General features: G+C 37.0%; 1 protein-coding gene across 1 annotated transcript; it reads right to left on the reverse strand.

Moving 5' to 3' along the window:
- Window positions 1-34,167: 34,167 nt before the first annotated feature.
- LOC149262735 (uncharacterized) lies at window positions 34,168-36,455 on the reverse strand. The gene is made up of 2 exons (XM_089381721.1): window positions 35,356-36,455; window positions 34,168-35,149 (listed from the first exon to the last, which is right to left on the reverse strand). The coding sequence occupies exons 1-2, from the start codon at window positions 36,453-36,455 to the stop codon at window positions 34,168-34,170; spliced, it is 2,082 nt and encodes a 693-aa protein (XP_089237847.1).
- Window positions 36,456-72,089: the final 35,634 nt, after the last annotated feature.

Raw genomic sequence — 72,089 nt, forward strand, 5'->3', positions numbered from 1 at the left:
CTGTTTAGTATCCCCGTAGCTATAGCTATGGCCTTAGTTGAAATGATGAAGTTGAAACCTACAATGTTGACCTTATCACCCCTAAGTTTTTCAGGAAAAATACTAGTTAACTTGCCATGATATCCTACTTGTTGAATTTTCTCACAAAATCCTAAACATCCCACCTTTTGGAAACACTATCTCGAAAATGCTAAAGACCTCAATTATTTGGTGTCAAGTGAATCAAACCTTGAAACTTGACCTAATTTGTTGTATGGCTTCTTTCCTCCCTCCATTGTTCACAATTTCAAAGAAACAACCCCAACCATAGAGATGGGAAAACAGAGTTTTTTAGGGGAGTAGGGGATTGGGATTAATATATTTGGGTGAGGGAATGAAAGGGTCAGGGAATAGATACGTGGGTAAGAAAAAATTGTGAGTTATGGAGATGTGTTAGGAATTTTATGGAGGTGGAAAATGATGAAAATAGTGAAGGGATTGCTGTAGGGAATTTAAACACAGTGCAAACCCTAAAATTGCCAAAAATGTAGCGTGGAGGCTAGGGTTAGGGAAATTAGGAAGGGTAATGAAGGTTGTGGGGAGTGTATTTGGGTATTATTAAGGGTAGGATAGGTAATGAACTAAGCAATTTTTTTCAATTTTGAAATATGGAGCTTCACCCACCAAAATGCAGCGTGGTTGGATGAAAATGCATCGTGGAGCATTGGAGGGGGTGCCAATCACCTTTTGAGAGTGTCCTTCGATGCTTGCTGTACTAAGATGGACTTTTATATTGAATTAGTGCTAAATCCAAATGGAATGGTTGAAATAAATTCTTGTATGGTCTCTTATAAGAGTTAAATTCATTTTTTTGCATATGTCATGACATGACATATCCTTCATTTTGAAACCAAAGTGAGGTGTTTTGCAGTAATACCTTTATGAACTTAAGTATTACCTTTACCTTTATTAAATATGCCTCGTAAGATTCTAACTCCCTTATGTGTGGACTGAAGACCATAAACATGGATTCTTTTATCTTGAAACTGACATAATGATGAAAATTACAAGTGATGACCTAGACCAAGACCTATATGATTATTTGATTGATCCATGACCTGTAACCCTTGAAAAATGACATGACCATGATGAATAATGATAACCATGAATGTTGAAGGGAGTTGCACTGACCTAGACACACCAACAAATGATCAATTTTTTTTATTTGAATACCTGTTGAAACCATAAAAAACTTGATCTAGGACCCTAATAAAAACTTTGACAGAGCACATTTGATCACTAGTGACTGGGAGGACTGGAAGACACTAACACTCTGGATGATGTGTTGTTGTGTTCACCTATTTTGAATACATATTTTGATGTTCATGAGGATCATGTTTTGGATGGATTTAGCATTGAACATCCAACCTGCGATATCATTTATTGATGGTTATGTGTGGGAGCCCATAGTTGAACAAGAATCTGCAATGATTGATGGTTCTTCTTATTCCACACCTCTCCCTTATTATCCTGACATCTTCCATGATCTTGTCATCCTTGTCAAATATTTTGAAGAATCGATTTCCGATCATTCTTAGAACATGTGGGATGTCAATTTTTCATCTAAAGGCGGACAGGACAAACTTGTTTTCCCTGATATTTCCAATCTCTCATCTCATCTTTCTAGAGATATAAAGGGTGAAATTTATCGTTCTCCATTATCAAACCCTATTTACGATTTTTCAGATCATGAGGATGCCTCTATTTGTAATATTGAACTTTTTGATTGTGGTTATCATGATATTTTCATTGATTCATTTGATCACGATTCTGATTTTTCCACTGTCGATCATTCTAAGCCACCGATCTTTGATGATCCATCTTTTGGTGAATCGGCCCTTCCCAAATCTATCAAGGCACTTCAACCCAAGATGCTGGTTATGTTAGGTTCTTGTAGTCCTGAGGTCAGTTCCACTTCCGATCAGAAATATGTTGAATATTTCCAGGCTCCTCATCACTCTGTCGCACACATTGAAAATCAATCTATTTTACAATTTTCGGATCCTCCATATGTGTCACACGTTCCTATCTCTTAGCCATTAAAGGATTCGTACATGGCAAGCACGATTGAAAAACTAAAATTTTCTTCTTTCTTTATGTTTGCTTATTTCCACGGTTTGAAAGTTTGTTCTTGTATGCATTCAGGTTGCAGTGTGTCCAAACACCACAATGGACCTGCAAAATGTCTTCCATGCATGTTTAATTCTTACTTTTCTAAGTGAACTTGCAAACTTCGAGCATTTTGGTTTGCGTTGTCTTATATTTTTTGTTTATTGTTATGCTTGTATATCTTTCTTGACATGAATTCCCTTGCACACATAGGCCAGCTAATGCGCCGATGGCTACATTGGAAGTACCATTTCATGTGAGTATGGCCTATTCACTGTTAGGTTAGGAGTAGGAGTAGTTGTTTACTTTTCTTGTTTGTTTCTTTGATTTTCTTTCTTTTAATTTCCACTCCTCAATTTTCTTCCTTTTGTTTTATTTTTAGGCATAGGATAACTTCCACTTGAGATTGTGTTTGGCTTCTCAGACAAACTTGATGAAATCCAAGAGGAAGTTGTACTTATAACAACACTTGGTTATGTATCTATTCCCTCTCTTTATGTGAATCTTGAATTTATTTTAGTCAATGATACTTTGATGGAAAGTGGATTAAAAATACGTTCCTTTCAGACAAAGTCACAGTGAAATCATGATGCTTGCACTTTTAACTAGTACCACCTACTCTAATCGGTATTTTATTTTCAGTTAATCCTTTTTGACTAAGTCGAGTAGAGTAAAGAGGGGAGGAAAACATTAACAAGTATACCAAAGGTATATATAAATATCCTTCTCTAAAGGGACAAACTCTTCTACTCTTAAAGTTTTAAGCCTTTTAACCCCTAACTGCTCCCATGTTATAGGCATGATAGTATCGTGAAGCCAAACTCGCTCTCATAGGCCTATGTGTCAGCGTCCTTGGACTCTTTTCAACAAACTTGTGCCAGCGTCCTCGATATTTGAGCCACTTTTCTAATCCAGAATCCAGACCTCTAGACATAACTTGTTACAAACTCCATAATCCATAAAATACATGATGAAAATATAAACAAATCAAAATTCAATCCGAGAACTTGGTCTGAGCATCCCCTACCGGGACTGACATTTTGTCAAACACTTGGCATCAATGCAACCTACATGTCTAAGATACAAAACATAGCATGAATGACTGAAAGAACTTATGAAACATAACCAAAAGGATCACCACCTTCTCAATTGAACTATTATATCATCAATTAGGTCTTGCATCCATCAATTTAATAATTACAAGTAAATACATGAAATAACCATGACATGAACCAATCATATAACCATGCTTATACCAACATAAAACCATATAAATATGAGAGATATGACAACCATTAAATCCACATATAAACCAATGTAAAAGTAAGAGAAGTTAGCTTTTATTAATCATAGGCAAACCTGACTAGATTTAGGACTTCCACGTACCACTCGACCATAGACATGGCTGAACCAAATATCTATTTCAGCTAGTCACCCCCATGCCATATTCCAATCATGAATGTGGGATCTCATAGACCAACCAATCCAAGAACAACCACGGGAATACAGAGGTTAAAATACCTCCACCTTCATCAAACCACGGTCACACCAAGACTGATTCTATGTTCACAACCGAACAGAACTTGGAATGCCATCCAGAATCCATCACTATCCTTGAGGAATTTTCTGTCTCCTTGTCTCTCAAGTTTTACTGCAATCCAATCCTGGATCACTAGGCCCTAAACCGAGACCAATCACTCAGGCTTTAGCCCAATCCAAACCTGCATCACTAGGCCCTAAATCAAGACTTCTCCCTCAATTTTTATCATGTATCCTACCAAAACTGGTCAAGAGATTCCTAGGCCTTTAGGAATGAAACTTGAGACCACCTCCACCCTGGATTCCAAAATCCATCCGGAAACCATAGCTCAAAATCGAGATAAACATCCCAACATTCCATGACATCCAGAAAAAGGTAAGGCTAGGATGAAAACCACTTTCATAACCTAAAAAAACCATGGCACTGACAAAAATATAACCAAACACCACCATGCAAAGCCATGCATGTCCAAACCAGCTAGGAAATCACACATGCAAAACGTTACCTGCAAGTATTCCTAGTGAAGCTGCTTGATCCTGTTTTTCTTCCTTGATTCTTGCCTTCCTTCCTTTCCCTTTGATTTATTTTCCTTCCTTACTCCAAATCTGGAGTGCTCCAAGAAAATTCTAAGTGACGAAGAGTGAGAGAGAGAGAGAGAATAATTAGAGAGCTCCAAACTTGAACTGAAAAAAGGTTACCAACTGATCTTCATAAGCTTTTTTTATGAATGAGGCCTCTATTTTCTTAATTTTCCATTATTTTCCTTCAATTCCCTCCTCACATGCAACCTGTGACCTTTCACCTTGCTTTTCTCCTAATTTCCTTTATTTTCATAAATAAATGTGCCAAAAATGCCTTTTTGCCTTTTAATTCCTTTGCCTTAGCCTTTTCCAATTTTCCTTAGCCAAAACAGACATCTAGTGATTCCCACCAGGATATCTTTGCCCTTCATCTTGGAATAAGTGTCCCTTAGCCATGGTTTTATTTTTCCTTTATTAACTTTTATTACATGAACTTTTCACCAGGTTTGTTATATAACCCTCCCCCTTGGGGAACACCATCCTTGGTATTAAATTGCACCAAGACCTCAGCAAAAACACTGAAAAGAAAACATACTACCACTGTAGATTTATAACTTAGCTCGTTGTAGTATTTACAATGAAATACCCGATCAAAAGTAAAACATCATGACAACATGACAATATAAAAACCATCATAATATGACACCCATACCGCTTATTGGAGCTTTATAACTTAGCCCATGGTGGTATTTACATCCATATACATATATATACATATACCAAAAAATCAAAAAAACATATGCTAAACATAAACCAACATCAAACACAAATCGCTTTGCCTCAACCAGAAATCAATGAAGGATACAGGGCCCGCATTTGATCCACTATTTCCCATGTAGTGTCTTCAGGCCCAAAGTGCTTCCACTACACTTTAACTTTATTTATGGCCCTGTTCTTGAGCATGAGTTGTTTCCATTGCAATATGCATTGAGGCTCCAGCTAGAACTCTCCCTCTTTCTCCACCTGCAATACAAACCAATCAATAACATGATCAACATCCTTTATATACTTCTAAAGCAATGAAATATGGAAAAAATCATGGAATTTCATTGTTCGAGGTAGTGCAAGTTGATATGCCACTGGTCCAATCATCTTAAGGATCTTGAAAGGCCCGTAATACCATGGTTCCAACTTAGCACATGATCCAATCTTCAAAGAGATTTTTATGGGCTTGATTCACAAATACACATGCTCCCCAACCTAAAACTCCTTGAATACCCTGTGTTGATCCGCATAACTCTTCTGTCTATCTTGCATTTCCTTTAGATTCTTCTTTATAACCTGCATTTCCTGCTCCATGTCTGCCAACATATCTGGTCTAATAAGTACCCTGTTCACTGGATCACTCCAGCTGATGGGAGTGTTACAACTCCATCCATATAATGTATCGAAAGGACTCATCCTCAATGACTCCTAATAACCATTTTTGTATGTGAACTCAACCAATGGAAGATACTCCTCCCATTTCCTCTGCTGGTGCATCACGTACATCCTCAACATATCCTCCAAGATCATGTTGACTCTCTCTGTTTGTCCATCTATCTATGGATGATAAGTTGTACTGAAGGCCAACTCTGTACCCAAGCTTGCAAATAACTCGTTCCAAAAATTGGAAGTGAAATTTGCATCCCTGTCTGACACAATATTCTTTGGAACACCATGCAGTCTCACTATCTCTCTTATGAAAACTTGTGCTACCTCACTGGTTGAATATGTAGGCTTCACTAGAATGAAGTGAGCTACCTTGCTCAACCTATCAACCACGAACATAATAGAATCATGTTGCCTCACTATTCTCAGAAGACTTGTAATGAAATCCATGGAAATGACCTTCCATTTCCATTTTGGAATTGCTATCGACTGTAGTAAACCACCTGGATTCTTACATTCTGCCTTGAACTACCGACAAACTAAAAATCTAGCCACGAATTCTACCACTTCCTTCTTCTAATTCAAAAATAGTAGAACTTTTTACCCCTATTAACATCTTCTAATATTTTGGATGACCCGAGTATGGATTGGCATGAAACTCCTTTAAGATAATCTTCTTGAGCTCACTGCAATTTGGAAAATAGATCATGTTTGTAAACCTCACCAAACCATCTGTCGTGAGATGATAATATGCATCCCGATCACCTATACATGTACCTGTACATGTGCTCTGTTGTAGCCTGTACATGATCTCCATGTATTTTTTTATCCCGTTGTCCTGTCTACAAGATCTTATCCTGTAACTCTGTTCCATAAGAGCTCATAGTTGCTATATGATTTACCTGTACCTTCCTGCTAAGAGCATCCACAACCCATTTCTCCTTCCCTTTGATGTATTTGATCTCGAAGTTGAACTCACTAAGGGTATCCAACCATCTAGATTTCCTGGAATTTAGATTTGGTTGGTCAAACAAATAACTCAACCCACTGTGATCACTCATCAATGTAAACCTCCTGCATAGAAGATAGTGTCTCCAAATGTTCAATGCATGTATAACCGTTGCTAGCTCAAGATCACGCGTTGGGTAGTTTTTCTTGTGTACATTCATCTTTTGTGACTCATAGAACATTATTTGTCCTTCTTGCACGATAACTCCACCAAGTCCTCTCTTGGAAGCATCTTTACATACTACAAACTCCTTGTCTAGATCCACAATCTTTAGCACTAGTGCATGTGTCAACAATTGCTTAAGCTACTCAAAACTAGCCTCGCATTCTTCTGTCCATTCAAAATTCTTAACTTTCCCCTGTAATGAAGTGATAGGATATGCAATGCGTGAGAATTTCTTGATGAACCTCCTGTAGTAACCTGCCAATCCCATAAATGATCTCACCTCATCCACATTCTTAGGAGCTACCCACTCCATGATATCTGTTCTCTTTTCTGGATCCACTTTTATGCCATCCTTTGAGACAACATGCCCCAAATAATGTACCTCGGTCTGAAAGAAGTTGCACTTGCTAAGTTTAGCATACAATTGATGGTCTCTTAACAGTCTCAATACTGCTGCTAAATTCTCGGCATGTTCTTCCTCATTTTTAGAATATACCAATATATAATCAATTATTACAATAACAAACTTGTCCAGATAAGGACACAATAAAATATTCATCAAACACATAAATGTAGCTAGAGCATTAGTCAAACTGAATGGAACAACAACAAAATAATAATGCCGACACCTGGTCTTGAACGCAGTCTTGAAGATATCCTCTTCCTTGATGCGTACCTGATGGTATATCGATCTCAAGTCGATCGTAGAGAACACTGTTGCTCCCTTCAACTGATCAAACAAATAATTAATCCTCGAAAAAGGGTACCTGTTCTTGATTGTTACCTTTTTCAACTACTTGTAGTCAATGCACAATCTAAGAGTACCATATTTCTTCTTTACGAACAACACTAATGTACCTCGAGGTGATACACTCGGCCTAATGTACCCCTTGTCCAATATTTCCTTCAGCTGCAACTTTAACTCAACCAACTCACGTGTGATCATCCTGTAAGCTGCTTTTGATGCTGGAGCTTCCCCTAGCACCAACTCAATAGAAAAGTCTACTTCCTTGTGAGGTGGAAAATCTATAATGTCCTCAGGGAATACAACCTAAAACTGCTGCAAAAATGGGTACATGTTTAACACATCTGCATCCTCAACCTCCTTACCCTTGTCATTGGAAATGTGTACTGAAAACATCACACAACCTTTTCTGTAACTATTCTTAGCCTGCATAGCAGTAACCATCCTCACCGATGTCGGCTTCTTCTTCCCTTGGAAAGTCCTCTTTTCCCCACTATCATCCACACACTCAATGACCTTATTGAAGAAATCCACTTTGGTTCTGTGAAGGTATAGCCAATCCATACCCAAAAGCATAATGTACCATCCTAATGGCAATACATTCAAATGTGCTACTGTAGGCATACCATTTAACTCAAATGCACAAGTTCTCACCCAATGGTGAACTCTCTTCTTCGTACCTGTAGCAAACTATACCAAACAAGATTTTGCATGCACTTCTTTTCTCAAACCACACTTATCCACCAGGCTAGGATTAATATAACTATAGTTAGATATAGGATAAATCAAAATAGAAACAACTTGATCACAAAGCTTACCATCCATATCAATGATCGATGCCTGATGATCTGCCTTCCTGTTTTCCACAGCTTCATAGATCCGAGGAATGCTATGACCAACATCACCAACTGTATGTGCCTCCTGAGCACTATAGATCTGGGTTCTACCCCCACTCTGATACTATGGAAAATCCCTCTTACGACGATCCTTACCATATATCCAACATTGCAATGGTTCCCTACCACCACCTCTAGCCTGCTGCTCTCCACGTCTCTTCTCAAATGTACTGAATATCTTGTATGAAACTGCATTTTCTTTCTCACTTGCATCTTGAGGTCTTCCTCACTTTGGTGGCCATTTTCCTTTAGCTTTCTCATTTATTTTCAAGTCATTCTTAGGATCAACTTTGTGTTTTGATTGCTCATAACAATGTTTCAACTTTTGGATGGCCTCCTCTAACGATCTAGGCTCATCAAACTCAATCTAGTCTCTGTATGCTACTGGAATTCCACTGAAGAATCTCTGAACCTTGGCCTTGTCCTCCTTGAGGTAAGGCACATATCTCAACAACTCCAAAAACCTGCTAGTATACTCATCGTCTGTCATAGAACCATCCGCAACTCATAAAACTCCTTAGATCTGTCATCATAATACCTCTTCGACAAGTACTTCTTCTTGAATATCCTTTCAAATGCATGCCAAGTCAAATCTTCCTCATGTATACCTCTCAAATTCTTCATGTCTTCCCACCAAATATCCGCTTTACCTTTGAGATTGGAAGTGGCTATCTTTTCTTTCATGTTTTCTAAATAATTATGCAATAAGAAGAATTTCTTCACACCAAGCAACCATGACTTTGCATCCTGTGATTTCTTCATCTCTCCATTAAAGATAGGTGGATTTTATATCTTAAACACATCTGGAAAGTATCCCCTATCACTCCTCTTGTAAGTATGATAATGATGACGATCATGATGCCTGTTAGAGCTAGAATTGGAATAGTACCATTGTCTATCACCTCTCCTATCCAGAGTGTCCAACACCCTCCCATCTTTGATTGTGATAGAGCTATCCGACCTGTGTCTACTAGGATACCTATTGCCATATGCCCAATTAGTTATGTCCTCCTATCCATGGCTGATCCGAAGTGGCCCTTGTTGTTGTAATTATGTAGTCTACCACCTTGCTAGCAATTTGATCTCTTTCCTGCAAGGCATACTATGTTATCTAAACCAAATCACTATAAACCAATGTACCTTATCATAATTCAGGGAGGATACCTTATCTACAAGATCATCAAATCAACGTGATACATGTATAACATAAGCATAATAGCATATAGACATATATTGACTAAGTGTGTCAATGCATAGACATCATTATAGTTAGGGTCCAATCATTAATGAAAGGCCATATCAACAATGCATGCTATGACCTCGTGGATGACAACAACCATTACTCCAATGTACACATTTCCACATGCAACTATGAACATGCATAAGCAATGCCTAGTCAACTACACATACGTATGAACGCATGTAGTCGAGCATAAGCGATTAATTCTTGTAACCAACCTACAAGACTACTACATGTAATCAAACAACTAAGAATGAAACTTAACATACAAGGATGTATTAAAGCTGCATATAATCATGTAACCAATCATATAATTATGACGATGTATCCCACAAAATCACATCAAGTTCCTCATGACACCTTACTACAATCATGATCAATCATTATGTAATGCCACAAGCACATGGAATGCAAGTGTAAAAGACACACATGCAACTGACATGCATGCATGACCAACACATTCACCTAAGGAGAGTGCAACCACGCTCTGATACCAATTTGTAACACCCCCTCCTCCCAGGTCCACCCAAGATACTGACCAGCTAGGGTAAACATGCGAAGAGAGAAGTCACTATAAGGGATTCGACTTCCTTGGTGACCTTAAGGAAATGGAATCGATAGAACATATCCAAAAAACCCATCCACATCAGCAAAAACACCCCCAGGAGACATGTCAGCCACTCAGACATCTTGTCCCTGAGTCCCATTGATGTTTTAAGCCTTTTAACCCTTGGTCACTCTCATGCTATAGGCATGATAGTGTCTAGAAGCCAAAGTCGCTCTCACAGGCCTATGTGCCAGTGTCCTTGGACTCTTTTCAGCAGACCTGTGCTAGTGTCCCCGAGATTTGAGCCACTTTTGGTGCCCAGAATCCCTGCCTCTGCGCAGAACTTGTTACAACCTCCATAATCCATCAAAGACATGAAGACAATATAAACAAATCAAAATTAAACCCCAAGACTAGGCCTGAGCATCCCCAACGGGACCATCATTCTGTCAAACACTTGGCATCAATGCAACCTATAGGTCTAGGATACAGGATAGAGTATGAATGACTAAAATAACTCATGAAACATAACCAGAAGGATCAACACCTTATCCATTGAACTATTATATCATCAATTAGGTCTTGCATCCATCCATTTAACAATTACAATTAAATACATGAAATAACCATGACATGAACCAGTCATATAACCATGATTATAACCAACATAAAACCATATAAATATCAGAGATATGACCACTATTAAATCCACATATAAACTAGTGCAAAAGTAAGAGAACTTAGCTTATATTAATCATAGGAAAATTCAACTAGGTTCGGGACTTCCACATATCACCTGACCATAAACATGACTGAACCAAATCTCTCTTTCAGCTAGTCACCTCCATGCCATATTCCAAGCGTGAATGTGGGATCTCATTGAATGAACAACCCAAGAAAAACCAAGGGAATCCAGAGGTTAAACCACCTCCACACTCATCAAACCATGGTGACACTAAGACCGGTGCTCTAATCACAACCAAATCGAACTTGGAATGCCATCCAGAATCCATCACTATCCTTGAGGAATTTTTTGTCTCCTTGTCTCTCAGGATTTACTGCAATCCAATCGCTAGGCCCTAAACTAAGACTTCTCCCTCGGGCTTTACAGTGTATCCCACCAAAACCAGTCAAGGGATTCCTAGGCCTTTGGGAATGAAACTTGAGACCATCTCCACTCTGAATTCCAAAATCCATCTAGAAACCAAAGCTCAAAACCGAGATAAACATCCCAACATAGCATAGCATCCGGAATAAGGAAAGGATAGGATGAAAACCACTGCCATAACCCGGGAAAACCATGCCACTGACAACAAGAGAACCATACACCAACATGCAAAGCCATGCATGTCCAAACCTACTAGGAAATTACACATGCAAAAGGTTACCTGCAATTATTCTTGTTGAAGCTGCTTGATCTTGCTATTCTTCCTTTATCCTTCATTTCCTTCCTTTCCCTTTACTTTCTTTTCCTTCCTTGCTCCAAAGCTAGAGTGCTCCAAGAAAACTCTAAGTGAGCAAGAGTGAGTGAGAGAGAGAGAATAATGAGAGACTCCAAACTTGAATTGAAAAAAGGTTATCAACTGATCCTCAGAAGCCTTTTTATGAATGAGGCCTCTATTTTCTTTATTTTCCATTATTTTCCTTCATTTTTCTCCTCACTTGCAACCTGTGACCTTTCACCTTACTTTTCTCCTAATTTCTTTTATTTTCATAAATAAATGTGCCAAAAATTCCTTTTTCCTTTTAATTCCCTTGCCTTAGCCTTTGCAAATTTTAATTAACCAAAACACACATCCAGTGATGCCCACTAGGATAGCTTTGCCCAACATTAAGCTTGGAATAAGTGTCCCTTAACCGTGGTCTTATTTTGCCTTTATTCACTTTTATTACATGAAATTTTCACTAGGGCTGTTATAGAGCAGTAATTGTTCACTGAGAGGACAAGTGGCGTAGGATTATAACGCTGGACATTGGATATATATTTGTCTTTGTAGTGGATTCTGGACTTCATGGGAAGGAGGTGAATCCTGGTACTACTTTTGAGGGTGGAGGTGTGAGCCTCTGGATTCCCTTGTTGTGGATGTAGGCATCGTATCCTTTTATTTGCTGGTTGAAAATGTGTATATGTGTATATTATTGTAAATATTGTATCAAGCTGCTTTATAAATCTCCATAGGCAGTATGGTTATTTTTTGGGTGAAGAAAATGTGTATGTGTGCATATGTGGTTATTATTGTAAATATCGTAATGAGTTGTGTTATAAAGCTCCAGTAAATGGTATGTTTTCCATGTTTTAGTAGATGGTCATTATAGATACTATAATGAGCTATATTATAAAGCTCCATGGGAAGTATGCTTTATTTTTAGCAGTCTTGCTAGTTATAGGTGTCATTGAACATCGAGGACAGTGTTCCCCCAAGCAGGAGGATTCTGTAACAGCCTTGGTTAAAAAATCATGTAAAATTATACAAGGCCATGGTCATGGGACATATATTCTAAGTTGAATGATGGGGAAAAGATCCTAGTGGGTGTTCATTTGGTTTATTATGGCTAAGGAATTTGGCAAAGGCAATGGAAAAGGCTTGGGAAAGGCATGAGGCATTTATTGAAATTTTATTTATGAAAATAATGGAAATTAGGATAAAAGGAAGGTGAAAGGTCACAAGTTGCATGTGAGGAGGAAATTGAAGGAAAATAATGGAAAATGAAGAAAATAGTGACCTCATTAATAAAAAGGATTCTGAGAATCAGTGGGCAATCTTGGTAAGTCCACTTTTGGTGGAGCTCTCTTCTATTCTCTCCCTCACACTCCTGGATACTTACATTTTTCTTGGAGCACTCTTGGAGAGTGTGGCATACTTGGATTTTTGGATCAAGAAGGTAAAGGAAGAGAAGGGTAGCACAAGAGGACCTAGGGATCAACAGCTACAACGCGTTTCTCTTGCAGGTACCGAGTTGCATGTATGCTTTCCTCACTAGTTTTGGCATACATGTGGTTTCTTGGTTATGATTTGTCATTAGCATAGAGAATTGCCTGGATTGATAGTAGATTTTCCTAGCCTTGCCATTTCCTCAATAACCATGGTGTTGTGGGTTCATTTTCTTTGTTTTCTAGATGGTTCTCATGTTTCCTTAGCTTGGGTAGAGTTACTAGTCCCTGGAGCCTTGGTTGGAAAAACACTCTAGAGCCCCATAACAACTTAGGTTGAGTTATTAGTCCTGAAGCCTTGGTTGGAAAAACGCTTTAGAGCCCTGTAACAACTTGGGTTGATTTATTAGTCGTGGAGCCTTGGTTAGACAAATTCTCTAGAGCCCTTGTTGGGTTGAGTTAGTAGTCCTGGAGCCTTGGTTGGACAAATGTGTTGGAGCCTGATAGCAACTGTGTGTTGAGTTATTAGTCCTCAAGCCTTGGTTGGAACAAACTCTTTGGAGCCCCAAAAGGCTTGGGTAGAGACCAATCTCATGATGGTTTTGTGATGTACAACCATGAGATGGAATCATTGTTTGATGGGTTGATGCTGATGGCCTCTGGAAGCCCTGGATGGTTTTGGATTGATGTGTTTTATGAAATCCCACATTCATGCTTGGAATATGGTGCGAGTGTGATTGGCTGAAGATAAATTCATCTCAGCCATGTCTACGGTTGGGTGGAATGCGGTACTCCCATGCTAGGTTGGATTTTTCATCATTAAAATGAGGTTATTTCTCCTTGTTACCTCATGAGTATTATACTGGTTTATATATGGATTATATGGATGTTGTTTCCTTGGTATTTTTGTTTTTATTACGTTGGTTATGAATATATATTATGACAGTGGCTACGAATGGATCCCATCATGTTTTTACTTGTATATGAATGAAGAATGTATATGTGGCCTAATGAATGAAACTGTAGCTAAAGTGATAAGGAAACAATGCCTCACAGTGAATCTCAGATAAGTATGAAACCACTATGCTTAGATTTGTCATTTACACTTGTAGATTGCATTGATGCTAAGTGTTTGAAAAAATGTCAGTCTTGATTGGGGATGGTCAGGTCTAGTCTTAGAGTTAGTTTTTGGTTTATTAGTCTTGTCATCATGTGTTTAGTGGATTCCAGAAGTTACAACAAGTTCTGGGTAGTGGCTGAAATTCTGGACTTGAAAAGTGCCTTAAACCCCATAGACTCTCGCATAGGTCTACTAGAAATAGTCCCTGGACACAGGCATGTAGGCTTATGGGAGCGTCTAGAGGTCAATTAGTCTAAAGATTTGTGGGACCCAGGGGCATGATACTTGAGTGGTTTGGATGGCTCCTAAGAGTGTTGTTGCTGATGTGGAAGGTATGTTTGATGTGTTTCCATTGATTCCACTTCCTTAAGGTCACCTAGGAGGTTGAATCATATGATAGTAGCCTCTTGTCACATGTTTAGCCTGATTATCCTGTTACTTGGGTAGATGTGGGAGGAGGGAATTATAATTAAGCCCATTTCTTTCATCTCAAATTCACTTGCAAGATCCTCTTTGCAAGAGCGGATCAACTACTCATCACCCGTCAATATTAAATCATCAACATATGAAACAAGAATAAGAAACTTACCATATACCACAATGTGATAGAGGTTCAGATCTACTTCTCTTTTGGTGAAGCCCAATCCACTGAGATAACTTTCGATGCGAGTGTATAATTCTTAGGGCGTTTTTTTGAGACCATACAATGCTCTCTTGAGTTTACACACATGTGACTCCCAATCATATGTCTCAAATCCTTTTGGCTACTATGTAAATTTCCTCCTCAACAACACCATTGATAAAGGCAGCCTTCACATCCATCTGATGGATCTTCCACCCCATCTGCACAGCTAATGCAAGGATTGATCTGATGGAGGAATACCTTGCCAGAGGGACAAATGTTTCCTCATAGTAAACTCCCTCTACCTGAGAAAATGATCCAGGTGGATATTAGTGGCCACCCTCCTATTCGTCCTGGATCTCCAATAGGTTTCATTAGTTTCCATGATTATAGCACAATTTACTATTTTTAGCCATTTTTTTGGTCCTGAACTTCTGAAGTTGTTTTGACCCCCTAAAACATGTTTTTTTGAGGTTTGCAGAAAACCCATACCTATGGGTAGGGGCTTGTCACAAAAATTTTAGTAATCGGAGAGAACTTTCTAACAAGGTATCGTATGTGCCAAACACAAATCATATGACCAAGTTACGACCTCGAGAAGTTGTCTATCCAACTAACCCCAATGGGCCCCATAAACCCTTGGTGTTCCATCTCTTAGGGTTAGGATTTTGGTTGTTTAGGGTTTCCCTTTGTTGTTCAATAATAGAAATGCCATTGAGCCTCATTGTAACACAGTTCAGAGGTATATAGCCACCACATCTCTTCTCAAAGATAAGCTACCATCGACTAAGCTAGTTTATTTCCATTATACTTGTAAGCATATTTCATTTATTTGATATTAATGAAGTCAAGATTTATTTATGCTGCATCTCTATGTTTATGTTTATATCTGCATTATGTTTCATTCCTACATAATATTGGACCAGTGGTGTCAGATCAATTTTCTCTTTCTTTATTTTTCTATGCATGTCCCCAACGAGGTTAGGGTATAAGGAGTTGGGACGTGAACTAGTCGAGCCCTTCCAAGATGGCCCCACCGACACTGACTACCTCCCATGGAGAAAGAAAAGAAAGATGAGGGAATAGGAGATCCTATCAAAGTACTAGTCAAAGAATCCCTTGAGCAATAGAGGAACGAAATGATGGACAACTTTTCCCAGATCCTTCGGGGGATGCCAACAGGTGACACATCTTCATCTAGCAGTCACTTCGGAGGCGTCGCTCCCTTCAAGGTACAAGTTAACTTTGATATCCCTATATTCGAAAGTCAAATAGATTCATATCTTGTAGATAAATGGCTAAATCTACTGGAAGGTTATTTTTTGATCCATAATTTCTTCGACAGGGAGAAGATTACTTTTGCACTGCTTAAAGTCACCCCCCATGTCAAGGACTAGTGGGAAAATTATTGTGAGAGACAGGTCGAGGAACCCTCTCTGTTTTCAATTGTACCCTCTTGGAACTATTTCCAATATGCTATCAAGGAATAATATTACCCTGCTGGGGGCTATGACGATATCATACAATGGAATACGTTGCAACTATAAAGGGATCAAGATGTGCATGAGCCGATGAATATTTTCCATACCTTGTGCACAAAGTTGGGTATCAAATATTCTGAGTAACATCTGGTTCTCAAGTACCGCGGTTGTTTGTACAAATAAATTCAAGATGAAATGGAGTTCTTGGACATCTCACTTGTGGTGTGAGTCCATAAAACGCCCACTCACAACACGAACAAATGTCGCTCAAAGTAGGCACTAGTGGCCGAGCTAAAAGGCTCAAAGATTGATGCATGCTATGATTCTGAGCCGTAACCTGTGGTTTGAGTCCATAAAATGCCCACTCACAACATGAACATATTTCGCTCAAAGTAGGCACTAGTGGCTGAGCTAAAAGGCTCAAAGATGGATGCATGCTATGATTCTGAGTTGGAACCCGACAAGGGAATTAACAAGGTAAATTAGATCATTGATGTAGAACCCACTATGATGGTAGCTGCCACCAAGCTCCAAAAGGTGGAAACTGAGAATCAATAGGAGGGAGAGTGCCTCTTCCACTCATAGATGTGGGTAAATGGTTTATTGGGAAGTTCATTGTTGATAGTGGGAGACAGAAGAACATGATCTCAGATGAGGTCGTTGAGAGATTGAAGATTCCAAAAATTCCGCAACAACATTTATGCACCATGAAGTGGATCCACCAAGGGCGAGACCTTTTCTTTGATCTTTGTTAAATAATGCAGTAAGATCATTTCCCAGACTGGAAATTTTTTCTTCCTTATGATTTTCCCTCAGAGAAAGAGAAATATTTTGGCGACATCCACAGCCTCTAGACAGGGCTCCTCCATATGGAAACAACAAATAGACAATATCATGGAAGATTATAGGGAAATATTCACCTCACCCATAGGGGTACCCCTACACTGTCAAGTCAAGCACTCCAGTAATTTGACCCTGGGTGTGCCGCTACCCAATAGACTAATCTACCGACACTCTGTTCTTGAGAATGATGAAATGAAGAGGTAGCTTAAGGAGTTTTTCACAAAGGGCACATCAGTCCAAGCTCATCACCTTGTGGGAGCCCAATCGTGTTGGTATAGAACAAGGACAAAACCTAGAGGATCTGTATTGACTATTGGGCATTGAATAAGATCATTGTCTAGAATAGGTATCCAATCCCATGGATTGATGACCTTCTGGACCAGCTCAATGGGGCCAAATATTTCAACAATATTGGATTGAAGTTTGGTTATCACCAAGTACTAATCGAACACTCTAATGTGTGGATGACCTTCAAATTCAAGGAGGGCATTTTCGAATGGTTGGTCATGCCTTTTGGGTTGACAAATGCTCCAAAAAATTTCATGAGGCTGATTGAAGACACGTTGTGGCCCTTCACCAACTCGTTTGTGGTAGTGTATTTGGACAACATCCTGATCTTCAGCCAGAGTTGGTAAGAGCACCTACACAATATTCGACAGGTCCTCCAAACCTTGCAGCAACACAAATTGTGTGCCCTTTTGGAGAAATGCACTTTTGGTATGACCAAGGTTCAATATCTATGGTACATAATTGATGAGTGGGGTGTGCATGTGTAACCAACCAAGATACAAGTTATTTAGGATTGGCCAACCCTAACCCCTCTAATAGATCTCCATAGTTTTCTGGGTCTTACCAATTTCTATTACGGGTTCATGTTGGGATTCTTTAATATCACTTGGCCTTTACGTCAAGTCAACAAGGGTGGAGAGAAAGCAAAGTTATTTTGGTATAAATCCCAAAAGAAGGAGTTTTCCTAGTTGAAGCATCACCTCTCCTCTGCATCAATGCTCAAATTAACAGACCTGCAACAGCCATTTGAAATTGAGATAGATGCCTCAGTTCTTACCCATCATGGGCATCTAGTGGCATATCACAATGAGACACTTTCAGATACAGTCTGAAGGTATCCCACCTAAAAGATATGTATTCCATTTTGCAGTCTTGCCGACAATGGAAGTATTACTTTCCAGGGAAGGAAACGATCATCCACACGTACCACCAACCCTTGCAGTTCATACAGACACAATGGAAGTTGTAGAATGATCGCCATCATAATTGGTAAACATATCTACAATAATTCCATTTAAAAATTAAGTACAAGAAGGGAAAGACCAATAATGTTGTAGACTACCTCAACCGACCACCATTTATGGTGTTTACCATTGTGCTCAACTCTTGAAGACACAAGACTTCAGGATGACTGCCTATTTACAAGAGTGATCTAGAATTCGGCACCACATACCATATTCTCTTGGAAGGAAATAAAGCTCTATAATTTCACCTCCAAGACGCACTATTATGCTATCTGGGACAACTCTGTGTTCCTTCAATTGAGTGTGCCAAGATGATTTGGGAGGTGCACTATAGCTGGGTCGCTTGAAATTTTTGGGTGGAAAGTACAACAAATGCTACACTACCTGCACCATTTCCAAACCTAAAATTAAGAAGCAAGGCCTGTATACTCCTCTTCCTACACCTAGTCAGCCTTAGGAATCCATCTCCATGGATTACATGTCAGGCCTTCCTACTACCAAGCATGGAAATGACTGTGTTTTCATGGTCGATGATAAATTCTCTAAGCTGGCCATTTTGACGACTTGCAAAAAGAGTATCACAACAAAAGCCACTTCCAAACTCTTCTTTGAATGAATATGGGTACACTTTGGGATCCCACAATCCATAATCTCAAATTGGGATAACATTTTTCTAAGTACATTCAGGTCAAGCCTCTGGTCATTGTTGGATACTAAACTCACTAAGTCCATGTCCTTCCACCCCAAAACTGATGGAAAAACATAGGTTGTCAACAGGATGACCATGTATATCTTGCACATGTAAAACTCAAAGCATCCACACACATGATATGAAAGTATCCCCTATGTCTAGCATAACTAGAAAATATCTTTTCAAAGCTCAACTGACCACAACCCCTTTCAGGTAGGGTTGGGATTCCAACCATTATGTCCCATTGATGTTGCCATATCACTTGCAGCTACTTAGGCTGATTCATCTCATGTCTAGTCTGAAGCTGACACAACTACCAGCTTCAGAAAGAGTTGTCATATTCATTGAATACATTCAACATACCCTCCAGCGGGTCCATGACATATTGTATAAAGAAAATTCTAAGTATAAACAACGCCATGATCAACATCGGGTGCCACACAAGTTCCAGGTGGGCGACAAAGTTTGGTTACATTTATAGAAGGAGCACCTTGCTATGGCCCATTGCAATATTTTCCCACTTTGATATGGGACTTACACCATCACTAAGGTTGTATGACACAATTCTTTTGAGCTCTGAATTCCACCATTCCTTAGCCCTCACCTAGTATTCAATGTGGACCAACTGTGGCCATACTTTCCCCCATTATTAGACACATAAGACATTGCTGAACAACTAACACAGAAATAAATCAAACAAATTTGTATCAAACAAGCCATGACTGGTAAGATCATGGACACACAGATCAATAAAACTTTCCAATAGAGGAGCCAACTATATCGAGATGTAAAAGCAAACCAACTCCTTCAATAGGGAAAGTGGCTCACTAGGGACCAGGTTCAACAAAAAATTCCTAACCTCATGGACGCTATGGACACAATGAGGACCATCATCCTAATGAGGGAGGATTAATCCAAGTGGATATTGGTGCCCACCTACCTATACCTATACCTTCAACTGACTTCATCAGTTTCCTTGATTATAACACAATTTACTATTTTTAGTAGTTTTTTGGGTCCTAAACTTTCAGAGTTGTTTGACCCCTTAAACGACTTTTTTTGAGGTCCACATCAGACCCACACCCATTGCTAGGGGCCTACCACAAATATTTGAGTACTGAGACAAACCTTTCTAGCAAGGTATCGTACACGCCAAACAGAGATCATATGACCAAGTTATGACCCCTGGAAATTGGTTGTCCAACTAAACCCAACGGGGCCCACAAACTATTGGCATTCCATCTCCTAGGGTTAGGGGTTTGGTTGTTTATGGCTTATATTTTTTTTTTGATAATAATAACTCCCTTGAGCCTCATTGTAACACAGTTCAGAGGCATGTAGTTTCGACATCTCTTCTCAGAGATAAGCTACCATCACCCAAGCTAGTTTATTTCCATTATGTATGTAAGCATCTCTTAATTATTTGATATTAATGAAATGAATATTTATTTCTGCTGCATCTTTATGTTTATGTTTATATCTGTATTTTGTTTAGTTCCTGCATAAGTCTAGATCAAAAAATCATTTGGACACAAATCTAACATTATACTTCTCAATGCTTTCATCAGCTGCATGCTTCACTTTGTAGATCCATCTAGAACCAACCACTAATTTCCTTTCTTGTCTCGACACCATTTCCCATACATTGTTCTTCATGATGGATTCATATCCTTCCACCACGTCATTGACCCAAATAGGTTGAGAAACTTCTTCCTCAAATGAAGAAGGATATGACTCGATGCGTTCTGCCATGAGAGCCATGTGACTAGTGTGCCTCTCTTGGGACCTCCTCTATCTGTGTACTGATGTAGGGGCTCCCACATTATCCCTGGAATCCTACAACAATCTATCAACTTCTCTGGTTCTATTTCTCCCTTATTTGTATGTTTTTGGTTGAGTGGGTGTCTCCACTCGACCTCCTCTCTGCTCCTCCATTTGTGGCTACTCCAAAACTACTTGAAGCTCATATTGAGGCTCCTCCTTTGGAACTATAAGCTCATGCTCCTGAGGGATACTCAACTCTCATTCCAAAGAGATTCTCATAGCCTTCTCCCCATCAACCTTGACACCTCTCCTCACTGCTATCATCCTAAATGAAGGGAAATACACCCAGTAATTGTGTGGAGTTCCAGTGTATCCTACAAAAAATCCAAAATATGTTGTGGGATTAAGTTTCTTCCTTGAATCCTTGGAGACACGAAAATAAATTGAAGCTCCAAAAATTCTAAAACTATACATGTCAGGCTTTATCCCAGAGAAATCTTCCTCCAGTGTGATCATACCAAGTATTTTATGAGGACTCTGGTTTTGCAAGTAAATTGTTATGCCAGATGCTTCTGCCCATAGATGCAATGGAAACCCCTGATCATGTAGCATATCTCTTATAGCTCCAACTATTCTATTGTTCTTCCTCTCAACTACCCTATGGGTTATGGGGTGCTATCATTTCTCTTCAAATACCTTCTTTGGCATAGAAATCCTTGAAGTAATTCGAAACAAATTCACCTCCATTTTCGCTCACGAGAGCCTTCACCTTCTTCCTAGTCTCCTTCTCAACTAATTCCTTAAATTGTATAAATTTAGAAAACACTTCATCATTTTTCCTCATGAAGAAAATCCATCATTTTCTAGAGAGATCATCGATAAAAAATTCATAGTACTTATGTTTTTCTGTGGAGGCTATAGAGAAGGGTCCACAAACATCAGAGTGGAATCACTCCAATATTGCATCTACTCTGCTATTTTGGCCATGGAAGGTGGATTTGACATATTTCCCCAATTTTCAACTGTTGTAGACATCGATATGGTCAAGGGAGCATTTAGGGAGACGTGTTAATTTGTTACATGATTTTTAAGGCACCATGGTGTAGATGACCCAATCTCACATGCCAAAGTTCTCCAACATCTAGACTCTGCACTTTTTTTGCTTGCTGGTTAGTATAGCACAATATCCCACCTCAAGTTTGTATAGGTTCTTCACTCGAACTCCAATCTGCTTCACTTTCCTGATAGCTATGTGTCTCAGAAAGGATTTCCTCTTATTGAAAATAACATCATAGATCCTCAAATATTGCTAAAAATATCATGTTATTTAGCCCAGGTACAAACATAACATCTTTGAGGTGAAGATGGGAGGCTTTCTGCCTCTCAAAGGTGACAGTACCAATTTTGTTAGCACTATACCTCTTGTCATCCCCAAATTCAATATGCATCTAGAGATCCTTCTCCTCCATGCTACTGAAAAATTCCTTGCACCTTGTCATATGAAATGATGCACCTGAATCAAGGTACCACACACTTCTCATAACAATGTTGGCCATGCATTCCATTAGGGTGAAGTATAAGTCAAATTTTAAATCCAGTGCTTCACCTCCTGCTCCTCGTGAAGGCTCGTTTTGCAGACATTTTGTTGCATAGTGCTTGTATTCATGGTAGTGGAAACATTTTATCTTCCTCAAGTATTCATTCTTGCCATTATTTTGGATGGATTCAGGTTTGCTTTGGGTCTTCTTTCCTTTTTCCTTCTTCCCCTTACCAACCAAGGAAAGATTCTCCTCATCCTTTGCTCTATATGATACTCCATCTCTGGTATTTTTCATGATCTATTCTTATACCAAATCGGACCATAATATTTCCTAATTTGGTAATTTTCCCCTTCCATTCACATAGTCCTAGTAGTTGTGCTAGGATTGGAAGGTCTAGAAGAATTAGGCTCACCATATCAGCTTCTGCAACATTCTCCCCAAGCCCTCTCATCTCAAACTTGAGTGAATCTTGTTAGGTTTTGGACCACATATTCGTTCTTTTGCATCCTATTTTTTGAAGTTTGTCTTTCAAGGCCAATTTTCTATGGTCACTGATATTTTCAAATAGCTCAGTTAGTGTCTTCCACATAGAAAATGGTGTTTATTTTCCATGGAGATTTGAGATCACATGGTATCTCACACCTTCCAGAAGAATTCTCTTGGCCTTTGCAACATCCTTCTTCCATTGGGATCATTTTTGTGTATCAGACTACAAGAGTTTCACAATCTCAGTTTTAATATATGCTAACACACCATTATCATCAAGAACTACTTCCATTTGTTCCTTCTAGGCTATAAAATTCTAGCTACCCTCCAAGGCATACTCTAATCTTAGTCCATTGAAAAACATTCTCCCGAATTTGAAGAAAAGTTGCTACATTGAAGATGAAAATTCAAAATAATGGTTCTAATGTGATTTAAGGGCTGGCCATGTAGAAATATGATAGAAATTGTTACTGCTCAAGAAATTGAACTGAAATCAGGAGACACAAATTCTACTCTAGTAATCTACGGAGTGGAAATCATAGTTTAGAACAACATGCATAGACATGCAACAATCAAAATCACAAGTAATCAATGATTCATAGGGGAAACCAATTGAGAAAAACCCCTTCCGATATTATGCATTAACCAATTGGATAGAGAAACTATTATAATAGCATGCTCCATCTCTAAGAACCACTTGCAAAAGAAAAACTGCTCACTTTGTTGAATGAGTACCTCTCGACAAGACTTAGCCACTTTCTTCCTCCTTCGACCTCTTATTTCCTTGTGCAATTCTGAGCTAATTTGAGCTCCTAAACAATTGGGAAATCCTGATTTCCTAGCATAATTCCCAAGGAATTGACCTCCTAACTGCATGCAAAAATTATACACTCAACTAGTATACAATTAATGTTACATTAGCCTTGTCTCCTCCACTCCAGTTGGGAAATTTGAATTCCATGCATGTATGGGTTGTTTTGGGATGATTAATTAGTTAACTAATAGATCACTGAGTTTGAAAATTGTTTCACTAAATAACTCACATTCAACTGACTTTATTAATTGAACTTAGAGGCCAGTTAACTGAGTAGAATTGAAAATAATTGAAGTAGATTGCTAAAATTTAGCAATCAACACATGCATGACTGAATTCCAAGTCCACTAACTTGAATTTTCTGATCTAACAGAGTGATAAGATCCATGTCACACTAGTTAAATACCTCCAATTTGTCTTGCTGATGTGGAAACTCGATTTACTCAATTTGACTGAGGCTAAAGTCAAATTGAGTCTTTCTTGCTAAACTTTCTAACAATTATTTTAACTTTAAGAAGAAACTTAGTATCCAATATTAATTGAAGTATCTTTTTAATGTGAATGATAAATAATTATTGCATGGGAGAATGAGTATGCAGAGTAAGGAACAAAAACTTCCATCCACAATGTTTCACATCTCTGCATATATTCCCCCTTTGCACACCTCTCTCCCGAACAACACTACATATTAATCAATTAATTAATAGTTTTTTCTTATTAAATTTTGGGGTGAATAGTTAGGTTTGCGTGTATATTGGGTGTGAAATAAGGATGGGTGATTAGATGTCCCCACTAGTCAACATGGGGTAATTTTACTTTATATCAAGATGCAAAGGAGCTATGGAAAAACTATTTTGTAGATGATCTGATGCATTATTTTCAAAACGATCTTTGACAATTATGATCATTTCATCATAATTAGTAGTTTATATTGAGTGTAGTGTCCCTCCCCTAGCCCTAATAAACTTCCCATGCCATAGACTGGTGCACATTAAAAAATCAATTAAGGCTTATTCTTATGATTAACTAAAGCTTGCCTACCAGTAACAGTAAGTCTTTTCGGCATTTATTCATTGAATTGATAAGTAATGAGGACATTTCTCGAGTGCTTAATAGAATTTAATATTATAACTTGCTTTGCTAGAAAATGTTTTACTTTAACTAGATTTGTGTTCAATATTTACATGTTTATTTTTATATTTCTTTCACACCAATTCTCCTATTCATTTAAAAAATTATCAAATTAAAATCAACGAATCTTGGTATCCATGCTTCTTGAATACTAAGTGCATTTGTGATCTCACATTTGTGAATTAAGTACTTATTATCCAATATTAAATGAACTTTTTTCTTAATGTGTGTGAGGAAGAAGTGTTGTGAAAGAGAACATGTGTGCGGAGCAAGGAACACAAACTTTCTTCCACACCTCCACATACATTTCCCCTCCGCACACTTCTTCTACACAACTCCTCCCCGCACAACACTAGATATTAATCAATTAATTAGTGATTTTGGATTAATAAAGTTTGGGGCATGAAAATTTTATATTACATTTATATTGGGTGTGAAATAAGGGTGGGGATTAATTATCCCCACTACTATGTCGATGTGGGCTCGTTTTATTTGAAAACTAGAATCAACGAATCTTGGTATTCATGCTTCCCAAATACTAAGTGAAATTTATTTTTAATGAATGTCAGGAAGAAGTGTTTTGCGGGAGAACGAATGTGCGGAGAAAGGAACACAAATTTTATTTTCAATGTTCTTTCCCCCTCCGCACACTTCTTTCACACACCTTCTTCCCTCACAACACTACATATTAATAAATTAATTAGCAGTTTTTACCTATTAAATTTTGGGCCATGAAAATTTTGATTTACGTGCATATCAGGTGTGAAATATGGGTGGTATATTAATAATTTTATGTATTTTTGTTCAGTATTTTGTATTTTCATTAGTGCCAATTGTCTTGAATGATAAGAGAACGAAGTAATTTGCAATGATTGGCGAATATTGTATGTGTCTCTGAAAAATGTGAAGAGGAATTCCAAATTTTAAAAGTATTATTAACATTAGCGCCAATTCTGAAAGTACCAGATATGGAACAAGAATTTTTGGTGTGGACTGATGCCTACAAGGAAGGATTAGGTTTTGTATTTACACAAGAAGGGAGAGTAATAGCATATGCATCAAGAAAACTTAGAGCCCACGAGCAGAACTACACAACCCATGATATAGAAATGAAAACTATTGTTTATTCCCTAAATATTTGGAGATGCTACCTTCTAGGAAGGAAGTTTGAACTAAGGACTGATCATTGTGAGCTACAACACATATTCACCCAAAACCATTTAAATATCAGACAAAGAAGGTGGTCAAAATTAATAAGTGAATATGATTTTAATATTGATTACATAAAGGGAATAGTAAACAGGGTGGTAGATGCTTTAAGTAGGAGACCTAGAATATTTTTAGTGATTCCCTTAAAGAAAAACATGAGGAAGAGGTTTCTCTTATTACAAGTGGAGGAGACCTAGTGCAAGGAGGTTAGCAAGAGTTTAAGGGAGGATGAAATGATGATCTTGAAGTATGAAGGGTACTTCCTATATGGTGATGGACTACTACGATTCCATGGGAGGATATATGTGTCCTTGAATGAAGATATACACCAATTAATCTTGAGAAAAGCACATCGAGCAATATACATGGCACACCCCAGTGTTAAAAATATGAGTGCGGACCTGAAACCGCTCTTCTTTTGGAAGGGAATGAATAAGGACATTATAAACTTTGTAGCAATATGTTTGGAGTGTCAGCAAGTAAAAGTTGAACATAGACATCTAGCAAGGTTATTGCAACCCCATGAAATATCAAAGTCTAAATGGGAAGTGAAATTAATAGATTTCATCATGGGAATTCCTATGACCATAAGAAGGCATGATGAAATATTTTTAGTGGTTGACGTGCTGACAAGGAGTGCCCATTTTGTGTCAATCTAGCCTACATATAATGCACTTGAGATAGCGAATTTTTTTAATTAATGAGATTGTGAGATTACATGGAGTGCCAAGGAAGATCATATTAGATAGGGGAGAAGTATTTACAATAAGGTTTTGGACTAGTTTCCAAGAAGCCTAGGGAACCCAACTTAACTTCAACACTACTTATGACCTCGAGACAGATGGTCAAACATAGACGATTAATCAAATCCTCAAGGATATGACACAAATGTATGTGATGGACCAACAAAAATGATGGGAGGAATTTTTACCACTAGTGGAATTTGTGTATAATAGTAGTTATCATATCTCCATCAATATGGCACCATTTTAGTTATTGTATGGGAGGAATTGTACAACGCCTCTCAGTTGGGATCGGTTGGAGGATTGAGTATTAATAGGACCAAATGTAGTACATGAGATCAAGGAACAAATGACCATGATTAAGGGGAGCCTTAAAGAAGCACATGATCGATATAAGAGATATGTTGATGCTCATTGGATGGATCAAAGTTATGAAGTGGGAGATACGGTGTTTTTTAGAGAAAAAGCCCAAAAGAGCTCCATAAGGTTTGGAAAGGGAGAAAAATTATCCCCATTGTTTGTGGACCTTTTGAGATCATAGAAAGGAAAGGGTCAGTAGCATATAGGCTTGCTTTACCTACATCTCTAACACATATGCATCATGTGTTCCATGTGTCTATATTCCATTATTATATTTCAAATCCTTCACATGTTATTTCCCTAAGAAATTTTCATGTCTTAGATGAGGGCACAATGATGGACAAACAAGTTTGCATACTCGACCAAATAAAAATACAACATAGATGATGATTGGTGGACTAAGTTAAGTTCCATTGAGATAGTTATAGTCTTAGTTATTCCACTTGGGAGGATGCTGAGGAGGTGTGTCACTATTTTCCTTTTATGTTTTATGGAATTCAAGACAAAGTCAATTGTTAAGAGGGGGTGTATGTAGTTTCCATTCTAGTTTTCTGACCTTGATAAATGTCATTATCCTTGATACATTATTCTTTGAGGACCTTAGGTTAAGGATTTGAATATTTGAGTCTTAATATGAGTAGATGTGATAATAATTGTTTTCTAGTTTGATGTTATTATGATAATAGTTGTGATGGATGTGTTTTATGACTATGTTTGATCATATGATGGATTAATTATGCGTCTATTTACATTAGTTCTTGCTCTCCGTTACAAATATGTTGATGATTATGTCATGATGATGATTTAGCATACAAAACTATATTGGTGATCAATATTATGAATGAAATATTACTGATGAAAATTGAGTGTTGTAGGAGACCACCTAGGATGCACTTGCATGTGATGAGTGGGCAACCTTTGGTTTGGTTTGAATTACATACTATTATCTAAATAGATTTTAAAGCTTAAATTAAAATTATGGTATGAATTCTAATGACATGAAAGTGGCTACAAGAATAGGTTAGTTGATTGGATGAACGAATCACACATCGGCAATGGGGCTACATAAATAGATGGATATTCATGGGAGGGGTGGGACAACATCCTTGATTTCACCCACTAACACTCTCACCGTGACTTGGGCTCAAAGGTGTCAGGATAATTTGGCCTTGAATATCACGATGTCATGGGGAAAACCTAGATTGGGCCACTCATAAGGATTTTATTTGAGGGCATGCATCAAGGCGAATCACTTGATCCCCAACACCACTAGTCTCACTATAGTGGGCGATGTAGGAGAGGATGGCGGTCTCCATAGTTGCACCTATTTTTTCTCCTTGTAGTAATTGGATGCTTGAAGGGAAAGTGACATGTCAGCCTTGGATCTTCAAGGGAATTTCTTGAGGGGTATGATTGATGAGCACACTTGGCATCAAGAAGAAATTGATTAGCATGGCACCCTTGGAACTTCGAAGGGAAGTTATTGAAGGGAATGCCCGACTTGGCACACTGGGCATCATTAAGAAACTACCGAAATATAATTAAGATATGGTAATCATACTAATTCACATAATGCGGTAATGAAGTTTTAAAAACAATTTACCTAATCAAGAATAAAACTTGGGCTCAAGGGAGAATATGAAGAAACAAAAGGATTCAACCACTAGAAAACTATACTCTTCCCACATTTGGAAAATCTTAGGTAGATAATGTGAATAAGTGTTTTAATAAGAAAAGGGGGGGAGAGGGACATAGAGTTAATTAGAAAGATTAATACTAAAATAGTTTAACATCATTAAGAAAATAAGTTGGTAAGTGAAAATAAATATTAATAAAATAATTAAAGAAAATTTAGAGAACCTCCATGTGGCAAGAGTCAACACAAGAATCTCTATCTAAGAGTCAATTTGAGTTAAACTAGGAGGTAATTGGGATACTAATTTTGAGACTTGACAATTGACTTAAGTAACGAACACAAATTATTGAGAAGAAAAGGGGATCAAGAGACAAATAGGAGAAGAAATAGAGAATCATGTTGGGGTGAGGAAAAATATTATTCATGAATTAGAATTTAAGTAAATAATTTTGGAGAGCCTTGGTGAGAGAGTGACACATGAGTGGGTGAATAATCAAACTTTTGGATTAATAAAAATAATTAATTATGTATGAAATACCAATTGCCAATTATGAAGCTTCCTATAAAAGAAGGGGGAAATTATGGGAGAAGGGACCTTTTTCCCTATTGTTGGATGGATGACATAATGCTATTATGAGTGAATACAAAACTATAGTGAGTTTGGTGGGGTAGATAACATTAGATAGAGGACCCTTGAGCCAAAATTTCTTTTCTCCATTAGCTGTCTTTCTTCCTCTATTGTACAACCCTATTGCATCTCAAGGGTCAATGAGGAAGATGAGTACCCAAGGAGTACACTGGGAGGTCAACCTATGGGTCACCAATGTTTAGTCAGGATGCAATATCCTTTACATGTGGGCATGGATGGCAACAAGGGAGCACAAGTAGGAGCAAGGCTGAGAGATGACAATCGATTCATTGGTGAACAATACATTGTGTATTCATAATATATTTTATCTTCTTATTGATGTATTTATAATGACCAGATTGTGAATGTGAATGTCATAATGGTTGAATTGCAATTTATGACTATTGACGTATGCATCTCAATTTTTGTGTTTTATGTGGTGATGTAAATTTTAAGTAGTGTAGGAACTTGATTGCTACTATAAATTATAAATTTAAAAAAAAGGCCTTCATAGGTAATGTCCCTACACATCGTACTTGATTAGGGGCTTCACCCCAAGGGAGTTGAAAAGAATCAAACATGTGATCATCAACAATATCAAATAACTTCACGTCTGGCTCTAGACCACTTGAGTTAACCCTTGGGAATATATTTGAATTTTTTAATATATTGTATTGAGTTTTTTTAACTTAAAATATAATATATTGATTATTATATATGTTTATTGCAAAGTATATTGTAACTGTTTTTTAGTTAAAATAATTTATTTTTTTATTAGTAATTTAAAATATAATAATTTTGAAATATATAAATATTTAGTTAAATATTTAATAATTATAAAAAAGAAGTATTTTTAATTTTTCTATTGTATTCCAGTTTTTTTTTTTTTTAGATAGAAACGAGTAAATTTTATTAATCGGCACCAAAACAACAGCCGAGAGCCGTTACATTCCTACTCTGGCTAATAGCACGGAGCAACATTTTTCTAAAGCGCCAGGAAAACTTGCAACAGGTACTGAGGCACCTTGAAGATGACAGGAAAGTCACGAATGAACGCCTGAAATTTAGCAGATCAGGGGCCGAGAGGAGATCCCCCCTTTAGGAGCCTGTAGATCCAATCTGAAACTGAATGAGTGCTTCTACCACGGAGCTGAAGATGATTGCCTGGCAACATTTCCACGGAAAGCAGAGGGAAACCGCATGGAAAACAGGGGAAGGAGCATGTTGGCTTTTAAGAAGTGAAGTCAAGTAAAACCTGCAGATATTCGGTCGAAGTCATAGGCTTGGGAAATTAATCAGTAAATCCAATGTGCCTCTCTGTCAACCTTGGAGAGAAATAAAGTTGAGAGAAGTCATAGCACGGAGAAATGGGGGTAGTTCAGGTTGCTTCGATACAGAAGGTTGGCGTTCGAATTAGGGAGGAAAAGGCCATGGTTTGGAAACAGAGTGGAACCCAGAGGGAGGAGAGGCCCAAAAGTCACAGGTCTTAAGGGATATTGCAGATTGATTCAACTTGATTAACAGTAAGAGATCTTTTACTTCGAAGAGAGCCAAGATTGGCTTCCTTGTCCGCCTGGGAATTTAACTTCCTGGGGATGTGATAGAAAGAGATTTTGAGAAATTTTGGCAATATTAACCTGATTTTCTTGAGGACGGTGGATAATTGAAGCTTAGCAGGATTCTTATGAGTATTCAACGCCTGGATAATGAGCCTGGAGTCCCTGAATACAGAGATGGAGAGGAAGTTACCTTTAATCGCTTGATTCAGACCCTGCCACAGAGCAAGAGCCTCCGCTCTGTTATTAGTTTCCCTGCCCAGACCCCAGGCAAATCGAATCACAGTGGAACCATCAGGACCTAGGAGAACCCCTCCACCTCCAGCGATACCAGGGTTGCCTTTAGAGGCCCCATCAAAAAATAGACAGTGTTCATTCAGAGCCGATCTCCACTTAATGAACTCTTGTTCGCCCAACCGAATTTCCCAGTTGGAGATGGAAATGGAAGGAGTAGGGGAACGGTCCTTATGATTTGGGAATAGCCCTTTCAACCAGAGATCCTCCTCTCTGTCTAGCTCTTTTCCATTCTTTATGATAGTATTGGCTGCTAGAGATTCCCCCAAAAAAGCTTTGACTTTATTGATGACTCTTGTTGGGTTGCCACTTTCATTCCTGAATGTTCTGTTGTTCCTTTCCAGCCACAGCTTCCAACAAACAAATTTGGGAATCCACATCCAACAAGTTTTGAGGTGTTTTTTGGAGATATTGAACGGGGATAGAGTGACCCAGTTTTGAATAAGATTGGGGATGTTCCTTGGGAGCTCTATTTTGTCAGAATCTAGTAGCAGGACACCCTTCCAGAATTCTAGAGCAAAGGGACAATTTAAGAACATATGATCAGTGGTTTCATCATCCGACATACACAGGGTGCACATGGAAGGACCTTCCATACCATGCCTGCAGAGATTATCTCTAGTGAGGATGTTGTTGTGAGCTAAAGTCCAGTAGAAGAAATCAACTTTGGGGAGAGAGGGGAATGCCCAAATAAATTTCCATGGAGTAGGATTCGGAGGAACATTTGGAAAGGCCTTCAAACTATTGTAACCTTCAGAAGCTGAATAAACACCAGAGCGCGATCCCCACCCTCGTTTGTCCTTAGCAGAAGCTCTTAAAGGGGATTTTCCTTGGAGCCTATCCAACAAAATCGAGGCTTCACCTTCCAGCAACTGAGGAATCTCCCCCAGGTACCAGCTATTCCATAGACAGGAAGCATCCTCTGACCAGGTGGAGATGTCCCAGAGGGTATTTAGATTGTGGGCCTGTAGCCAGGCTTTGATATTGGCTAGATCTTCCATCTGATTCAAAGGTTGATCGCCCAGAATTGGATCATCCCAGATTCTAATTTTTTTCCCATTACCTGGGATCCAGTACAGATTATGGTTGAAGTGCTCCAAGGCTTTGAGACAGAGTTTAAAAACAGGTGAACCTTTGGAAGTTCTAGGAGGCTGGTCCAAGCATCTAAGGCGCTGCCCATGAAAATATTTTTTCCACAGGACCTTCTTGCTCCAACTTAAATTTCCAGAGACAATGTTCCAGAGCAGCTTAGCTCCCAAGGCCAGATTCTGGGCAGCTAGATCGCGCATTTGGAGACCTCCTTCCATAAATGGCTTTTTAATAGTATCCCAGTTAACAAGGTGGAGCCTTCTTTCATTATTTTTCCCCCTTCCCATAGGAAACGCCTCAGAAGTGCTTCCATTTTGCTTATGAAGGATTTAGGGGCAAGGAGGATGGAGTGCTGATATAGTGGCATACTTGACAGGACAGCTTTCATCAGAATGACCTTTCCAGCGTTGTTCAGCCAAGAGGCTCCCCAGGCTTGGATTCTGAGTTTAATCTTGTCCAGCAGGGGCATCCAGTGGGCTACTTTAGGGTTGGCCTTGAAGATTGGGATCCCCAGATATTTAAAAGAGTCCCAGGCCCAGGATCCTTCCATATCAAGAAACCTTGCAATTTCGGTTAATTCCTTGACCGAGCAGTTCCAGCCATATATTGTGCTTTTTAGGTAATTGATCTTGCTGCCCGAGACCTCTCTGTAAATATCCAGCTCCTTCTTGAAGTGTCTTGCAGAGTGAATGCTTGCCCCACCTAGCAATAAAGTGTCATCGGCAAATTGAGCATGGTTTATGTCTTTGACATTGCTAGCCATACGAAGGCCAGGGAGGGTTTGAGTCTGTTGACCAAATTCGAGCTGGAAACTGAGCACAGTGGCTTGAATAGCATACAGAAGCGGTGACAAGGGGCAACCTTGTCTAAGGCCCCTAGAGGCTTGGAAAAATTCTGAAGGTCGACCATTGACCAATGGCGCTATCCAAGGAGAGGCAATGCAGGCTTTAACCCAATTAATGATGGCTGAAGAGAAGCCCATTTTCGTCATCACAATAAACAGGAAATCATGTCTCACCCTATCAAAGGCATTAGCCAGATCCAGTTTAATCACCATACCTTTCTCCTTTCGGTGGTAGCTTGAATGGACTGCTTCTTGCACCAGCACAATATTATCCAGAATTTTTCTCCCTTTGATGAATCCTCCTTGGTTTTCAGGGATAATGGACGGCAGAATCTTCTTAAGGCGATTGGCTATAATTTTGGTGATCAACTTGTAACTAGAGTTACACAAGGAGATTGGCCTGAATCTGCTGAAATCGGATGCGCCTTTCTCTTTTGGGATCAAGGCAAGGAATGCTGAATTGATGCCGCCTCCGATCTTGGCACAAGATTGAGATTTTCTGACCATTCTCAACAAGTCATTTTTTATTGTGGCCCAACAGGATAGATAGAATCTAACCGGGAACCCATCCGGGCCAGGAGCTTTATCGGGTTCCATACTATCCAGGGAAAATTTAAGTTCATTCATGCTGATTGGAGCAGTCAGCATAGAGTTGTCAGAATCTTGGATACATTGGGGAATTAAGTCCATCGGATAGGCCTGAGGATCAATGGGAGGATCATCGGGGGCAGAGTAGAGATCTTTGAAGTAAGAGTGGGCAACCCTCTTTATGCCTTCAAAATCCTTGATCACTGCGTTTTGATGGTGAATTTCTTTTACTGTTTTGAAGTGCTTGCGTGCTTCAGCTTGTTTGTGGAAGAAGCTAGTATTTTTGTCCCCAGCTTGTAACCAAAGAGTTCTGGATTTTTGTCTCCAGTACTCTTCTTCTTCCCTGCTTGCTTTGTGGAGTTATTTTTGCAGATCAACTTCTGTTTGAAGTAGGTCGTGGGAGACAGCAGTATTTTCCAAAGATAATTGGTGGGCAGCAAGACTGTCCAAAGCCTCCTTTCTCTTGGAGGTGGGAGATTTCAACTTTCTAGCCCACTCCTTGAGCCTTCTTTTTAGTCCCCTCATTTTTTCTTCCCACACGAAGAAAGGGGAACCATGAACATGCCTGTTCCAGGACTCTGAAACCACCTCTTGAAAGCCATCATGCTGAAGCCACAATGGACTGAATCTAAAGGGAATAGGGCCAAGGTTTACATCCATGGAAAGTTCAAGGAGAATGGGCTTGTGATCAGAGGTACTGTTTGGCAGAATTTTGGAAGAGGCCATTAGACCGTTGGTCAGAAAAGAGGATTGGACGAGAAATCTGTCCAATCGAGCAGCTATATGGCTGGGGCCAACCCTTTTATTGGACCAGGTGAACTTCCCAGAAGTGGGCTTGATATCCTCCAGCTCCCAGCCCAACATAAGGTCTTCAACCCACTCTCTAGCTGGATCCCTGACTGGGGAGCCCCCCTTTTTCTCATTTACAGCTAGAGTGACATTCAAATCTCCTGCAATAATAATGTTTTCTGGATTGTGCAACGAAAGATAGGACAAAATCGAATCCCAACATGCTTTTTTCTCAAATGGAAGGACTGGTGCATATATATTGAATATACTTACTTGTTTGCCAGAGTCTTTATGGAGGAGCTTCGTGAAAAGCCAGTGTGGAGAGCTATCTTTCTGAATCAGGTCATAGAGAGAGCAATCCCAGAAGGAACCGATTCCTCCGGAGGCGCCTCTCGCACTGACAGCACTCCCATGTCCTTTACGCCAGAAGGATTTGCTAGCATGGAGGAGAAGAAGTTCCTCCAACTTTGTCTCCTGGATGAGTAGGATTTCAGGCGAATATGTTCTCACTATATCTTTCAGGGCATCTTCTTTCAGTCTGCTGCCTAATCCTCTGCAATTCCAGGAGACGTATTTCATTATTTATTGGAATGGGAAGTGGCTCCTTTTGGAGCCGGGCCATGCTTGCGTCCGGATCTTGTATTCATCATTCCCTTGAGTGTTTTCTGGGAGCCTTGGAGAACATCCAGATAAGTTTTCTCCTCTCTCTGTTTCTTCTTGGATTTTCGACCCCTGGTCGTTTTGGTAGGGGTAACTTGCGAGCTATCTGATTCATAGACTCTTTCTTCTGATTCTTCATCAGTTTCGGAGTCCAGTCTGATATGCTCTTCTTTATCTGCAGTTCTTTCATTGCCTCTATCTGCTGGGAGGGCGTTTGTTTCAGTATCATTTTCTATTGCATTCTTCGGCAAGTCTTCCGTTTCTTCTTGAACCCTGATGGTTTCTTCGTTCCCTCCTGAGGAGGAACCAACCTTTGGAGCTTCATTGGCCTTTGGCTTGGTCTGGGGTTTCCCCACTGGCCCAACATTTTTCTTCTCAGTCGTCCTTGGGTTAGACTTTCCTCTTTTGACTTCTTTCCACCCTTCTTCGTCCTCCTTAGTCCCGGCTGGGGCTTTAGGACAGTTCCGTTGGAAGTGTCCGTGTTCATGACAGGTTCTGCATTTGAAAGGCAGTTGCTCGTAGTCTAATTTTTGATAGTGTTGCCATTCTCCCACTGTAAGTTTAACCGCCTCAGGTAACCCAGCTTCTAAGTCGACTTCCACACAGATTCTAGCACAGGTGTATTGGCCCTTATTATCTGCTTTGTCGATGAATCTGCCCAGACCATTCCCAATCATTTGCAAAGATTGAAAGCTCCAGCAGTGGATCGGGAGATTGGGGAGACGAACCCAGACTGGGACTTCCTTCGGGACATCAACTGAAGGATCAAAGTCAGGGGTCCATTTATTGAGATACAGACCCTGATTTCCCATGAAATACGGACCATTTCTGAATACTAGATCTCGGTCTTCTTTGGAGGTGAACTCGAAAATGAAAAAGCCTCTGCCAACCGCATAGCAGATCACATTATCTTTCAGTTGTGGTCTCCAGTTGCGTTGAATCCAATCATCAGTGGTTTTGGTAGAAGGCCATCGACCCATAAATTGCCCAACCAGTCCTCTGTCAGCAAGGGCAAGGGCTATTTTAATTGGTTGATCTTCTTGCAGGGCTATCTCAGGGATTTCCTCAAGTTTTTTAATGAACTTTGGGACCTCAGGGGCCGGTCGCTTTTTCCCTTTCTGAGATAACAGGCGGCGAAAAGATTCTTCAGCCGAGATCGGAGGAGTGGAAGAGGGCTCCTCACCCCCGGGATCACCCATGGCGGAAGCTGAGTCGCAGAGAACTCAACCCATACCCCACAAGATGGCTCCCCTGCAAATCCAAAAAACAGCTGTTCGAAACAACGCACAGAAGACCAGGGCTTTTCAGAGCGATGCGCTCAGCAGAGGGGGCCGACTCTGCGCGTCGCGCCGCCCCAAAATGAAAACCAAAGCTCCGCGCAGCTCACCAGAAAGAGCAGACAGCAGAGAGAGGGCGACAGAGCCCTCCGAGGTGCCCAAAGGCCGAGACCGGCGGTGCGAGCTCAGAGCAGAGCAGTTGCAGAGCCGCTCGCGCAGGAAGAACCTTAATACTTATTCAAAAGTTCATATTCCAGTTTTTTAATTAGATAAATTTTTTGAAATAACTAATTTTATCTTCTTCACAATATATTTTTCAAATAAAAATATTAAATCTAATTTTTTTATTATAACTCCAACTTTATATTTTGGATAACCTATTTAATTTATACTACTCTTTAATTTATATTTAATTTATGTGCTCTTCACTTGGGGAGATCAAAACTTTCGATAAAGAGGATGAAATTATTTGGTCGAGGGAATGTGGGGTTTATTCTCCAAAGGCAGGATACCAATATATATTTGTTGTTCATCGACTACTAGCTCCTAAATAGTGGTGGTCTCTAGCATGAAAATTCAAATGCCCACCCATGGAAACAATCTTAATGTGGTGCATTTTGTGTGGTAAGGTCCCTACCTAAGATATCTTACAAGAAATATTTGCAGATGGTTCTGGATGGTGCATACTTTGTTAGAGGAAAGGGGAATCTATTGACCACTTGTTTTTACATTGCTCTTTTGGTCAATCCATTTGGGAACATTTCCATGTTATTGATTCAGAGCTCTGTATATGGTGAGGGAAATATATGGAATTTGCTTGGCATCAACGGTCCACTCCCCCATCCTCGCATAAGTTCATGGGACTTCTTCATGTTATTTTTTGTGGCATTTGGATTGCGTGCAATTGGGTGATTTTTCAGGGCCATATTCCCAATCCCAGCCAGGTTGATGCTTAAGAAATGGTGACTCTCTCTCACTTCCCTCAGGACATTGAACCCAATCATTCATGAGTGCTCACAGAATTATGCCCTAATAAATCAATCCCTTTGAAATTTTTTTGACAATGCTTCCTCAAAATTGGGTGTGAACTATGTTGTAGGGTTTCATCCTCCATTTATCCTCTGACCACTCATTTCACATCTCCATTAGATTGGGGTAGGGATCAAACAACTGTGTTGAAATTCTTGCATGTTGATTCCTTCTAGCCTTTGCCATAGACCATGGTGTGAAATATCTTCAATTTGTTTTAGACTCAAAGCTAGTTTTTGATGAATGGCTCTCAATCATGCAAGAATTTTCTTTTGAAACCTATTTTAATTTATTAAATGAATTTAAAAAATATGGTCTCACTGTGTTCATGTCACTACATATACAAGGAATTGAATCAATCTGTAGATGACCTTTCGAAGGTAGTGTTAACGTTGGATAAATATTTATGGCGGGTCTTGGAGGTTTAAAATGGTATTTCAACAACTTCATATTTTAGTCAAGTTCCGGGACATCTTCTGGCCACTAGGATTTCTTGATCTCCTCTTAATAGGTTTCAGTTATAATGTTTTTGTTTTGCTTAAGTTTTATAATGGGTCGAAGGACTGACAATTTGAATGATATGGATAGATAGTACATTATTTTTGTTTATATTTTGTATGGATGAATGATAATAATTTGTATGGATGATATGGGGGACTTTTTAAAATGTTCCTAGGCCTATTTATTCTTTTTGGGCTTGATGGACCGATAATATTGTTTACACACTTTCAGTGTGCCTATAGAATGTAATTTTTCTTAAACATTAATGAAAATTACCATTTTTTCCCTTTGATATATATATATATATATATATATATATATATATAGAGAGAGAGAGAGAGAGAGAGAGAGAGAGAGATATATATATATATATATATATAGATATATATATAGAGAGAGAGAGATATATATATATATATATATATATATATATATATATATATATATATTAATTACAACTTAATTTATTTATATCTTATATTATATTATTTTATTTGTTTTATTTGAAATTTTTAAAATTTACACATATCACATTATTGTGTTCTGAAGAATTTTAAGTTAGTGCTTTTTGTATTAAATGTAAATAGTTAAAACAATCTTATATTAATGAGCTAACTAACTATTTTGAATAGACACCACCAACACACCATGGAAACAAAATCAAGACATTATAGGTTTAGGGTTTGTAAAGTTCTCCACCTTTAACAATTTATCTTATAATCATGTGTGTTTTTAAATCAATAAAATATAATATTTAAACTTTTATTTATTTCCCTACTGGGCGTGAGAAACGAGGAGGGTACATGAGAAAGTGGGCATGATAATCACCCACGAAGCAGAAGTAATGCATAAACATGGTAGCGAGAGGGGGTTGGGAAACTTACCAATCGACATTCTCAAGGAAATCCTTAGTATAATTATGATGAAGAAGGTCTAGATAGTCAGTTGTAATAGTAAGGAAAAGAAATTAGGTGCAATTGAAGGTGGCACTGGCTCTGTCTCTGTGCATGGACTCCTTGGACCCTCAAGTCATTCCTCTAATGCATGGGAGGCACTTATAGAAACCAAAAGGCCTGGAAACAAAGGGTTGGAGCTTGTTGTTGTTGGGTTTATGGTTTGGAACCCCAGTTCGAGCATATTATGGGGGCATTGTGTGAAGGGAAACTAGTTGTATGAGAATTCCATCCTCATGTTAGGATTCTATTAGATGGTAAACATGTATTATGTCTGGGTGATCGATTTGAATTCTTCAACTCTCCCTCAAGTAATTATTCACCCTCATTCTCCACCCAGTGGGATGGTTTGGTTTTATTTTGATGTGCGGGCTGCTCCTTTCCTAAGGTTTTTTGAATTTTGTTGTTGTGCATGGTGTCAATGTTTTCAAGGAGCTAATTACCCTTAGGTTCTATTATTTTGGGATAATTGTGGTGTCTTTCTGGTGGAAGAACATTGGTTTTCATGTGACGCTGGGGTTATGAGACCCCTTTTCATTTCTATCACTCGCGTACTAGAGACTAGTGCCCCAACCCTTTTGGTGACTAAGGTAGGAACTAAGGGGAAAAATCACCTTGCTAGTAATCTCTAGTCGGGAGGAGGGAAACTTAATTCTCTTTCTAAGCCTTGGTGGTGCTAAATAGGTGTCATAATCATGTTTTAGTTGGAGGGCTAAGTTCCCTTGGGCTAAGGTCAAGTTGTTTGTGAGATACTCATGTTGAAACAACGTGGCATTCCTCGTCGTAAAGGTGGCCAGCAGGGTAGGGGAGATAGAAGACTAGGGGAGTAGTCGACAGATGAAGGTAAGCTTGACCTACCTCATGGAGGCTCTTCTGGACGAGTTGACTTGCCACCCCCTTTCTTATTCCATTGAAGCCTAGATTCAATTATTCCAATCCTTGGTGGACTAACTAGCTCAAGACCACCAAAGCCATTGCAATGAAATTATCAGTTTACTTTTTGAAATTCTGCACAATCAAGGTGACATTCTAGATCGCTAAGCATCACTATGTCGCAATTAACAACGAGTGCATGATTGGATGGATGGTTTTGAAGGGAAAATGACCCATATAAAATCACATATCCATGATGCTTTCCATCGTGTGATTGGCGAAGGTAATCATTAGAGAAATCTAGAGGTCTAAAATGGGCCTCCTAAGGAATGTTATAAAATAATAATGAAAATAATAAAATAAGATTAGATTACATCATCAAATTTTAGAGGGGAAAAAGAAAAAAACTATGTTTTCAACTTGTATTTTCAACTTATCTTCCTATGGTTCTACTTGAATTTCAAGTGGAAGCATTCATTAGATGCTAAATTTAATTTGTCATCCAAGGAGTACACATGTTGCATACGTTTGATGGACCCTTCTATATGAAAAATGATAAATATATGAAAAAATGTGATTTAAATCACATTTTTCATGTATTTATCATTTTGCATACATTCGATGGACCCTGCTATATGAAAAATGAGAAATATATGAAAAAACGTGATTGCAATCACATTTTTCATGTATTTCTCATTTTTTTAGTAGGGTCCATCAAAATTATGCAACATGGGTACTCCTTGTGTTATCACTCCTCTAGATCTCCAAGGCCGAGGAAGAGTCCGGCTGAGATTACCACAAACCAACCTTTTAGTTTGGTAGCTAGCCCTACCAAGCCGGAGAGGTATCTCTCTAAAGGATCACATCCAGGAGGGTGGGATAGATTAGGGCTTTAGGCTAGATGTAAAGTGCACGGGGCTGTTTTATTTGATTTTGGTTGGGTAGTCACAAGGATGGGTGATTTAGGTCAGAGGAACTAGGTCAGGGCAAATGAGATATGATTGCAGACATTCAAGGGGCAAGGTAGGTATGAAGCTTAACACTTAAAAGGTGATTTTATGAGATGGTTTAAGACTGATGAGGAGTTAGGAACAACATAATAGATGTATTCTTCCTACACTGAGGAAAAATGGACAAAGTATGATAAATTACCCAAAACAGAGCATGAGCAAACATGTATTCTGCTTATAAACTTGTAAATTACCATAGAATAGGCATGGAATGGTTTATGAGCTAATAAAACATTCATAAAAATGATCAAAAAGAAGAAACAATGCTAAAAAATCATACCACATGTATCCCAGAAAAATAGTTGCATCTCATCTATTGAAAATTGCCAAAATCTGATACAATAGTCTCTGCTCACTAGTATATCATCCCTACTAAATCCAACCTGTAAAATGACTAAGAAAATACATAATATAGGCCAAAAACCAACTCATCCTAGGCTCAAGGTTTGAATCAATGAGTGGAGCAGCAGTTGCAAGAAACGCTGAACTGTAGCTAGAGTGTAGGGTGGTCAAAGTGACTCATCCCTCTCTCTAGCAAACTGATTCATTACATGCCACATAGGCCATCTAACTGATGTATCTACCCTAGGTAAAAGTAGAAACATGATAATTACATCATCTAGATCAATTACATAGGTAAAAATTTAATTTAACATAGATAAAAGTCAACCTAGAATGAAACAGTGAAAATTGTGGAAAACTGTCAAACGCGCAGCGACCCTGGTCAAATGTGCAACATCCTTTTCAAGATGACTCTTGACCACCTTCCCGATGTCCAAATCTAGCCCAAGATAGCTCATTGGAAATATTATCCTATGGGGTTTCTAAAATTTCCCTTGGTTTTAAAAATGAGCTTCATTTACCCCTCCAAAATTTCAATCTCCCAAGACTGCTCAAATGCGCAGCAACCAGGCCAAAAAAAAAGGCAAAAAGGTGATTTTTTTGTAGTTTTTGACCCTTTTGGCTGACCAGTTTTGCTCCAAATTCTTAGAAAAAATAGAGGGTGCATGTCCTTATCATTCTAAATCCAAAAATGTTGACCATTTTCTCATTGGATGCTCCAAACAAAAGCACAACGTCCTAGGTGTTGCACGTTTGACCATGTTGCCTGTGCCAAAATTTCTTCAAAAAACACAACAAAACATATCTTGCCAAAATTGTTCAAAAATGGCCAAAATTGGTGGTCTGGTAGCTGGCTATATGTTTTAGGCATGGAGTGATGCCTCGGCAAGGATATCCAACCTCTTTTTCTCCTCTTTCTTGGCTCTTTTGAGCTTGGCTCTTGCAATTTTGTCTCTCATAGCATAGTACTTCACCATCCTTCTTTGAATATCATTGTCCTTATTGGCATTGTCTAGGAGGTTTTACAGATGATCATTTACCTTCTCAAGCCAATATTCTCGGTTTTCATTTACCATATTGGAAAATTGCTCATTCAAGGTGAGCTGATTGGCCAATTCTTCCTCCCTTTTCCTTTCATGCTCCAAGGCTCTTTTTAGGCCTCTATTCCTTGGCCATCTTCTTGGTACTTGTTCATCAAGTGGCTCACCATACTGTCCATATGCCTCATCAATTAAGGCGGTTTCCTTTTCAGCCTCTCTCTTTGCCTTTCTGAGTTGAATCTCCATGAGCTCATTTTTGACCTCAAACTGCCTATTTTCCTGCTCATAGTAGGAAATTATCCATTTGGCCCTTTGCAAGTTGACCTCAAGCTCTCCTATGAGTGCATTCTTCTCCTTGATGACAATAGCTGTGCTTTTACTGTCATCGTGTTCATCTGATTCAACTAACTAGAAATCATGCTCTATCTCATGGAGGTCTTCCTCCTGCTGCTGGACCTTTGCCTCTACAATTTTTTCCTTACCCTTTTGTACTTGCTTCTTCGATGAAGAAGGCAAGTTCCCTCCCACAATTAGTGGGGAAAACACTTTCCTATGCACTCTCTAATAGGTATGTGCCAAGGTACCTAAAAAAACCCTTTTGGGCTTGCTGCTCTCACCATGCTCAATATGCTCTTGCTCAGTTCCTTTATCTCTGCCATGTGAATGAATAGGCTCATGAAATGGTGATGATGGAGGTGATGGTGTGGTTGACTCATCAGATGAAGATGAATGATGTATAGACTGAGGTGGAGAAATAGAGGTGTGTGGATGAGAGGATGAAAGTGCCTCTTGGCCATGCTGAAAAGGAGGGATTGTGAAAACCTCATTGGATATGAAAGTGTCCCATGCTTTGTTAAGATGATCAAGGTGGTGTAGAACAATCATTTTGATGATAGAATGGTGAAATATTCTCTGCATTTGATGATCATGATCTTTCCTTCGGGAAATGTATGACATCTTGTCGATATCCTGGTAAAGATAGTAGGGCAGATTGAGCATTCTGACTCTTGTAAAATGCATGAGTAACCGAATATGATAGGAATAGAGCCTAGAAAACATGCCCTCACATGTGAAGTACTTCATGATGATTTTCATCTTAGGAACATATTTGTCTAGGAGGTAAGAGAAAGGAAAAATATTCCTCCTTTCATTCTTATGGCTGGGTTTAAGATATGGCTCATAATAGCAATAATCCAAATCTTCCTATTTAAACCACTTTTCCCCAACATCTAGGATCCCAGTAGCAGCTGATATGATAACAGAAGATATGCTAAAGGTGACAATGGAAAATGTTGCATGATTGTCATGGAGGTTTTTAATGAACTATCTGGTCAATTCAGAATGATGATGTGTCCTTTCCACCTTATCGTAAAACTCAAAACAACCCATATGTTTAAAGCTTGTGACAGTGATGGGAGATGCCATGAGCTCTCTAGTATTGCTTGGTTCATATCTAATTATTTCCCTCCTTTTTTATATTTCCTCCTCTGTTATTTTTCTCCATCACTCTGACTTGCGTGTTCTTCTTCTGCGATGATTTGTTGCTTTTAAAACCCTAAGCGAATGATAAAATGGACTGTGGGTATGGGAAATGTGGAATTATGTGAGGAGAGATGATGATGAGGAGATGGGATATGTGGAATGAGGGAGATGATAGGGAATAATTGTTAAGTGAGGAAGGAATAGTGATGAAAACTAGTAAATGTGATTTTGAGATGGTGGGAATGTATGGCTAGGGTTTTCTCTTAGGAAAAACAACAAACAATTTAAACCCTATGTAGGCAAACAAAGGAGGGAAGGAGTGAGTAATTCTTCCACCAACCTGATTTTCTGGAGTGAATGATGATTAACTTGGAAACTTGGTGGTGATGGAGGGTTTTTAGAATGTTTGGCTCCTTCCAGGTGAACGTGGAGCGACTCGGGCAAAGGCACAACGACTTGGTTGAACGCGCAGTGACCTCTATAGGAGCGCAGCGACCAGGATAAACAAGCAGCGACCCTGCTGAACGTGTCCTCTTGCTCTGTTTTTCCCAATTTCACCTTAAAATCGCCAATTTTCTTTTGCTAAGGAGTTGTGAGAGTGCTAGAGTGCAAATGAGGCTTTCATGTGTGTATTGAGAGGCTTTATACTTGAATTGACTTTAATTTATGAGTTTGCATACCCATTTTCTAATGTTCTTTGTCATTTCCAAATTCTCATATTAATGCATTTTTTACTTTCTAACCTTTTTTTGCTCTTGACATGTGGATGATGCTTTGGTAATCCTATTTTGACTTTCTTCTTGGGATGCTTTTAACAGTGGAATTGATTATATAGCTGAAAGTAACTTATTACATATAATAAATAGAAAATTACATAATGAAATAAGCATTTCTATTTACAAATCATCTTCACATGGTGAAAGTATGTTATTTGATCACCCTTTACTTTCTGGTCTTATGCAATGGAATGGAACTTTATTGGAACCTTGAAAACCCTAAAAGACCTAATGAGACCTTGATGGAATGAATTTCAAGATGACATGACTGATGTGATGGCATGATGTCATTAACTTTATGGACAATGGATACTCAACAAGTTTGAAATGAGCCAGCAAGGGGTAAATTTCTAAAAAGAGTAAAGGAAACCCTAATTCAACCGTCAGTGACCAATTTTTTGCATGATGACCTAGTGGAATGACAAAAATTTCAGAATGGGAATCTAATATGATATGAAAAGAGGATTTTTGATCATTGATGGAAGTATGCAAATATTGACACTAACACCTTGGATGATGAATTAAATTTTGTATCCAATGAGTGTTCCCGCTCAAAATTGGAGTAAAATCGTAGGGAGATAAGTCAAAAATATGAGTTGAAAAAAGTAGTTGTTTTTTTTTTTTTTTTTACTTTTTTGCTCAAAAAATGGTGACTCATCCCCCATGGTTGACATCATCACCTTGAACCCTAATGGTTCTTATAAAATTGATTTTGGTTGTAATTTTTTATTTTGAGGCTCATTTTAGACCTAAAAATTTCTCTAATGGTTGCAGTTAGCTCTGCTATGCAAAAGGATAAAAAATGGATTCAAAATACTCTCAAAGGCTGCAAATACACTTAAAATCATGCCAAAGGATCCATTGTTGCTGTTGAAATCTTCAAATTTTGATTAAAAGCTGTCCACCGATTGAATTGGTTGCAAAAGAAAATCCCTTGGGAAAGCAAAAATACGCTATCGGGAGGCAAAGACACTCCAAAACCATGCAAAAAGCCCGAATTACAGGCTTAAAGGTCCAAATGAACCGCAGCCATTCGATCTGGCCGATCAACGGTCTAGATCTCATCGGCGGATATCGCATCGGCGCTTCACCAAGGATCGGGGCACAAGACATCGTCGATGAGCGATCGCCGATATCGCATCGGCGAGTCACAATGGAGGACTTACAAAGAGGTCTGGGCTTTTATATGAGCGATCGCCGATATCGCATCAGCGTATCACATCGGCACTTTCAAAGGGGGCAGGGCCTTCCACACATATATATTTGTGATCCGATGGGTCGGACCCGATGGCATTAGGAATGATTTCTGTTAAAATTTCAAATCTGCGCTAAAGCTGTTTTCAATGGTTTTGGGCGCATTTTCTTTATATAACGAAATATAAGAAAATACAAAGGAAGCCTGGGCAGGTGTCGATTGCGATGAGGCTCAGATCCGAAAGGGTTCGGAAGTAAAATATATATATTTTTCAAGTCCGCCAAAGCCATTTTTCATGATTTTGCAGCAGTTTTATGTGTATTTTCAAATATAAAGAAACAGAGGATTGGCCGGTTAAGATATGCATTGCGACCCGGAAGGCGGACCCGATAGATTATTGAACCATGCCTGAGGAATTTTAAAGTCCAAAAGAAGCAGTGATGGGTGGGAATGAGGAGTTTGGCAACGTTTCACTGTTTATAAGCAAAACAGTTATGATTGAGCCGTTTTAATGTTCAGCGACTGCAATTAATCAACAGTATGGCCGAGGAGGAAGCAGGACACCGCCCATCAAGTCAAAGCATTCAATGGTTATGGGTTTCACCCGTATTTCACCTCACCTGCCCAGGGAGGACCTCAGAGCGCCAGAGAAGGTCAAATCCATTTAAAACACAGTCAGATTTGTATCAGAGGCCCATTTCTAAGTGTAAATGTGGTTGGTGGGCATTTATGGGCTCCTCCACACATTGTTTAGCAGAGATATTTTGTATTGTAACACCATATATACTGAGAAGACAGATGTAATCAGGTTGATGAGTGTTAGATGAAGGTGACTCTGTTGTAAGGTTCAACTTCTGGAGATTGTAACTACTTTGTAACCTGCAGCATCTGGTCTTCATTTCCAGCTAATACAAGCTTCTTTTGCTGTTAATTGTTCACTTTCCACTTCTCTTTCTTGTTCCAGGCTGTGCCTGTTTGCATTGATTCATGTTCTGTTACTGTTTAGCATTAGAGCGTCTGTCATCCCACCTCCGTGTTAGGATTTAGCATGTATCGTTGAACGTCTATGGAGGTTTCTGTTGTTTAATGCACAGGGAGCATGTTTATTAGAAACTAGATTTATAGACCTTTTAACTGGTTGCAGCCGGCCATCACAGGGTCCTGTGCATCTGCTGGTGTGGTCAGTCTTCTCCATTATCACCTTATCCTCAAACTGTGATTAATTGGTGGTTAAAAGCCTTGTAGTCTGGGGGTGTTCACCCATGTCTGGGGTCAATCATAGTAGAAGTGGTTATTTGGCTTGAATATGTTTCATTCATCCACCATTTATCCAACTATTTTGTTGAATTTGTAATGTTCCTGAGCATCACTGATATGCAACCTAGGTGAGTTTCTTGGGGTGATAACGTTAATTGGCGTCGTTGCCGGGGAGAGGAGAATCAAAGCTCAAGCTTCCTTGGGAGAACGGCATAGTTTCAAGATTTGATGACAGACAAGGTTTGAACACAGTATTGGTTGTAATCATCTGTCTGGCGACTCCATTGGTGGAAGACCATCCTTTGGTGACTCCACTTTGAAGTTTTGGCTCAGTTTGTGAGGCATACTAGAAGAAATCTACAGAAGTCCCCAGTTGAACCGTTGCATGACCCTGAGAAAATTGTTAAATCGAAGAAATCATCACAGAAAGAGGCATCAGGATCAGGTAAGCCCAAAAACTCTAATTTATCTCTGAAAGATGAATTCATAACTGAAGAATTACAGCTTGAAGTCTTAGAGCCCAGCACTGTTAATAAAGAAATTCCTTCAGAGATTAGTTCAGCTCCTTGTGCAGTTTGTTCCCCTTTGAATCTCAGTCCAAAGAAAGCTTCCCATACTGTCCAAAACATCCCAATATCTCTGCCATCCATCGCATTATTTCATACTGCTCCATCTGCTAGTATTCTTCCACATATTCCAAACATGGTAGGACAACAAGCACCTACTAGGATTGAGAGGATTGTTGTTGCTAGATATGGACCTTTGGTATTGCCTGTGCCTCTAAATCCCATGCCTGTGGGAGAATATAAAAAATATATGCCCCAATTTACTAGAACAGAGGGAGTGATAGTAGAAGAACATCTTGAAGCCTTTTACAGTTATGCTGATAGTTTAGATATAAATGAGAATGATTTATGGATGAGAGTTTTCGTCCAGAGCCAAGTTGATGGAGTGGTTAGGAAGTGGTTTAGAGAATTACCCCAAAGATCTATAGCAGACATTGAAGCATTGGATGATGCATTTTTGAAGCAACGGAGAGATAAGAAGGACTTGCTGTATTATCATACAGAGTTTGGAAACTTGAAAAGAGAAAAGGGTGAGTCTTTGCCTGACTTCAATAAAATATTTAATAAAATGTATAGTAAAATACCAGCTGAGGTAAAGCCTACTCCCACCGCCGCCAAACTCACATATTCCAATGCTTTTGACTCTGATTTCTGCTTATTGTTGAGAGAAAGACGATGTGCTACTCTGGGTGATATGCAAGATGTAGCCCTGGAGGTGGAATCCAATATTATGGCAGCAGAGAAGTTAAAGAGTCAAGTTGATAGAAGAAGGCTGAGAGGTGAGGCTTCTTCTTCCCCTGCTTCAACTTCAGAGCCTAAGTTAGACAAAATGACTAAGATGATAGAGTCATTGGCTGCTGAAATTTCTAAGCTCAAAGTTAAGCAGACTTCAGGGAAAACAAGGCAGCAAAACACATTTGCTCCAAGAAATCCAAACCTATTCAGGAAAGAAAATGAGCAGTTACAAATTATGCAAAGGGGCGAAGAAATAAAAGAAGATCATAAAGTTAAAGCTCCCTTTCAAAATGTAGTCATGGAGGGGGAACAATTTGAAGAAGTTGAGGATGAAATTCACTGCTTGGAAGATAAAGGCAGCGTTGCATTTTTAACATTGGCCCAATATGAAGAGTCATTGCTGCAAGAGAAAAACAGTCAGAGGTGGGACAGTGGTGCTGTTCTGCAATCTGGTGAGCAGCAACAAAAATATAATCTAAGATCCAATGCAAAGAATGTCAAAGAAAATGTTGCACAAGAAGCAGCTGCTCAAACAACGCCACAGAATAGCAGGCAAAGAAGATCAGCAGCTGATCCTGTCACCCTCAAAGCTCCAGTTCAAGAGGTAAAAACTGCTGATAAAATATTCTCTTCTTTTAGTTTTGAGTCAGAAGTTCAGAAATTGAAAATATCCATGCCTCTGGCTGAGTTGGTGAAGAGTGAATTATTTAGAAAACCCATCCTTGAGGCCCTTGAACTAGAATCTAAACAAACCTCCATTGACTCTGTCGATTTGCAAGATGACAAGCCTGCTATTGTACTTAGCCCCATGATTGAACCTGCTGATAATAGCTCTCCATCTTTCTATGTTTCATTAACTATCCATGATAAAATCCTCCACAATTGGCTGCTAGACACAGGGGCCGGCCACAATCTAATGCCTAAAACTGTCATGGAAGAGTTGGGCCTTGATATCACCAGACCTTATCATGATTTGTTCTCTTTTGATTAAAGGAAGGTAAAATGCCTTGGATTAATTAAGGATCTGGCCATTACCTTAACCCAACTGCCCATGAAAAGTATGATGATGGATATAGTGGTGGCCGATGTTCCTCCGAAGTTTGGTATGTTGTTGTTTAGAGGGTGGATTAAGAGACTAGGTGGTACATTGCAGAATGATCTATCTTATGCAACTGTTCCAGTGTTTAGAGGAGAAAGCAGGAGGTTATATAGAGAAGCACAACTAGCATATATCATTAGTGATGAGAAGAATCCTACAAACCATCCCATATATGCAGTGGACATTGATTTTGGAGCTTGCATTCTCCAAATAGAAGAATCTCAGAAGGCTGCATTGCAGATCAGGAAACCAACAGCTCAGGCTGAGCATGATACAGGAGGTCAGATTTGGGAGATGTTCTTTGATGGAGCATGTACCAAGGAGACTGAAGGAGCAGGGGTGGTGTTAGTATCTCCACAACAAGAAACAGTTCAATTGTCTCTAAAGCTAGTTTTTCAGGTGACAAACAACATAGGAGAATATGAAGCACTGCTGTTGGGCCTTCATGCAGCCAAAGATAGAGGAATAAAAAATCTGAAGGTGTTTGGAGATGTTGATCTGATAATTTAGCAAGTAAATAGAACATTCCAAGCAAAGCATCCAAGGTTAAGAGCTTACAGAGATGAGGTATGGAGAGTCAAAGATTTCTTTGATTTTTTCTGCATTTCATACATTCCTAGAGCCCAAAATCAGCTTGCTGACTCCCTTGTTGTTTCAGCTAGTCTGTTCATCCCTCCATCACCTCCCAAACTAGTTTATGAGGTACAAATGAAGTATAGACCCTCCTTGCTTGATAATGTCCACCATTGGAAGGTTTTTAATGATGATGATGAGTTAAATAGGTTCCTTCAAGTCATTGATGAGTTCTCTGAAATGCAAATTGACCAAAATAATGATGCTTTGTTAGAAGATCCCAAGTCCCAGCTTAGAAATAAGATTGGAAAGAATAGCATAGTCTAGCTTCCTAGTAACCATATTCCTAAAGGTCTAATTCCTCTTGAGAGATTGTTTGATCACAATGATGTGCCTTACAAAGCTGCCCAAAAAGAAGGTCAATCTACAATTTGTAAGCATGATATAGGAAGTCTAGGTCAGCCCAAATTCATAAATTTGTCCACTAATCTATCTGCTGATCAGAATGCCGAATATTGCAAGTTAATGAGGCAATTTGCTGATGTGTTCGCTTGGGAGTACAGTGATCTAAAAACATATGACAAGAATATAATTCAGCATAAAATTCCGCTTGAGAAAGACACTATTCCCTTCAAACAGAAGCTGAGACCAATGAATCCTATGCTCCTTCCTCTGGTTGAGAAAGAAATTAAAAAGTTGTTGGCTGCTAAAATTATAGTGCCTCTCAGATATTCTAAATGGGTGGCCAATCTGGTAGTTGTGAGGAAGAAGAGTGGAGAAATCAGACTGTGTGTTGATTTCAGGAATCTAAATAAATGTTCCAAAAAAGATAATTATCCTCTGCAGAAAATGGAGCATTTATTGCAACAAGTCTCAGGAGCCAAAGTAATGTCTTTCATAGATGGATTTTCAGGCTTTAATCAAATTGCTGTGCACCTAGATGATCAAGAAAAGACTGCATTCACCACTCCTTGGGGCACGTTCATGTATGCCAAAATTCCGTGTTGGTTGATAAACGCTGGAGCCACCTTTCAGCGAGCTATGGATATAGCTTTTGTGGGGGAGAAGGATAAATTTGTGTTAATCTACCTTGATGACATAACTGTTTATTCCAGCAACCATCATAATCATTTACAACATTTAAAAAGAGTGTTTTTGAAGTGCAGAAGGTTTGGAATTTCAGTCAATCCCAAAAAATCCCAATTTGCTTTGGAAGAAGGCAAATTGTTGGGGCATGTAGTGTCTGCTGCAGGTGTTCAAATTGACCCAGAAAGAGTCAAAGCGATTCAGGCCTTGACTCTTCCAAGATCAAAGAAAGATATACAGTCTTTTCTTGGCAAAATTAAATTTGTAAGGAGGTTCATTCCTAATTTTGCAGAGCTAGTCAAGCACATAACCTCCATGTTGAAAAAGGGAGCAGAGGTAAAGTGGACTGATGCGGCCAGAAAATATTTTGATTCCATTAAGAAGGCTATTATGGAAGCTCCTACTTTAATAAGCTCTGACTATAGCAAGGAGTTTCACCTATTTTCATTCGCTTCTAAGGATACCATTGCAGTTGTTCTATTGCAACAAGATAAAGCAGGTCAAGAGCATCCAGTGGCCTTTTTCAGCAAGAATCTGAGGGAGCTGAACTAAGGTATGATATTGTTGAAAAGCAGGCTTATGCTCTTATCAAATCTTTGAAAGCTTTCAGAGTGTATATCTTGCATTCCAAGATAGTTGCATACGTGCCTTCTGCTGCCATAAAGGATGTCTTAACACAACCTGATGCTGATGGAAAAAGAGCGAAATGGATTGCAATATGATAGAATTCAACATAGAGCTGAAGCCCACCAAGCTGGCAAGAGGTCAGGGGCTTGCTAAATTGTTGGCTGAAGAAAATTGCAGGTCTTTGGACATTGATTTCTTGTTCACTATGGCAGAAAATGGTCAAACAGAAGAATATGAAATAGCTGAATCATAGAGAAAACAGTCAGTGGCCGAGAATCTAGCTTCATGTAACTGGTATGCTGCAATAATTAATTTCCTTCTAAAGCTAGAAGTCCCTTCAGAATTTCTCAAAGTCAAGCAAGAACTTTCAAGCTCAAGGCAACAAAATATTGCATCAATAATAACTTGCTTTACTGGAGGGATCCATCCAGAGTGCTTTTAAGGTGCCTTGACAAAGAACAGTCAGTAGAGGTTATGCAACAATTCCATAACAGCATGTGTGGAGGACATCATTATTGGAGAACTACAGCCCATAAGATTCTCAGAGCTGGGTACTATTGGCCCTCTCTATTTTCTGATGCATTTGTTTTTGTTAAATCTTGTGACAAGTGCCAAAGATTTGAAGGTAAGCAGCAGTTAAAATCCCTGCCCCTAAAGCCAATAATTGCAAAAGGACCTTTTCAGCAATGGGGCTTGGATTTCATTGGTGAAATCAACCCACACTCCAGTGGCCAGCACAGGTGGATATTAGTTGCCACTAATTATTTCACAAAATGGATTGAAGCAATCCCAACAAGGAAGGCTGATCATAATGTGGTCATGAAATTCTTATCAGAAAACATTTTCAGCAGATTTGGTTGCCCACATAAGCTTATAACAGATAATGCAGCAACCTTCAAGGAAAAAGAGTTGGTGGAAATGTGTGATTCAATGGGCATTAAACTTGTTCATTCCACCTCCTATTACCCCCAAGGGAATGGTCTAGTAGAATCCTCTAATAAAAGTCTGATCGGGATAATTAAGAAACTGTTATAGGAAAATAAGAAGAATTGGGATGCCAAGCTCAAGTATGCGCTTTGGGTAGACAAAGTGACCATCAAGAGATCTACAGGCTGATCTCCTGTGGCAAAATTTCTCCAAACAGCGCAGAATGAAGAAGATGATATGGCCAATAGAATCACTGATTTAACAGAATTGTATCAGATCAGAGAGCAGTTGATTGAAAAAGATACAGCACATCAGAAAAAAGATCAAGGAAGTCTTTGACAAGAAGGCAAAAAGAAATAATTTGTAGGTTGGGGATTTGGTTCTAAAATGGGATGCGTTTAAAGAAAAGAAAGGCAATCATGGGAAATTTGATGCTCTCTAGATAGGCCCTTTCATCATTTCACAGATTCAAGGGAACAATACCTTCATACTGAAAAGTATGGAAGAAGAACCAGTTTTTGATGGCCCAGTTAATGGGCGGTTTTTGAAAAACTATGTGATTTAAGGTCTTTGGCCTTAAAGCTGTAAATATTGTGCTTTTATCAGTTTTTATTGTAGCTATAGTATACTCCATGCCCAATGGAACACTAGGATTTTGGGCTAATTTGTTTGTTGCTGGAAAGGCATTGATCTGCAAGTTCTTGAGACCTCACAGGGAGGATCTCATCCCCAGAAGGAGCCAGTGTTAGCTCTGCTATGCAAAAGGATCAAAAATGGATTCAAAACACTCTCAAAGGCTGCAAATACACTTAAAATCATGCCAAAGGATCCATTGTTGCTGTTGAAATCTTCAAATTTTGATTAAAATCCGTCCACCAATCGAATTGGTTGCAAAAGAAAATCCCTTGGGAAAGCAAAAATACGCTATCGGGAGGCAAAGACACTCTAAAACCATGCAAAAAGCCTGAATTACAGGCTTAAAGGTCCAAATGAACCGCAGTCGTTCGATCTTGCCGATCAACGGTCCAGATCTCATCGGTGCTTCACCAAGGATCTGGGTACAAGACATCGCCGATGAGCGATCGCCGATATCGCATCGACGAGTCGCAATGGAGGACTTACAAAGAGGTATGGGCTTTTATATTTTGCGATGAGCGACCACCGATATCGCATCGGCGCTTTCAAAGGGGGCAGGGCCTTTCGCACATATATATTTGCGATCCGATGGGTCGGACCCGATGGCATTATGAATGATTTCTGTTAAAATTTCAAATCCGCGCTAAAGCCGTTTTCAATGGTTTTGGGCGCATTTTCTTTATATAACGAAATATAAGAAAATACAAAGGAAGCCTGGGCAGGTGTCGATTGCGATGAGTCTCAGATCCGAAAGGGTTCGGAAGTAAAATATATATATTGTTCAAGTCCGCCAAAGCCATTTTTCATGATTTTGCAGTAGTTTTATGTGTATTTTCAAATATAAAGAAATAGAGGATTGGCCGGTTAAGATATGCATTGCGACCCGAAAGGCAGACCCGATAGATGATTGAACCATGCCTGAGGACTTTTAAAGTCCAAAAGAAGCAGTGATGGGCGAGAATGAGTAGTTTGGCAACGTTTCACTGTTTATAAGCAAAACAATTATGATTGAGCCGTTTTAATGTTCAACGACTGCAATTAATCAACAGTATGGCCGAGGAGGAAGGAGGACACTGCCCATCAAGTCAAAGCATTCAATGGTTATGGGTTTCACCTGTATTTCACTCCACCTTCCCAGGGAGGACCTCAGAGCGCCAGAGAAGGTCAAATCCATTTAAAACACAGTCAAATTTGTATCAGAGGCCCATTTCTAAGTGTAAATGTGGTTGGTGGGCATTTATGGGCTCCTCCACGCATTGTTTAGCAAAGATATTTTGTATTGTAACACCATATATACTGAGAAGACAGATGTAATCAGGTTGATGAGTGTTAGATGAAGGTGACTCTGTTGTAAGGTTCAACTTCTGGAGACTGTAACTACTTTGTAACCTGCAGCATCTGGTCTTCATTTCCAGCTAATACAAGCTTCTTTTGCTGTTAATTTCTCACTTTCCACTTCTCTTTCTTGTTCCAGGCTATGCCTGTTTGCATTGATTCATGTTCTGTTAATGTTTAGCATTAGAGGGGCTGTCATCCCACCTCTGTGTTAGGATTTAGCATGTATCATTGAACGTGTATGCAGGTTTCTGTTGTTTAATGCATAAAGAGCTGTCATCCTGTCTGTGTATTAGAAACTCGATTTACAGACCTTTTAATTGGTTGCAGCCGGCCATCACAGGGTCCTGTGCATCTGCTGGTGTGGTCAGTCTTCTCCATTATCACCTTATCCTCAAACTGTGAGTAATTGGTGGTTAAAAGCCTTGTAGTCTGGGGGTGTTCACCCATGTCTGGGGTCAATCATAGTAGAAGTGGTTATCTGGCTTGAATATGTTTCATTCATCCACCATTTATCCAACTATTTTGTTGAATTTGTAATGTTCCCGAGCATCACTGATATGCAACCTAGGTGAGTTTCTTGGGGTGATAACAATTGCTTAGGCCCCAAATGAAGAAAACATAAAATGAAGAGAGGGAGGATATATTTTGGTTTATGCTAAATTTTGTGCATGTTGGGCTCTTGATATGAAGTCATATAATTTTGTTTAGAAACCATTAGTGCTTTTTGTTTGTACTTAGTAGCCAACAAATATGGTAGGAGTGAGGCCTTGTTTTCATGGCACCTGCTCTAGTCACGATGTATTATTCTCTTGAATTAATAGAAAAATGTTGACTTACAAAAAAAGAATTATTTATTAAAAAAAATCTAATTAACTTTTGAAATATTTATTTCATAAATATGTTTCTATCCATTTAATTAAATGTATTTTTTTATTAGTACATAAATTTAATGTAAATATTATATATAAATTAATAAAATGATAATTAAATATTATTAAATAAGAATATAATTGTTTAATAAATAATATAAAAAAAAATACATAAAAGAAAATTAATTGTAGAGAAGATTATGAATTAAGTTGGCTTTATACTTTATCTATGAATAGAGTGGATATATATATGTGTGTGTGTGTGTGTGTATGTATATATGTCAACATACAAGACTTAAATTAATTTAGATGAGAAAATAACAACTATTTCACTCAACCATCCAAATTAATCTGAATTGAAATACAATAATCTAAATAATATTAATAAAAAAAATATGAAATTTAAATACAATGAGACTAAAAAAATTAAATAATATACTCATAATAATACATATTATAGTGATTCATAATTAATAAAATTATTAATAATTTTTTTATTAATATAATTAAGATTAAAATAAATTAATCAACATTTTATTTATTTTTGATTTATTTCATTCATTTTTTAAAAGTTCTTTAAACTTTTTAAAAACAAAAACATTAAAATACACATAAAATTATTAATATAATTAAGATTAAAATAAATTAATCAATATTTTATTTATTTTTGATTTATTTCATTCATTTTTTAAAAGTTCTTTAAACTTTTTAAAAACAAAAACATTAAAATACACTGTATTAATTTCATATATATATATATGTGTGTGTGCACGTGCTTGTTAGTTGGAGTTATCTTGGGTGGTCAATTGGAGGGAATGGAATCCTCCTCACCGAAGTTCAATTCTCACAAGTGACATGACAATTGTTGTAGTATTGACAACATATGTATATTGCTCCTATCAAACATATAACTTTTTATAGATATGAAAACAAGAAGAGAATATATATATAAAACAATCTTGATGACATCATTCTATTGAAACTAAAAACTATATATATATATATATATATATATATATATATATATATATATATATAGATAATGATTAATGGTTAATAGAATTATAATAAAATTTCCAAATAATATAATTAATATTAAAAAGTCTAGGGGGTGTAGAATAGACAATGATGTGGTGTAATGTTAAAGGTCATTATTTCAAAACTCCATGAGCAAAAATACACCCAAGTTAAGGGCTAGTGTGGCCCATACCAAGTGTGATCCCCGAGTGGTTTTGATTGCTTAGATGCCCCTGGGTCACACTTTCTCAAGCCAAAAATTAAGCGTGCAATCATATCAGGATTCAAACAACTTAGAAAACAATATATATATATATATATATATATATAATTTGATAATTTTAATTTCTTAATTTTCTTAATTTCCTTCTTTTCATTTCTTTTTAAATTCCGCTAAACTACATAATAATCTAAATTATATATATATAAAACACATTGAGATTAAAATATTAAATAAATATATTTATAATAATACATGTTATAAGAATTTATAATCAGTAGAGTTATTAATTAAAAAAATAATTAATATAATTAATATTGAAAACAATAATTTAATTTTTTATTTTTATTATTCTTTTTTTAAACATCTTCAAATTTCATATATATATATATATATATATATATATATATATATATATATATATATATATACATATATACTTACTTGTCAGTTGGGGTTATCTTGGGTGGTTGAAAGGGAGGAACAGAATTCTCCCCACCCAAGTTCAATTCTCACAAGTGAGATGATGGATCTTGACAGTAATCACAATCTATGTATATTGCTCATATAGAATATATAACATTGTACCTAAAAAAAAAGATATATATATATATTTAAGCATAATGAGATTAAAATATTAAATAAATATATTTATAATAATACATATTATAATAATTTATAATTAATAGAATTATTAATTAAAAAAATTAATTAATATAATTAATATTGAAGTAAATAATTTAATTTTTTATTTCCATTATTTTTTTTAAACTTCTTCAAATTTCATATATATATGTATGTATATATACTTGTGAGTGGGGGTTATCTTGGGTGGTTGAAAGGGAGGAATAGAATCTTCCCCACCTAAGTTCAATTCTCACAAGTGAGATGATGGATATTGACAGTAATCACAACTTGTATATATATATATATATATATATATATATATATATATATATATATCCCTTTTTTCTCACAAGTACATTGCTATATATTCTATATGAGCAATATACACAGGTTGTGATTACTGTCAAGATCCATCATCTAAATTGCGAGAATTCCATATATACTTAGGTCAACTAAATTTAGCTTGGGTGGTTAGGTATAATAGTTGTTATCCTCCCCATCCAAGTTCAAGTCTTGTATGTTGACATGTTGACACTATGGAATAGAGTAACTTTGTTGTGCTCTTAAGTGTGGTTATACTGAGGGCTGGCCTAGTAGTAGTGACCTCTCTCTTGCCTTTGACCTGAGAGGAAGGCTGACTTTTTTCCCTAGGTTGTACCAAATGCCCAAAATTTTACTTGTCAATTGAGTTTAGGCTGGGTGGTTGAGTGGAATAGTTATTATCCTCCCCACCTAGTTTCAAGTCTAATAAGTTGAGATGTTGACACTCTCAAATAGAGTAACTTTGTTTCACTCTTAAGTGAGTCTATATTGAGGATTGACCTAGTACCAAAAACCTCTCTCTTGCCTTCTGGTTGAGAGGGAGGTTAACTTTATTCCCCGACTGGTACCTAATGCCCAATTTTTTCCTTGGAAAAATAAATAAATAAATATTCGTTTATTTAAGTATAATTATTATTAGTCCATGCCTTTACTAGGGACTAAAGCAATTGCCTCATAGACAAAGTCCCTTGACTTTGGATTAGTTTTCCAAGTTTTTGTGACCTTTTAATAACTTTAACCAAAGTTTTCAAAAAATGTTGAATATTGAATTTTCCCATAAATTGAAATTTTTTTTCCTAAAATTTGAAAATCTTATTTCTAACTTTTCGTCCGTTGAGTGAGCCTTGATGTGACATAATTTCCTCGTAGAGGGAAATTTAATTTTGTTATTTGTTAGTACATGAAAAATCATTTTAAAATGAAAATAAGAATAATTTTGTAAATGGTCATTCCATTAATGAGTACTCTGGAAATGACACTGAGACAATGCTTTGCGTAAGTCCTTTATGTAAACAATATGGGAGAGGGGGGTTGGAGGGTTCTATCAGTGCATGCTTGAATAATGACATTGACAATGATGCTAATACAAGCACTCTTAGTGCGTTTACCTCTTATTTCATTTTAAAATTTTACAGAATAAGTTGTGTGGGAGAACATGTGCGTTGAGTTGAGGATGTGTGTGGAACGAAGGATGTGCAGAAGAGGGGGTATGTGAGGGAGAATGGGGGTGTAGAGGTAAATTTCTTCCACAAACATGAAATTAGTTTAGCTTTAAGTAGAAACTTAGTATCCAATATTAAATGAAGTGTTTTTTTAATGTGTGTGAGAAAGAAGTGTTGTGTAGGAGAAGATATGTGAAGCAAGGAACACAAACTTTCATCTGCAATGTTTTTCATCTCTACATACATTCCCCTTTCACACTTTTCTTCTTCATACCTCTCTCTTGCACAACACTACATATTAATAAATTAATTAATGGTTTTGGCTTATTAAATTATGGGCATATAAAGTTTGGGTTACATATATATCGAGTGTGAAATAAGGGTGGGTGATTAGTTGTCCCCACTACTATCTCGATGTGGGGTTATTTTATTTGATATTTGGATGCAAAGGACATTGACACTAATATAGGCGCTCCTAGTGCATTTACCTATTGTTTCATTTTAAACTTCTGTAGATTAATCTATGAGGGAGAACAAGTGTATGGAGTTAAGGATGTGTCTCGAATGAAGGATGTGCAAAAGAGGTTGTTTGTGCAGGAGAACTGGGGTGCAAAGGGAACTTTCTTCCATAGATTTGAAATTATTTTAACTTTAAGCTGAAACTTAGTATCCAATATTAAATGAAATATATTTTTAATGAGTGTGAGAAAGAAGTGTTGTGTGGGAAACGTGTATGCAGAGCAAGAAACACCAAATTTCATCCACAATGTTCCACATTTCTGCATACATTCCCCCTTTGCACACTTCTTTTGCACACCTTTCTCCCGAACAAAACTACATATTAATCAATTAATTAGCAGTTTTGGCTTATTAAATTTTAGGGCATGAAAAGTTTGGTTTTCATGTATATAGAGTGTGAAAGAAGGGTGGGTGATTAGTTGTCCCCACTACTGTGTCAACGTGGGGTAATTGTATTTGATATCAGGATGCAAAGGACTTGTGGAAAAACTATTTTGTGGATGATCTGATACATAGTTTTCAAAACTATGTTTGACGGATCTAATCATTTCATCGTAATTAGTGGTTAACATCGAGTGCAGGATCCCTCCCCTAGCCCCACTAACTTCCCACGTCGTGAGCTAGCATATATTAAATAATAATTAAGGCTTAATATTATGATTAACTAAATCTTTCCTACCAATAAATGCAAGTCTTTTTGGCATTTATTCAACAAATTTATAAGGAATGAGGACATCGTTCGAGTGCTTAATAGAATTTACTCTAATCATGTGCTTCATTACTAGAACATGTTTTCTTTTAACTAGATTTGTGTTCAATATATACGTATTTATTTTGATATTTCTTTCACACCAGTCCTCCTATATACAAATCTTATTATTCATGCTTCCTAAATACTAAGTTCATTTGTGGTCTCACCTTTGTGAATTAAGTACTTTTTATCCAATATTAAATGAACTATTTTTTTAATGTGTGTGAAATAGAAGTGTTGTTCAAGAGAACATGTGTGCGAAGTAAGGAACACAAACTTTCTTCCACACCTCTGCATACATTTCCCCTTCGCGCACTTCTTCTATACAACTCCTTCCCACACAACACTACATATTAATCAATTAGTTAACATTTTTGGGTTAATAAAATTTGGGGCATGACATGTTTGAATTAAATTTCTATCGGGTGCGAAATAAGGGTGGGGATTAATTATCCCCACTACTATTTTGATATGGGATCATTTTATTTGACAAGTAGAATCAACGAATCTTGGTATTCATGTTTCTCAAATACTATGTCAAGTGTCTTTTTATTGTGTGTGAGGAAGAAGTGTTGTGTGGGAGAACGAATGTGTGGAGAAAGGAACACAAACTTTCTTTTGCAATGCTCTGCACCTCTGCATACATTCCCCCTCTGCACACTTGTTTTGCAGACCTTCCTCCTTCACAACACTATATATTAATAATTTAATTAATGGTTTTAGCCTTTTAATTTTTGGGCCATGAAAAGTTTGGTTTACATGTATATCGGATGTGAAATATGAGTGGGAAGTTAATTGTCATCACTACTATGAATTTTGTTCAGCATTTTTTATTTTAATTAGTTCCAGTTCTCTTGAATGATAAGAGAAAAAATTAATTTTCAGTGATTGGTGATTGGTGAATGTTGTATGTGTCTCTAATTTCTCTTTGCATCGGAATTTTCAAATTTTCTAGTGGATACAACCGCAGCACTTATGTTACCAAGTTAAAAATCATGAACATAAATCTACTAGCATAAACTATTAATTCATGTTGATGGGAAATCATTATACAGGTGCAAGGAGGTAGAGATAAAGTAGGGTTTAGGATTTTCAATAATAAATGTAATCATGGAATCCTTTATTTTACTGTGGTAACCTTTTGTTCAATATTTTGTATTTTGATTAGTGCCAATTCTCGTCTATGTTAAAATTATTGGGGTTTTGGGTACCTTGGATATGATGTTCCTTGTTATTGATAGCTAACACAAGTTGGAGATTTCATTCAAGCTCAATTTCAATTCAAGGATGTGCCTTCCAAGAAATCATGAACGCTTAAGACAACCAAAGCTTCAACACTCATGGTCCATGCTTTCGTATGTTGTGAGTATTATTAAATTTTAAATCATTTGTTTTTTTCATTCCAATATTTGATGATTTAGGTTTGTTGATTGTGTTACCATTACTTAATTTGATTCTTGGTTACAATGTATCGAATGTGGTGCCTCTTCCTTGTCACATCAGTGGAAGATGCAAAAGATGTACAAGTGTTGTTTGGAAGGTGAAAAAATGTTGGTGTCTATTCCAAATATTCATCCCTACATACATATTTTCCACTTTGCACATTTATTTTACACACTCCCATCTCACACAACACTTCTTTCGTACATTCATGAATTATTTTTTAAAGGGATTAATTTTTCAAGTAAACTTTCTTTAGGGCTAAGTGGCATTATGCAGGTCGATAGTTGATCGTGTATTTATGAGGAAAGGCAAAACATGGTTGAAAGATAAGAGAGTGAAGAAATTTTTAATGATTGGTTAATGGTGTATGTGTCTTTGAGGTTTTTTATTTAAAGTAAATTGTGATGTTCATTTCTCTTTACATTGGCACTTCCGAATTTTCTAGTGTGTGTGATATTAGCACTTCTATTACCAAAATTTGGTAACCATTACGGTTCTTCAAAGTTCCACCCCAACTCTTTTTCTTTTGCAACTAAATCCCCATGTGTCCAAAAATCTATTATCCAATGTATAACATATCCAGTGAAACAAGACAAAATCAAATCAACCGGCTTGAACATGTTGTGACAACCAGCTTTGCACCCTAGTTTTCAAAACAATGTGTTAGGTTATTCATAAATCAAAGTTGGTTCAACTTATTTGTAATATGATATCAAATAGAGCGATCTAACATCGACATAGTGGTGGGGACCATCCCAACCATCAAATTGCTTTGTAGTAGAGGTAGCTGACCACATCTCCACAAAATATTTCTTTGTGATTGTCCTTGCACACTTTTCAACTTTGATTTATTATTAACAATGTGTACACTAACTGTCATGATAAAAAAGGATTCAGATTTATTTTAGTTCATAAATTTTTTGACTTAGGGTATGTATATCAATGATATTAAAATAGGAGCAAAGTGTGAAGTAAATGGACGAGATGGTTTTGGAATTTCGAGATTTATTTCCACTATTTCCTATAAACATCAACTTTGGTATCTTCAATTTCTATTTATTTAGAGTATCCTATATAACAAATTTCACATGTGAAATAATAATAGTTGGTGATTATATAGGGTACCAATAGTGAAACTGCATTGAGAATGTTATTGATTGAGAGAGTTTTTTCAAGTACAAAGCAAAAATGGCTAACAGAGGAATGAAAGAAGTTATTTTCACTAATATGATTAACTCACTTACTTATATCGATGATAAATTTCACTAGTCAACTGTGTATGGGTGGTATGTGAACCTGCTAATGGAAGATAAGAATAAAAATAAGATTTGGACTAGCGGTTTGGTGAATTTTGCATGTGTTCTGGAAGTCTCTGATTTCAAAGAAATAATTTATTTGTGCCCAAACAATTTTGATTCAAGCACAAGAACAATTATGTTAACAATAAAGAAGACCCTAATTCCTCTGACTCCCAAGGCATTTAGATGGATATTGAAGCGAACAAAATTGAATATGTTCTTAAAATTGTTGGAAGCAGATAGTTTCCTGGAGTCACAAGAACGTGAGATGAACATTATTCGAGAATTCATTACCCCAAATTCCGAGGTTCCTTCTAATCCTTCCATTCTATATATTTATTTGTTTAGATAGTCGTTTAAGGACTCATATTGGATATGTGCCCACCTAATGGGCCAAGAAAATACAACTAATGTCCCAAAATCCATTCTATATTTGCTTTATTACTCATAGAAAAAATATTGTTTATTCGAATGGGTTAATCTCATTTCCAATGAATTAGACTTTCAAATAGTCAATTTTTCTAGGAGCAATAGATACTTTATGATGTTGTACTTGATAACATCCCTTCTGTCTAGCTGTCTTTCATGACTTTCCCTATAATTATAAATTCAATCCTAGCAAAGAACCAATGTAGTTCTAGTATCCCATACTGTGGAAGCAGAAAGATTCTTTAAATGCTTGTCTAATCAAAGATGTCTTTGTAAAGAAAATCAATTACATGATAACTGGACAAGAGCCCCGTCAAATATATATGAAAGCTCAAGTTTTCCCATGGGGAAAAGGGGTGCACGAAGAAATAAAACATAAAACGGTAATTATAATTTATGGATTTAAAGATAAGCCACTGTTGCTGCCAATTTTTTTATAGACAGGTATATTATTGTTGAATTCTACATGCAATACCGTGACTACATAGTTATATTTGAACGAAAAATAAAACATTTAATTTCTTTTGCATATATTGTTGGACAAGTCACTGTGAAGAATGTGGCTCACATTGCAGAGCTTGTAGATTATTTATATTATTTAACTTAAGTGAAGATTAAGCCCTTCAAGGCTTTAATGCATAATGCCTATTTACCAAACACCTAGGTACTGTTAGGTATGGGAACTTGTTTATATGAGTTACAAAGAAAATAAAGGAGATTCAGAGTGCACCAACCAAAAATCAAGAGCCAGTAATGGATACTAAATAAATTTTAAAGAAGCCAACATTATCACAAAAGGAAAATACAAGAAAAAAGGAACAAATCCTACGCAACAATCTCCACCTTACACACTCGGTACTGGTCCAAGTTCATCTTATAGTCAAAGGAAGAGAGGATACTACAAGTGGAAAACTATTTCATGGTGGGCTATTAGGCAGTAGAGACCATGAAGAGCCTCCTTGGAGATTCACTCCAGAGAGAGCACACACGGATGAATCAACCAATCCAAAAGCCCCCCCAAAATAGGAAGCATTGAACAAGCTATGGGCATGGAATTTGATAGTGCTATATGACCAAATTAGTTTAGTGCTTGTTTAGTAGAAAATAAAAAATAATGGTGTAAATTTCCAAACAAGTCACAACTTTTGATGATGGCCCTATCATATTGCAAAATTAAAACTATGGCAAGGGCAATAGAAAATTGAGAATTAAAAAGGTAAAGGCTCATAATAAAAATGTTATTGATCAAGTAGAAATGGATGTTGATGTGTCTAGGTTTGGACCCACAGGGCTCATAAAATTGCATCAAGCTACGTATGACACACTTGCACAGTTTATTAGGGAAGAGGAAGCAAAAAACTAAGAAAGAATCAAAGAGGTAGAAGATGCTCTAAATATGGGTCCTTTGTTAATGACTCCATTGGAAATATAGACACCACCATTGAAAATTTCTACCCTTGATACACCCCATATATTTAATAAATTCGTTAACCTCCTTAATGCAGTGAAATCATATATTATCAACATATTCAAAATATTGGGAATTATTGAACATGCATGGAAAGGAGCTTTTGATTTGCAACATTTAGCACAAATAATTAAGTCATTTTTCATTTGGGTTAAAATTGGTCTTAAGGTAGACATGCATTTTGTTGAAAATGACTTGATTTTAGTCAGAGGCTTGATTTACTCTCTAATCTAGAGAAAAAAAACCAAGGAATTTGAAATGCTAATCGAATGAAGCATGTCAAATTTGGATGGTATCAGAGAATAAATATAATAGGGAACATCATTTTTTTGAAAAAATAGGCATTAGAAGAGGTGATGCCTTTCTCAAGGCAGTAGATATTGGTCAAGATCTAAATGATACGTTCATCGCATGAAACTCTTGATTAATTTTGAGAGTCATGTTAATGTATGAATTAGAGAAGATAAAATAGTCAAAGGAAATAGAGTTCAATAATATAATTTATTTTACTACATATGAAATTAGAAAATAGATAATTACTTTTTCTAGTGTTAATGAACTTAAGTTTTCTTGGTTGCACAATTGCAAGAAGAGTCTAGGGAAATTGAGGAGGATATATTCAATGAACATGTCAAAATGGAGATTATAGTCCCTACGATGCAATATTTGATTCAAAATATGATGGAGAAACTTCTTCAAGAAATCATGAATACAAAAGACAACCAATAGTCAATCATGGTCTATGCTTTCGCATATTGTGAGTGTTCTTAAATCTTGGAACATTCATTTTTCTGCGTACTAGTATTTAATTATTTTGGTTTGTTGGTTGTGTTATCATGACCTAAGTTATTTCTTGGATGTAGTTTCTTGTTGTTCCTTGTAGTTACCTTTTTCACATTACGTTTCACGGGAGCCCAAACTCATTCCCCATTGGGATGAATTCATTTACTTTCTTGATTAAGTATCGTGATTTTGATGAGTGCTTTAGGAACCAAACATTATTCTCTGCACCAAAAACATTTGAAATGGTTTAATATCTAAATTCAAGTTCAATTGCATAATGCCTTCCATATGCACATGCCTTCCTTTTCCTAGGTTCCTTTGTTTCAAAGATAAATTATCATTTATTACATGTACTTAATTTATTAAAGAACAATGATTGCAATTTTTTGGAATGTGGGGTCAAATAGTTAAAATGAGAACATGTGAGAACGGAATGATGAATGAGTTGCTAGGATGAGGTACTAGAATATTCTCATTATCGATGTAAGAAACCTCCACAAAAAAATATTGATCTCCATAAATGAGGGATTGCGAAGTTTGTACTCAATTCTAGTTCCAATTAGGATTACTCTATTCCAATTCTGACTCCATTCACCAATTTTGTGAATTATTCCAAGATAATGTTTTGTATAAGACCTTGTATATGTATGGATTCTATGACGTTGGCAAAAAAACATTAATTGAACATAAGTTTTCGAGGATATTCTTTGAGCTTTTATATTATATCTAATGTTTTGTTGCTAATCATAATGAAAATTAACATTCAACAACAATTTTGGATCTCAAATATTTTTTCTATCTATAGTATTTATTTTAATCATAGTTATGATTATTGGCATTTGAATATAGATACAACTCTTGTTACTGTAATTGTATTTCTTACTATTCAATAATTTTCAAGCACAAAGATAGATTATTCAGTTCCAATTCGTAGTTTGTTCACCAATTTTGTGGAGAATTCCATGATAATGTTCTGCATAAGTTTTTGAGGATATGTTTTGAAATTTTATATTATATCTAAGATATGCTTTGAGCTTTAATATTTTATATTATATCGAGTGATGTGCTAGAATATGCTCTGAGATTTTGTAGAATAATAGTTTTGGATCTGAGATATCTATTCCATCTGTAGTATTTATTTTAAGCATAACTATGATGATTGGTATTTGAATCTAGATACAACTATTGTTACTGTAGTTGTGATGGTTATTTTTTAATACTTCTCAAGCACAAAGATTGATTACTCTGTTCCAATTCCGAGTCTATTCACCAATTTTGTGGATAATTCTAAGATAATGTTTTACATAAGTTTTCGTGGACATGATTTGCACTTTTATATTATATATAATGTTTTTTTATTCATCATAATGAAAATGAACGTTCGAAAATAGTTTTGGATCTTAGATATTGGTTTCATATAAGTTATTTGTTTTAATAAAAGTTATGATGATTGGAATTTGAATCTATGTTGGTTAATATCAAAGACTTCTATATCACAAAGACTGATTAATTTGTTTAAATTCTAAGTTTATTCACCAATTTTGTGATGCGATCTGAGATAATGCTTTGCAAAAAATTTCGAGGATATGCTTTGATCTTTTATATTATATCTAAATTTTTGTAATTAATTAGTTAATTTAAATTTAAATCGAATTTACTACTTTCATATTTATGTTTGTGTTGCATGCATCAGTTAGGTGTAAGATTATATTCCTGTATGATTATGAAATTGCAAAAGGGGTCAAATGATGGTTATTCCTGTAAGTCAACACATGCTCTACCTATGTACATTGTTTATTTTCACATAGAATTTAGCTTGTCACATGCCTTTCTTCTATATAGTATTTGGATCGACACATTCTTGTGTGGCATAACTCTTTCCCTTTGCTACACATACTCACTTCTACATGTCCAAACACAATATAATCTCTGCACACTTGTTTAGTGTACCTATATCCCACAAATCATTTGTTTCGCATATGCACAAGTTTTTTACCCCTGCACACATTCACAACAAATAAAACTTTTACGATTAAAACTTATGATCAATAAAACATAGAAGTGTTGTTGTAAAGAATTCGTTATATATAGCCTTCCACTAGGTCTAATATATATTATCTTCAACACGTTAAATTGTATACGTAAATTCATTGGATAGAAAACTCATTGTTTTCAAACTCGAATATACACTTTCTTGAAACTTGACAATGTTTTTACTATTGATTTCTTTAGTGGGGATCTACTCCATTCTGACATTTAAGAGTACTAAGAAAGATACTCACATTTGATTCTTGTTCGTCATGAAATAAAGAAATTTTCTTGGAAAAAAAAAACTAGGCAATAGACTATAGAAACACAAAATGCATTCACATGATCGAATTATGGAATAAAATTGATTGTTTCATGCAAAGGAAGAGGATTTAGTTCCAACAAGTTATCAATATGAACTTAAAAGATTTATTCCTTCCAAATTATTTGTCCTACATATTCTTGAAATTGTGATATGTATATCCTTAACTGGTTATTCTCATGAATTTATGAGTAACAAGCATAACACCAATTATTGTCATATAGATCGAAATCCAATCTAAGTTGAAATAGTGAGTGATGCAGTCACACTGCATAATAGTAATTCAATGGATGCCCATTCACACTAAATGAATTACCATTTTATTTTTTGATATTGTAATATGTTTTTGAAAATTCAAATGATTTTTATTATTTGTATTTTAATGGTTCAAAATATGTGTTTTCTTATTAAAATTCAAAGGTGAGATCTTTAAATTTTGAGCTTTTATATTTTTAGTGTGTGGAAGAAGGCTATGTGCAGGAGAACCTTTATTCCCCCACGTATGTACCTCCACACACTTCTTCTATACACCTCCATTTCGTACAACACTTCTTTTGCACATGCATGAACACATTCAATAAAAACCGTAGAACTAAAAATGTAAACTTGGGTTAATTAAGAACTACAAAGCTTAAAATTCCATGGTATTTGACACACACAAAATGTGTGATAAAATTAATCAATCCCTTGTGGTGCATATTAACGTCTATTAAAAAATTAATTAAGGCTTAATTTTATGATTAGAAAAATATACATTTTCAGTAAATGTAAATATAGTTCTTAAATGTATATACATATAATACAAGTGATATGATACTGAAAGTGGTAATTAATCGAAGAGTAATCATGACATTTAAGTGCTTAATAACATTTATCTGACGCATTGTGTAATGATTGCTAGTTGTAAACAAATAAAAAAGTTGTACACATCCATATCATAAAATAGTCTTTTGGGCATTTATTCAACGAAACAATACATAATAGCACTTATTGGTTGTAAACAAATCAAGAAGGCGCAGATGGATCTTCATGCAATATCTACCATAGAAGATTGAAAGGATATGAGGAAGAGGGATATGTGCGGGAAAACCTTTATTCCCTCAATTCCACACCTCTGCACACGTTCCCCCTCTATACACTTCTTCTGCACATTGTCTCATTCCACGGTAACATTTTGGAGAAATGTTACATAGACTAAACCCACCTCTCACAGTATGGATTAGAAGATATTAAAAAATTAATTAATGCTTAATCTTGTGGTTAATAAAAGCTTCTCTCTTGGTAAACATAAGTATTTTCGGTATTTAATCGATGAATCAATGTGCAACCATGACATCATTCAAGTTCTTAATATCATTTACTAGTTGAAAACAAATCAAGAACGTGCAAAGGACTTCATAGCCAGTATTCATCACAACACATTGGAAGGACGTGTGGAAAATGGATATGTGTAGGAGAAAATTTATTCTATCATTTCCACACCTCCACATATACTCCCCCTCTGTACATATTCCCCCCTCGCACATACAAACCTTCCGCAACATGGGTTAGACGATATTAACAAAATAATTAAGGCTTAATCATACGATTACAAAAAGATTCCCTTTTGGTATATATACGTATTTGTGATATTTATTTGGAAAATATTCGTGTAATCAAAACATCATCTAATTTCTTAATAAAATTTACTCTAAAGCATTGTGTAATCATTACTAGTTGCAAACAAATCAAGAAAGTGCAGAGGGCTGCATATATAGTATCCATCCTATCAAATTGCAGAATGTTTGAAGGAATCTCTATTCCCCCACATCGACATCTCCACGCACATTTCCCCTCAGCTCATAAACTCACATAAAATCAATCAAAAACCCGTGGTGTATATTAGTGCATATTAAAAAATAATTAAGGCTCACTAGTTGTAAGAAAATCAAGAAGGATTACTAGTTTCAAACAAATAAAAATGTGGAGAGGGATTTGTAGCTAGTACCTGTACTATATTTAAAAAAAAAAAACATTTTAAACTTTTACATATTTATCTATGTGGGAGAACAGGTGTATGGAGTTGGGTATCTATGAGGAATGAAGGATGTGTGAAAGAGGGGGTTTGTGCGAGAGAACGAGGGTGCAAAGTGAACTTTCTTCTGTAGACATGAATTATTTTAACTTTAAGCAAAAACTTAATATCCAATATTAAATGAAGCTCATTTCTAGTGCGTGTGAGAAAGAAGTGTTGTGTGAGAGAATGAGTTCTCACATAAACTCAATTAACTTATAAAAGCGCAAATTAACATATATTGAAAAATTAATTAAGGCTTACTACTTGTAAACAAATCAAGAAGATGTTTTCATGAGGACAAGACATAAACCCTAGTTTTTTCAACAATTTTTAGGTGAATCGATGTGTAATCGAACCCTCGACAAGACGTGAACCCCGCACTATATTAATTGCATCAGCATATCAACAACTATGCAAAAAGGTAGGGCCTATGCTATTATGAAATTATCGCTCATTTATATACTATTATATTTATCAAAATTAATTTGATATATAATAATTGGGATAGTAATAATATAAAAGATATTAAATCAAAACAACATTTTATTAAAAATAAAAAATTATACATATAATGTTATTTGATGCATAATTAATATTTTTTTTCTTTTCTTTCAAGAGAAAAAATCACATATTCTATTTATAGTCAAAATAAAATACATTTAGTGTATATGCCATAGCATTCATATTTATCAAAATTAATTTGATATATAATAATTGGGATATTAATAATATAAAAGATATTAAATCAAAACGACATTTTATTAAAAATAAAAAATTATACATATAATGTTATTTGATTCATAATTAATATTTTTTTTTCTTTTTCTTCCAAGAAAAAAAATCACATATTCTATTTATAGTCAAAATAAAATACATTTAGTGTATATGCCATAGCATTCCAATATGGCACAAAGGCCCCAAAAAATATGTTTGATCTAATGACCATTTTCAATTACATATGAAAGATTACATCATTTGCTACTACAATCCAATTTGATATCTTTCATATTAAAGAGAGTTCATGATAAAATCTGGTAGCATCATTTGGTGCCCTTGTTAAAAAGAAGTTTTCTTTGAAAACCCATGCTTTATGAAAAAATTGAAAATAAATAAATAAAACTTTTGCTAAGAAAAAACAAATTTGGGAAGTTAAGAAGATTGTTTGTACTATTCAATGCCTTGCTTTCCAACCAAAGCAAAAACATTTAGGTTCCAACAAGTGAAAATAGAAAATTAAAAAAGTAAAACAAAAGTAAAATCCATTAACATCATTTAGTGTGTTGCATCAAAATTTGCGTGCAAGGAGCTATTTCTCCATGAGCTTGTGCCCAAATAATATCACCAGACAACAAAATGAAAATAGGCAATAGATATACAGTGTAATACCAACCCAATGTTCAATCAAGCAGCAATCAAATGTTCCTAAATTTTATAATGGAAAATATGTGCACCTGGCCTCCTGTGAAGTAGGAAAGTGTTCCCTCTGTGGAAAGAGGCAACCCCTCTAGCCCTAGAGTGGGTCTAGTCACAAAAAAGACAAAACAACAATCAATTCCATTAAATAGTCATTTTTGGAGGCCTACCTCAAATCGGTGGTCGATGAAGCTTCTGTTGCGCTGCTCCAGCTTTTGTTTCTTTCTCCTCAATGAGTGATCAACCTGAAACACCACAAGAAAAAACAAAGCACATGACCGAGAATAATAATAATCTATTTACTTGTAAAGTCAAGGAGTCACAAGCTATCAAGTAGATTATACACAAGATATAGGAAATTGTCACTGCTTGTATTAAAAATGAATCAAGAGCAAACTTACAACCATGCCTTGATGTCACAAATATTCTCGGAGGGTCCAGTTAGTATGTTCCTTCAAGCATTCACTCTAAAGAATGGGTCTCCCAATAGGAAAATAGCTCTCTCTCACTATCAAGCCCTCATGCAAAGCTAAGATACTCCACAACCTCTTATCAAACTATAAGCAATCCCACACTTGTCACACTCACACCAAAGCTATCTACTTAGCTTCAAACCAAACTCAAAAGAACCAAAAAGCACTAATTCTAGCACTAAATAACTAGCAAATCATAGCAATGGTGAGTGATTTTATACGATAAGGAGTTTCCATGAAATGAGGGAGAGAGAGATTATCCTCAAGGGAGGTTGCACAAGAGGTGGAACCACCATCCCAGAGGAGGAAAG

The sequence above is a fragment of the Pinus tabuliformis genome, chromosome 6 (assembly GCF_031772625.1).
Source record: "Pinus tabuliformis cultivar Carrire ecotype Pingquan chromosome 6, CPIR1, whole genome shotgun sequence".
Lineage (NCBI taxonomy): Eukaryota > Viridiplantae > Streptophyta > Pinopsida > Pinales > Pinaceae > Pinus > Pinus tabuliformis.

Excerpts from the sequence above, each read along its gene's own strand:
- LOC149262735 (XM_089381721.1), bottom strand. The coding sequence starts at position 36,455 with ATGGGTGATCCCGGGGGTGAGGAGCCCTCTTCCACTCCTCCGATCTCG. Across the intron at positions 35,150-35,355 it reads GTCTATGAATCAGATAGCTC|AGGATTAGGCAGCAGACTGA; the intron begins GCAAGTTACCCC and ends CTGGAATTGCAG.